Raw genomic sequence first — 70,180 nt, forward strand, 5'->3', positions numbered from 1 at the left:
AAGAGACATGGCGCTTGAGTAGACTGTTCTATCTTTTATCTGCTCAAGACACAAGTGACGGTTGCAAGCCCCATGGTGAAAGGTAAAATGAGTAAGTTTTAAGTCTTAACAATTTACTCTAACTCAGAGATGAGATCTTGCTTGAACGCATGTGTACTTTTAAGGCATGAAACCACTGTAGAAACTCTTGAGTCCATCCTTGCTCAGGGACGAGCAAGAGGTAAGCTTGGGGGAGTTGTTGATGGTCCTTAAGTACCGAATATAATCATCAAACAAATAAAGAAAAGGATCCAAATGCAACCACCACCCAGACTTAGGGTTTTATCCGACAAAATTCCACGAGTTTTGGTGTTTGTCTATTTCTGTAGGGGGTTATCAGGAAATATGGAGGAAAGACCCACATGTTGGGTTTACATAGAGATATTAATGTGCCACGCAATTTTCCTCAACCTAGAAGAGTCAAGAAGCCACAGGAACGAACGGGAGTCCGAGCGGGCCCAGGGGTAGGGCGCCTGCCCTCCCCCCTAGGGCGCCTGCCCTGCTATAGGGACCAATCAGGCCTCGCCTCGCGGATTATGCTCCACCGACCTAAAGGATTAAGGAAAACCGTGCGATTAAGGTCGGTTTGATCCGACAGCCCACGTTCATTTGGAGGGGCTATATAAGCAGGCCCCCTGGCCCCTGGAGGAGGGCAATCCCATTATTCATTAGCATATTTTCCAGAGAGGATTCAAAGAGAGAGGTCCCTCTAGGGTTCCAACATCATAGGGCTTAGCATCCAATGTGAGATTAGAATTAGTTCTTCTAGATTGAGAGAGATAGAGTGGAGGTGTAGATCAGAGGAAACCCGGCCTGTCGGTGTCTAATCTGAGGTTGTACCTGCGGGATCAAGTCTCCTAACCCGAGGCTTGCTCCTAGGATTCTTCAGTATTTCGACTTCTAAATTCTAGTAAGTTCTTTGTTCTTATTGTTTTTTGGTTTATGAGTTTACTTTAATCTCTTTCAGTAGAGTTTAGAGTAATCATTGCTAGCGTAAACGTGGTGTTTGGGCTAGGGTACTCATAGATATCCCCTGTCTAGCCGGACCGTGGTAGTAGCGAGGAACGTGACATTTTCGTAGCTACCTTTGTTGCCCACAATCCCGTTAGCAGGATCGGTAGGGTTTATAGGTACGGGTCGAACATCCTTTATGGTGTCTAGATTCTGTAAGCCTCCCCAATAGAACAGTAGATCATCCTTACCAAGGTTAGAACGAGAGTGCGGTTGTAGTCTTCTCTATACATCGCTCACATCAAATCACATTGTTTGTAGCCTAAAGGGTAGTAGCAATAGATTTGGTTAGTCAGATGCACGCTTTCTCCCAGTGGTAAAAATATAAATACGATACTCTGGATAACCTCCCGAGTGAAGTGCTCACCGATATCCATGCGCTTGCGGATCATTTTCTGATGGCATTAACAAATATCAACAGCCATGCAGCAAATTGAGCCGACCCTATGTATGAAGAGCTTCCACCCCTCTTCAAGGTAAAATCACTAATTGAATTGTTCTTTGTGATGTTCTTACTTGTGTGGTGATGACTATTATGCTTCGTCGCCTAGCTAGTGATTCTATTAAACTGCCTATTGAAAGATCATATTTGTGAATTTGATTTTTTTAATTCTCTGTACCATTCATAGTTGTAGAGAAATCAGTCATATATTCATAGATGTACCACTGATATTGTAATTTTAAAGATTAATATTTTGAGTATATATACATATATTAGTTATATAAGATATCAGTCATGCGATCCATATATTTTTAGTACAAAAGTGTAGTTGTCCCACAGTCATGCGATCCATATGTTTTAGTACAAAAGTTTAGTTGTGTCGTAGCAACGAACCGGCGGCCAAGACTTTTACTTACGTGTCATTATAAAAGTTGATAATCACCCACAAACTATTAAAAAAGTTGAGTTCTCTTACGTGCCACTGCTCTAAACTCTTTTGCCTTTCATGCCATTTTCATCAAATTTGGCTCTAACGGTGTCAAACCGCGAGTGTGAAAAGTCAAAATACCCTCAAGGCCAAATATATAATTAATTTTTTTGAGCATAATGACCTCAAATAAAAAACTCAGAATACAAAGTTGTAGATCTCGACAATATGTATAGGTTTTGTATAAAAATTATCTTCATCGAATTTCATAAAAAATGATTTGATATGATTAATATATCTTAGAAAAAAAATGTTTTTATACAAAATTAAATAAAAATAATTTTTATATATAAATATTGTAGATCTCGATGAGATCTAAGACTTTCTATTTTTGAGTTTTTTCATTTGAGATCATTAAGATACTAATAAAAAAATTAATTAGACATTTAAATATAAGGGTATTTTCGACTTATCATACTTACAGTTTAACAATGTTAAAGTCAAATTTGACGAAAGTGGCATAGAGAGCAAAAGAGTTCGGAACAATGACATCTATAAAAGTTTAACTTTTTTAGGGGGTGTTTGGGACTGCTCTACAAATCCTGTTCCACAAACTCCACCACGGAACAGCTCCACGCAAAACTGGAGTTTGTGGAATACCTCTTTAGATGTTCTCACAACTCCACCATTTTTTTTCGAATTGAGTGCGTGAAGCTAAAACCGTTTGACTAGCCAAGGGGTTCACGGCGCAATGGCAAAGGTCATTGGTTGGGGGGCTCCCACCCAGGGTTCAAATCCTGGGTGTGGCACTTTATTCTAGATTTATTCCAGGATTTTCCGGCACTATGCATTAAGTGGTAGGCGACGTGCCCGTCGACAGCGAGACGCCTGTGGTGACTTCGTGAACTTCAAGATTTGCCGACTCAGTCATTCGAAGCGAGGCGCCTGTGGTGACTTCGTGAACTTAAAGATTTGCCGACTCAGTCATTCGAAGGTGCTCATAGAGGTAGGGTTTGCGTACGTGTGTTCATAGGGGTGAGTGTGCGTGTGTGTTGAATGTCTGCGTTGTATTGTGTAATCTAAAAAACCGTTTGACTAAAAAATATGGAGCTGGAAAACTAACACCCCCTTAATAACTAACTTTTATAACAACCTACGTGTAAAAGTCTTCTTTTCTTTTTTTCCTAAAGAATCCGCCGGCAGAGAAACAACTTTGCATCGCCATTTTTCCCAAAAAAAAAAAAAACTTTGCATCGCCATTTCAGGAAGAAATGACGCAGGCCTTTCCCAGTCAAGCCGAGGAGCGTGCGCAACGAAAACCCAAATCGAGTTCCCTTCCCAGGAGTCTCCTGTCTCCCTGAGAAGAAGGGGGAAGACAGCTTGTGCTTCGACAAGCGCCAGCCCTAGCGCAGCCCCCCGGCGCCGGCGACGGCGATGAGCCTTGGAGCCGAGGTAATCGAGCTCTCCAGCGACGAAGAGGAGGAGCCCGTGCCCAGCACCACCGCCCTAGCTCGCCACGCCCCCTCCTCTCCTCCCGACGTCAAGCCGCACCTGTTCGCCGACGTCGATGTGAAGCCACTGCTGCTCCCGCCGCCGCTCCACCCCCCGGGCTACGGCGCGCTCGTGCCCGTGAAGACCGAGGAGCCCGTGCCCGTGCCCGTGGCCACCGTCTCGCCGCCGCCCAGAGCGCTCCCGCCGCCGCGCCTCTGCCGCCAGTTCTGGAAGTCCGGCGACTATGTCGTCGCGCGCCGCAACCCCGACGCCGACGTCCCCGGTAGGCTATCGGTCGGAGAAATCTCGGCCCCGATTTCTGCTGTCTCTTCGCTTTCCTTTGATTTTCTCGGTGGGGCTGGTGATCAGGCTGAGTGAGATTTGCGATTTGGTGGTGCGTGCAGGTGGGCGGAACCGGTTGCGGATAAACCCCAAGTTCCTGCACTCGAATGCGACTTCCCATAAGTGGGCCTTTGGCGGTATGGGACTATCCCCTCATTGTCTCGGGTTGTAGGATTGGCATTTGGCTACATTACTACGCCGAGCAACTGGATTTTAGATTGTTTTGGCTTCATTAGCATGAATAAGATAATCAACATAATTGTGCCCCTGTCCTGTACTGCTAACTGTGTCTCTTTTAAACTGTGATCTGTCTATTGATGTCAACTTGTAGTTTGGAGTATTGTATGTTCCCTTAAGAAAGTTGAGCTCTCACTTCTTGAAATGAAGCACTGACTTCAGTAACACAAAAAAGGACATTAGGTGTTCTTCAATAATGCTACATGACTAATAAAATGGAACTTTGTATTTACCATATAAACACCCATTTGTTTTTACAATGATTATGCTTGAAAATTAGGCACCAAGTGGTGCACTCCTTTCACATCTTCATAAGTAGAGAGTTAAACCATCGCACGCCTATGAAAAAACATTAGCATTTTCACAACCTGGCTTATTATCTTGGTTTCTACAATTTTCAGCTGTATAATTCTGTTTGGACAAATCAGCCATATATATAGTTTGAAACCTGTCGCATGCTTTTATATTTTAATTGCTCCGATTTGCATTATTTGTCACTATATGTATACTGATTTGTTCAATGTTGTTTTCCCTCATTTTCCTGCAGCCATTGCCGAGCTCCTTGACAATGCAATCGATGAGGTAATCATTAAGGATTTTTTTTGACATGTACAGAAAGAAAATAAGACAACATGAAGCTAAGTATGTTTATTTTTATACATCTTTTCTCTCAGGTGAACAATGGGGCAACATTTGTCCGTGTTAATAAATTTAAAAACCCACGGGATGGGAACCCCTCATTGTTGGTTCAAGGTTGCCATATTTATAATGTTAATCTGTTTATTTTCATATGGACTGTTATCTGGATTCTGGATTGTAACCTTGTGGTGTTTCACATTGATAAGATGATGGAGGGGGGATGGATCCTGAGGCACTTAGACGTTGCATGAGCTTTGGATTTTCGGATAAGCAGTCTGATGCTTTCATTGGGCAATGTATGGTCTTTTCCTTGTAGTTCCTTGTGAATTAGTTGTCTTGAACCCTGACCATTGAATTTATATTGCTTCTTGGTCAGATGGCAATGGTTTCAAGACTAGTACGATGCGGCTTGGAGCAGATGTGATAGTTTTTACACAAAACCAAAATAACTGGTACTTATCCTTTGCATTCATCCTTGGTACTTTTCTTTTTTGACATCGAATTACAAACAAGCATTCTGTGATGCTACCTTTATCTTTTCTAACATAGGGGCTCTCAGTAAACTTGACTAACATTTATCCTTTTTCAAGAGTACATACTAAAGTTCTAAGGAATAGAAGTGAAACAAGGACAGATGTTGGTCGAGAGCAGTTTGAAGTGGGCATAAAGGATTTTGTTTCCTTTTTCTCATTCCTACTAGGTAGCGTGCCCGTGCGTTGCTACGGGATAGCTAATATTTTTATATTTAAAATATATAGATCGCATGATAAGGTAACAATATCGTAAAAATTAAATACTAACATTAAAAAGTGATATTTAATCTAAAAACAAAGTTTGTGAAATCCATACAGTCACGAAGGGCGCAACGGCTACTGTCGCCCGGAAACCAGAGGCGGATGCATGTGGGGCTGAGCAGGTCTTACGGCCCAACTGACAGCTCCTCGACACCAAAAGGCGCACCTCCTCCTGTTCCCATCCGCGTCGGTGTTGCAGCGTCCGACGGACTGACTTCCAACTCTGTCACAAGTCTACAGCTAATATGAAAAAAATATAAAGTATTAGGTTAAATTTGAATGGAGGGCACATAAATTAATATTTTAGATGCGAATTGTGAAAATATCTAAAATATCTCAACCTTCTTAAAGTACTCTACAAGGATGCTCATCAAACATCAACATAAAGGTCACCTTAAAACATATAGTGAAATATAAAATTAGGGTGCTAAACAAAGCAAGGCCAGCAAGAATACCTGTTGCAAACTATAATTTGTTGCAGTCCCAATCCTCAATCCATCGGCAAACAGCACAACCTTTAGTTGTCCATTTAGTACAATCAGGACTGTAAGCATTAGCTACAGACATCAAAGCAAATATTTACATAAGGTCATGTTGCAACTGCCAGCTACACAACAAACACAAACTCAAGCATAAATGTACCTTGCAATTGTAGCCGTTTTTCTTTCTTAATGCCTTGGTTAGAAGACTTTAATGTCCCACAAGGAATATCATGCAGCTGCAGGTAAGTTTAAGTGATCATGTATCAGTTGGTCTTGGTGTTTGATTGAAAAAAAGCTTCACCAAGATCAAAGGGCTTATCAAATTAATGAGTGGCTCCCCCATGCTCTTTTGTCTAATACTTATCTTCCAATTCTTTGTCCTTAAGCCAGTATGCTTCTCCCACTCATTCAAACTCATCATCCTTTCCTTGCAAGCCTTACATTGATATAGTACCCTGCCAGCAATAACTCAACCCAAATCAGCTTACAAATAGTAGCATGTAGAATCATTGTAACACGTAGACTGCTAGTATTTCTCGGATGCACAGGAAAATTGTGCATCAATATATTAAAGTTGGTTGGGTGTTTCTGGTCTACACAGTCAACATTACAATGCCCTCCACCCACAAAATAATCCTTAAGAATGAGTATTGCAATAACAAAATCACATAACACAAAATGTGAGCCTACTCTCACAACACATTGAATAATGTTCTATTTTTTGTAAATATAATTGAGCAAAAATAAGACAGTAAAATAATGTAGGGTAATGGCAAATCCTATGATAGTAAAAATAAGACAGCTGTCTTTTCCAAATCCTATGACACAATGCCAAGTTAACAAAAGGTATTTATTAAATAGTTGCATATAAGCAATAAGGACATCAAAATGTCATCATACAATAGTAAGGAAATAACCTCCACGTTGTTGCATGTCAGGTCACATTCAATGTGAACCCAAATCTGGCACTCATCATAACAAACCCGAGATAAAGTGTCTTTCAAGCCAATACCCAGAATATTCAAGGATATACAACCAAAGCATGTATTCTTCTAAGCTCTTACCCAGTTTCCACCATCTGTGTGGTGCTAAATTTTCTTGCATATGACATAGTATTATTTCAACTGCAATAACTACAAAGTAATGCTTATAGACATGAGTCATCGAAAGGAAGAAAGGATGTGTAAAGAATACCAGAGATGAAGTATCTCACAACTCAAAAGGTTAGCCACAAACCTTTTCGTAGTGCCTACAGTCTACCGAGCACCTGCTGCACCCCTTGCTTCCTTTTTTTGAAACCTTGGTTGGTAGACGATTATCACAACTATCACAAGATAGTGCCAATTTTCCAACAACCTGCAATTCAGCGAATTAAATTGAGACCCGCTCAAAAGATGTATCAAGGGAAGTAGCTCCACACTGAACTTGTACAATTTCACCATATCACTCTTGCTCGTTATTTGAATCCGCCTCTTCCTAAAAGCTATTAGGATCAGACTGCTTATTTACAGACTTCCGCAGTGAGCGCACCCCATCGATTTTGAGATAAAAAATCACGTTCAGTAAGAAAAGCTACTTCAATTGCTGCACAGAATTTGCTTAGTCTGAGCTTATACAGAGGTTGCCTTTGAAAGCTGACAGAACAAAGGAGCATTACATAGAGACCAAATTAGAAACACAATGTTTTCCAGAATTTGACAATTGAGCATTTGTCTACATAGCCTAAGCAAAAGAACCAAACGGCCCCCCAAATCAATATCACTGCTCCGCACTAACTGCACATGAAACTGAGCATTCGTATGCATTCAACTCCACCATGTGATCAATTTTTTTAACAAACGGAATTGCATTTGAGACTCATCGATCACCCAATACCATTACAAGATCAGCACCAATTTAGCAGCTAAAGCAAACATCAAAGCATCAAATACACAGAATGAATAAAAATAATTTAAACCAGAGTGCAGGAGTGCTTACAATCTAGTTCCTGATTTTGGTGAGTCGCTGGGCAAGTGCATGGATGCAGTACGCGACATCCGCCCGTGGCCACGCAATGGATGTCGCTGCCACAATCTCTACAACACTGGCACCAACAAACCATCAGACAACAAACTCGAACTGAGAAATACTGGAGAGACCACAACACTCGACGGCCGGCTAGACAAATGCTCAATCTTGAATTTTGAAACGTATAAGAAGGGAGAGGGAGCCAGGAGATGAACACATATGCCAATGTGGCAGCGCATCAATGGGAGGGCGGCCAAGGCATCGATCTGACTGACGACGACATCAATCCGATCACCACAATGCCACGAGTTCGACATCAATCCATTGTGTCTGGCTCCACCCCATCCTTCTCCATTTTCTCCCACACCCTGATGCAGCCATCCATATACCCCCTCCGCACCATTGTCTTTACAGCTCAGTGTACACAAAGACATCAGGCCAACACACCTCATTCTGCATCCTTCCAATCATTTTTAGAAGCCTATCAGTCATCCCTGCATGTGCTAGTGCACGAACCACGATGCCAAACATCACTTGGATATACTGCACGCCACCCTCCGACATTTCATCGAACAGCTTGAGCACGTCCTCGACGTGGCCCGCAGCAGCCAGCGCGCCAAGGACGCGGTTGCACGTGTGGACCTGCGGCTGGACGTCGAACTCGTGGTGGAAGCGGTGGAGCGCGTGGAGAGCGCGGAGGGGCGACGTGCGGCGGTGTGGACGCAGCGGGCACGTGCGTTGAGTGCGGCCACCGGCGAGTGCAGGTAGCGGGCGCGTGTGGTGCGAGCAGGCGCATGCGGAGGCGTTGGGAGGGAGGAGGAGGCGCGAACGGGCGCGGGCCGTGGCGGCGGGCAGCGGCGGCAGGCGAGGGTCGCGGCGGCACAACCACCTGGGAGCGGGCGCATGCGGAGGCGTTAGGCGAGGAGGAGGCGCGAGCGGGCGTGCGCGTTGGGCGCGGCCACCTGCGAGCGTGGGCAGCGGCCGCGTGCGGCGGCGTTGAGCGAGAAGAGGAGGCGCACGCGGCCACCTAGGAGCGGGCGCGTGGGGCGGAGCGTGCACGCCACCCTCCGACATTTCATCGAACAGCTTGAGCACGTCCTCGACGTGGCCCGCAGCAGCCAGCGCGCCAAGGACGTGGTTGCACGCGTGGACCTGCGGCTGGACGTCGAACTCGTGGTGGAAGCGGTGGAGCGCGTGGAGAGCGCGGAGGGGCGACGTGCGGCGGTGTGGACGCAGCGGGCACGTGCGTTGAGCGCGGCCACCGGCGAGGGCAGGTAGCGGGCGCGTGTGGTGCGAGCAGGCGCATGCGGAGGCGTTGGGAGGGAGGAGGAGGCGCGAACGGGCGCGGGCCGTGGCGGCGGGCAGCGGCGGCAGGCGAGGGTCGCGGCGGCACAACCACCTGGGAGCGGGCGCATGCGGAGGCGTTAGGCGAGGAGGAGGCGCAAGCGGGCGCGTGCGTTGGGCGCGGCCACCTGCGAGCGTGGGCAGCGGCCGCGTGCGGCGGCGTTGGGCGAGAGAGGAGGCGCGCGCGGCCACCTAGGAGCGGGCGCGTGGGGCGGAGCGAGCAGGTAGGGGATGGCGAGTGCATGTGGCGGCGTGAGCAAGGAGGGGATCGCAAGGATCGCGGGACGAAATTTCTGTTTCCTAATACGAGTCTTGGTCGCACGGTGCGAGTAGGCAGGACGCACCAAAAGTTGTCCACACTTTAGTCTTTTTAGTTGTAGGAGATTTGAGTAGAAATGTTTCAGTTATAACCCTGATTTCTTGTGAAATGATGGCATACATTGTTTTTCAGTTTTTGCGTACATGGGAACAAGTATCACTAGAGTCTAATATGGTAGCAATGTGTTCCATACGTTATTTACTGCGTGTTGCTTGTCAGACATGGTCATGCGGAGTTCCATTAATACTACTACATTCCTGTTGGTCTGTTATATCATTTAAAATTGGATGACATCGCTTGATTTCTCTTTAGCTCTACTAAAATGTCTCCACCTAGCTCATATGTCTACTGAAATAAAAGATTTCTGTTTCCTGTAGGGTGCCAACTAGAAGTATCGGCCTTCTTTCTTACACATTTTTGATGGAAACAGGTTGCGATGATGTGTTGGTGCCAACGGTGAGTTTGACACTTTCTTCTCTGTCTGACTGCAATTTTCATTTGAGTTTTAGTTTCATCTATCATATTCTGAGTTTTGACCTTGTGTTTGTCTTGCTGTCTTGCAGGTAGACTATCAGTATGATCCCACAACAACTTCTTATGTTCAGATGTTGCGTCATGATCAGAAGCTATTCTCTTCTAATTTGGCAATCCTTCTCAAATGGTCCCCTTTTGCTAGTGAAGCTGAGTTGCTTAAACAAGTACGCGATAGAGATGAATTTATCTTCGAGATATTTATTGCTAACTTTTGAATAGTTCTGATAATCTTGGAAAAGATGAGCTAGAGAAAAGTTATGGAAAATTGGGAGATGTGGAAAATTAACCACTAGGCAGTAGCCCTAACCAAGGAGATGATTTAAAATATTATGATACCCAAATAGTTTGCCATTTCTCAAAGTTTTACTTTATTTTTTGGTAGCATTCTGGGACTGTGTTGAGGCCAGTTACATAATGCTTGATACACATCATTATTGGTTATTGGCAACTGAAAACATTTGAATTTTAAGTTTGCAAAAGTCATGGGATTATGTGCTTTTGGCAAATACTAATGGATGCATCAATAGGTTCTTTCTTTCTAATTTACCCGAGCAATTTTCCTAGGTCATATAATTCTTTAGGAGACAATTCCCTTGTAGAGTATGTGCCCCCTATAATTTAGTGGGTGTTCAGGGCCAATTTACCATCATAGTTAGGAACTTAATGTTCATGTTCACTTCTGATTCAGTTTGATGATATGGGAGATCATGGAACAAAGATAATTGTATTCAACCTTTGGTTCAATGATGATGGGGATATGGAGCTTGATTTCAACTCTGACAAAAAGGTTAGTAATGTTCACCTCTGATTTCCTTGGATAAAAGTGCATGGAATCAGCTATCCACATGCCTGAACTATGAACAAGGCTTTAGAGCTCCTAACAATATTACTATTGTTGATGCCTTTTTATATAAGTCTTCTTCTTTTTTTTTTCTTATCGGTGGAACAATGTTTGGTTTCGTTCTATCATTTCTAGCCTGCCTCAACTTGCATAGAATTAAAAGGCTTTGCTGTTGTTGTGATGTTGGCCTCTGATAGAGCTATAGTGGTTGCTGCGAAATGACCTTTTTTTTTCGGTTGTCGTCTCCATATCTGTTCAAATATATTGTTTGAGCGTTTCTTCCAAATTTTTGTTCAACTTTTTTTGCTTGAACATGCAGGAGAACTGCATATCTTTGTGTTAATAGAGAGTGAAATACAAAAAAACCCTACTTTGTCCCGCTCAGGAGAACAAAGTGGGTTACAACTGAGTTTTAGAGAAGTGTATGGAAAGACAGAACAAAAACAAGTTTTTTAAACTAGCCCTTCAACCTGACGTAGACCAAGAGCCTGGAGTAGGGCTCTAACAAATTCCCAAAGTTTTGGGTCCTCCATGAGCACCCTCAAAGACACAAGTTTCTTTGTCTCCATAAGGTTCAAGCTTCTAAAATTCTCTGTGAAGCATCAATCTGTTTGGTGGCCTTCCTCCACCAGTCCTCATTCTGTCTAGGAACCACATGACCAAGACCAATAGGAGTTAACACTGAATGCCAAAACTTTCGAGCAAAGACACAAGAAGTATATGTGCTGGACCGTTTCATCTTACTGATCACACAACACAGTTATCAGGGTGTGGAAGGCCTCTTCTTGCTAATCTATCCGCAGCCCCAACATTTATTTTTAATGGCAAGACAAATGAACACTTTGCATATAGAAGGGGCCCAAGATTTCCAGACTCACTACCATGGTAATCGAATCATAGAACAAGGGCTGTAAGCCGATTTGATAGAAAAGGAGTCGTTTGCCTCATGTTTCCATAAATGTTGATCCTGATCCATGGATAATTGAACCTCTCCTACCACCATCGGAACAAGATCCACCAAGGCCTGCCCATGTAGCCAACGATCAGACAAAAACAGACTCTTTTTCACCATTTCCAACCAGAGAGATTACTGAAATGGCAAATATGGCTCTCACATGAGGCTGAATTGGAATGTCCAAACCCATCCAAGGTCGGGTGACACTGGTTTTCCTCAACCATAACCATATCATGTGCAAGGTCCAACCCATAATATTTAGATTCAAAATCCCCTAGGCCACCAAAATCAATTGGTCTATTTACTTTCTCCCAAGCCCCAAGGCACCAGGCACGCCAAGCAGTACCCACCATTAACTTTTTCTTCCATAGGAAAGCTCTCCTAATTGTATCTGTGGCCTTGATCACCCATTTAGGTACATTCATGGTGACTAACAGATATATAGAGATAACCGAGGGAACAAATCGAAACATAGTAGTTCTTGTAGCAAGATTCATGAGACATGCTTTACAACCAGGGATGCGGTCTACAATCTTTCCAATCCAGGGTATTTGTAGGAGGAATAGAATTAGTGGAATTGCCGATTGTATTGCTAAGCCTCGTGGCGGATAATATAGGAGTATATTGCTTAGGGGGCAAGAAACCTCCCTTAGACATAAGACAAGTCAGGATTACACGATCCTTTTTTTTATTTTAATCTACCATATCTAGAGATATTCCAATAACATTCCCCCGCTGCCATAGCGGGAGTGGCGGAGAGTGATACTGGAGAAGAAGCTAAAGGTTGTAAGCCGCTGAGTTGACATCTCTCCACAGTCATAACAGTTGATGCGCCATGGATGCTGTGGCTAGAGTTGAAATCGACGAGGGGCTCATGCAAGGTGGTGGTCCTTTGTGCCGATGTCGAGGTAGCCAAGCGTGAGGGTAGAGTAGCCATGGTTGAGGATCCTGTGCTGGAGATAGCCTTGGTCAATGTAGCAGTGGAGATAGCTGATGTCCAGGCAGTGGAGACATGTTGCTAGACCCGGCAACATGTCGGTGATGAAAGCATGTAGCGGTGTTGCCAATATCAGACATACTTGGGAGAGGGCCCCAACCATTTGTCAGCATCTGAGGGACCAGCAGAGAAGGCCTTGACGACGGTTGTGGAACGGTTAGATAAGGGTTGGAGAAAACTCTCCTCACTGGCCTTGACAAATAACTCATTAAGCACATCCATAACCAATATGAAAAGGTGGTTATTACAAACATAACGCAGTACCTTGGCTTCTATGGCCAAGCATAACTCATGTGATAGTGGCTAGTGACAAAATTTATTTTCTTAGGGACTCCATCTTCTAGTTTTCGGAGAAAGGAAACTACAGAATAACTTTCAGTTTGCTGGAAGAGTACATTGGTTTAGAAGGAAAGTAAATCTGACTTGAACTAGAAAATTAACTAAAATATAACTTAGCAAAAATGATGGCGCTTCTCCTTCATATAGGTCGCTGATTTTGGTCCCCCCAACCCTTGACCGTCTAAGGTAGATGAGATGTCTGTATAGATGTTGGAATGCTCATTGGTATATCCTCAGCCTGATGGAATTGGACCAAAAAGTGCAGAAATCCTGTTGATATGCTGGAAGTGAGCCATCAAAGTAGAAATCTTTCTCATATCGTGGAGTCATGAAATGGTGATTCTGAGGAACTGGCATGATTTAATGCATGCTGCTTAAGAAGTATTATGTCAGTTGTGTTTGATACAGTAATATGTGCAGCTCTCATTAAATGCTAGCTAATGGAAGTGTCTGTTAATCCTACACCCTATATGTTTTATTCTTTTATTGGTCTTGCCTTACAAATGTTTTTGGGGAATTGTTATATAACCATATCAACCATGGCCTGTACATTTGTCACTGAACAGTTGATCTATGCCTACTATCTTAGGATATCCTCATTACTGGGGCCCACAAGATGGTGAAAACAAATAATCCAGAGAAGATTGCTGCTCAGAAATACGTCTCAACTCGGCTTCGCTTTTCTCTTAGAGTTAAGTATTGATTCCCATTTACTCATATGACACTTTTTGTTTCTTTATTAAGCTAACATTATTATTCGTCTTGGATTCAAACAGGCATATGCATCTATCTTGTATCTTCATGTACCCGATACTTTCAGAATTATCCTGCGTGGACGTGATGTGGAGCCACATAATATAGTTAACGATTTGATGTATCGTGAGTGCGTGTTGTATAAACCACAACTTGCTGGACTTACAGAGGTACTTTATAAATCGCATTTGCAAAGCATGTTTCCATTTTTTTTATCATTTTGATTGCTGGAATAAACCCTTCCATTGACTCAAACTGTTTTCAATTACTGTCTCATCTGATGAAAGAGAAATGTTTGGCCATTTAGTTATTTAGAATTTAGAATGACCAATAGGGAAAAGAAATGGGAAAATCTACATGAAACAGTATTTCATCTGATAGAAATCTGGTTTCTCTAGTTCCTTGCCCCCAATTTTACCCATCAAGTGCAGCATACAACCTTTCTGTGAAATATAGTCCAGCCGGCCTTGGTGTTTGTTTTGTAGCATTTAGTATTTTGCATTGGTGATCTCGTGTATTCAAGAATTGCCAAATGGATCTTGACGAAGTGCTCTCATAATTGCCCCCTGTGTGTTCATGCCTGTCATACATATCTAGTGACATGCTAGTTTTTTTGTAGCTCATTTTTAGTTGTTAGGCAAATACTGATATTTTTAACCTATTTATACCTGACAACTTACCCTCTGGGTGAGGCTATATCCTTGAAAGTGGAAATTGATATGTCCTTGCTGATAGATCAGGCAGCCCTGAGTGTTTTTTTTTATTTCTACTCCAACAAATATTCTCTGATTCCTTTGACCATGCGGGTATAGCTTATGTTTCATTTTTTATTATACTATCAAATCAAAATTTTGATTTTCTTCTTTTAGAAAATCTCTCTGATTGGCCTCATGTTTTGCAGTCATCTGTAATCACAACCATTGGGTTTGTTAAAGGTGCACCAGACATAGATGTACAAGGGTTTAATGTATATCACAAAAATCGTTTAATATCGGTGAGAGCTCTACTTTGTATGCTACATGGTGCATGATGTTTCAATTCACTTTTCTTTCCTCTTGCTGTCTGTTGTCAGTTGGGATAAACAGAAACATTTGTGTGCTTGTCAAATCTTTATTTAATTTAGAAGCCTTTGTGTTTATGGCAAAATGTTGTTTTAATTTGAAAGAGTAGCATATAAGTCTTATAAATAGTTATTTCTGAGAAGTAGCATATAGCAGAGTAGCACACAGAATATTTTTTTCTTTCATTGTAGGCACTTGTACTTTGTGTTCCCCATCAGGTTAGCTAAGCTATCAACTTCTATAAAAAATTCCTTAGGATGCCATTAACTCGATAACCTAGTTTAGGTATGCGCGACATCATTTTCTAGAATGACATACTTGGTAAATTTAATATTACTTTCTGAAGGAGAATATAATTGGTGGAATATTTGATATATTGCATTGGGCCTCATGGGCTGATTATATAGGGTACATAGGACTAACACCTTATGTGGGTACACAATATGGTACTATTCCTATTTACTCTAACATCCCCCTGCAGTCACAACGGGAGCGCTACAGATGGTAAGATTAGAGAAGAAGCTGATAAGTAACATCCCCTGCAGTCATAACAGTCGATGTGTCGTGTATGCGTGGCTGGAGAAGAAGCCGATGAGTCCTCATGCAAGGCGGTAGTTCTTTGTGCCGATGTCGAGGTAGCCGAGCGTAAGAGCGCAGTAGTCGTTGTTGAAGAAGCCGTGCTGAAGATGGCCGAGGTCGACGTAGTTGTGGTTGGGTTGCGTGTCGATGGAGCTGCAGGCACACAAGGGGCGCCATGGTAATGATGGAGACGCGTCGAGGCAGTCGTCGTGGAGGGGGCGATGCCGAAGTCGACACAGTTAGGGTCGTCGTAGACGTATAAGAAAGGCAACGACACAATCGAGGCAGACAGGGTGGGAACGGGAGGGTCGATGGCGAAGTTGATGCAGTCAAGCCGCCTGAGCGCCGAGGCGCAGTTGGGTTTGCCAGATCTAGCAACGTGTCAGGGACGAAAGCACGCATCGGTGTTGCCAATACCGAGCGTACAAGGGAGGGGCCCCCAACCGTGTGGTTGTGCTGGACGAAGAAGAAGAAGCAATGCGGTAGAAGACGCGTCGGCGAGCAGGTCTCAACGACGACGCGGGTAGTGGCAGCTCGATGACAAAGACCCAATCAGCAGGACAAATACCTTGTGCAGACGGATGGCGCAGTAAGGATTGCGCAGCACACATAGATGATGGCGATGGAGATGCAACGGCGAAGCATACACATGAACAACGGTGCTGTGGCCCAATGAGGCGACACAACAGCAGCCCTGTTGCTCAGAGAAGATGCACGTGGTACTCGGAGACGATGCGATGAAGTCGATGCTGATGCTTAAGTAGAACGCGCGAGGTCGACGGACGGTTGGTGACTCAATCCCGATCAGTGATTGGGCAAACCAAAAAGATACAACAGCTGGAGATTGGGTGTACCTAGCAAGACGACACGACGGCGGCGGTGCGTCTCGATCGGGCGGCGGCGGGTCATGAACACGCGGGGTCGAAGGCGCTAACGCAGATCGACGAGGTGGAGATGGACAGATCCCGCCCGACAACAACGACACGCCAGATCTGGCTGCCTCCATGGCAGCGCAAGGTCGAGGCATGTGGCTGGCCCTGGCCACCACCATGGCGGCATGAGACGGAGCGAGATCCATCTGCCTCCATGCGATGAAGATTAGGTGTTGATGGCGATAGCCGGCGGCGAGCCCGGGGACGAGGCGGAGGTAGCGGCCTGGCGATGACGTAGGGGAGATCCCGATCTGTTGTGTGACGATGACGATGGCAGCCGGATCAATAGGACCGGGTGCCTAAACACGGGCGCTGCCCCCGGCGGAGATCGACCTCTCCCCAGGGGTGCGCAGTGCGGAAGCGGCGGCGGCTAGGGTTAGGATTTTAACCTAGGCGAATGATACCATGAAGAGAATATAATTGGTGGAATATTTGATATATTGCATTGGGCCTCATGGGCTGATTATATAGGGTACATAGGACTAACACCTTATGTGGCTACACAATATGGTACTATTCCTATTTACTCTAACACTTTCGCTTAGTGATATTGGTAATATGCAACATATCATTTTCCAGAATGTCAAACTTCTGTTTTTTTTTTCAGCCCTTCTGGAAAGTTGCAAACAACTCATACGGGAAAGGGCGAGGAGTTGTTGGTAAGAAATATTTGAATGAGTCATCCAAAAAGCAAGATATCTGTTAGAAATGATTTATATTTTCTTTTATCGATCTTTTCAGGCATTCTGGAGGCCAACTTTATTAAACCTACCCATGACAAGCAGGATTTTGAGAAGTCAGTCCTCTATCAAAGGCTTGAGATTCGCTTGAAAGAAATGACTTATGAATACTGGTAAAGCTTTTAGTTGATTGTTCTTTTAGACATCTGCAGTTTTGATGCCAGTTTTGTCATAGTCCCAATCTCTTATAACCCACAGTCGCACACAGATGCCTGTGCATAGCACAAGGCCAAGTCCATGCACACTTGAAATAACACAAGCACACACGTGCATGTGCACACAATTTGTACTGCAGATTTACGGCTCAGGATTAAGTGCTTTTCAGAGTAGTGTTACTTGAGAATTGCAGAGTTCATTATTCAGCATTTTTTGCCTGTAAGCTTTAAAGAGCAAGGTTAGGACCAAGGGGCTGATCTTGTCCTCTGGTACATTAGGACCTGTATAACTGTCTCCTTTTATGCCTTTGTTTTGGCATATATGTTAGACATTTCATATCTTCAGTTAAAAATGCAAAGAGCGTGTCTTAAAAAGTTAACATAGACATTGCTAAAGAAGGTGTATGTCTATGTATCTGTTTAGACATTAGATTTCATCACTTGTTTCGATCTGAAATTTGAGGAGACTCTGCAACCTATAAGCTGAATGATACTAATACTAAATTGATACTAACCACCTGTTAGCACCTTATAAATATAGATACTATGAGACTTCTTAATTATTGATCTGTTAGTTTTTGTCGTGCCATTCTTGTGCTCTTGTTTTGAAGAATGCCTTAATGTCATAAATGAATTCATGCCTGAACTAATTCTTTGTGCAGGGACCTTCATTGCCATCGTGTTGGTTATGACAATAAAAAATTACCTAAAGCAATCCGTGCTGTTAATCGCGCCAATCATATGAATGGTGGCAGTTCCCCAATAAGTGCCCCACCTCGGTTGCTTGCAGCTGATATTCCAACAAGCAGCTGTGGTATACCTAGATTATCAGCCTCTGCAGCAAGAGAAAAGATCAATAGTCTCGATTCTCTTTCCAAGAGCCGTGAGTAATCCACTCATTATATTCATTTTATAAAATGCCACTGTGCTTATTAATGTATCATTGTATTGACCCTTAGCAGCGATGGGATTGAAGAGGAAGTTTAATTCCTTCAGTGCTATGGCGGGCAGTGCTGATCAGGATGGGCTAGATCATATGGATAAAGTAGTAAGTATTTACACAACATTGGCAGAGGAAGAATAATGCTCACTCCATTCATTTTTGTTCCTTGTTTTACCTTGTCATGCTCTTTTTTGTTTGCCATTATTGGAATCCTTCAAAAGACATGGCAACATGTCCATAGCATATTTAGTGTTTACTATGCTTGCCAAGACTTAGTTCTTTTGTTTGTTGGTCACCAAGGGTGGTGTGGAGACAAATAGTTTTATGATAACAGTGTTAGTGTAGTGGACTGTGTGCTTTTCTTAATTCATGTGCACAAGTCAACCCAAAAAAAAGGAATAGCTAATATTTGCAGCCTCAATTCGTTCTGGTCACTATCAGCAAGAGTTAACTGGGCATCTAATTCTGTCTGGAGTCTACATTGTTAGGAGTATATCTGGTAGTTAGGGATATTGTGAACCCATATTGCCATGTGTATTCGGGAGACGTCTTGCCCCCCACGTCTTGTACTCTATTTACATCACACAAAGGCTCAATGGAATACATCCAATGGATTATACCAAATCCTTCCTGCTTTCATGGTATCCCGAGTTTAGGGTTTTGATCCTGATTCCTGAGCTGGGCCTTCCGCTGCCATCGCATCACCCCTGGGGAGATCGATCTCCACCAGAGGGCAATGCCCACCCTCTAGGAAGGTTTGGGCCGCGGATCTAATTGATCTGCTGGCCTAGCGTCGAGCAGCAACAGATCATCGGACATCGGGTCACCGCTGCCGTGGGCATCGATGGGTTGCCACACTCCTCTTCCCCATTGATCCTCTGTGCTTCCCCATCGAGTCGCTGTTGTCGGCAACTGTTGTTCCCTCCTAGCTGCGCCCATCCGCCTTCCCTCCCTCAATGGCATTGCTGCTGCCGCTGCCTTGAGCGTGAGCGTGTGCCTACAGAGGAGTCTTGGGGACATGGGGTGCTACTGTTTTTTTGCTGGGGGGGGGGGGGGGGGCGTCAGGTCACTGCACCATGGTGGCCAGTCATCACGGCATTGCGAGTGGACGCTGGACCGTCGCGGCACCCCCTAGGCTTGTGGCCACCATCTGATCTGTTGCTATATCTTGTTTGTCATGATCAAAGATTGAGATTGCATCGCCTGTCTACCGATCCCTCGATGTTTGTTTGTTGAATCTCTCAAGGACGAGGTTGTCGTTGCGTGTCTTTTCAAGCAGGAATGACACTGCTTGTGGTCAAGCCATCTTCACAGTCGTCACCTATCTAGGTTGGAGCCACCCATACTTCTGGTCCTCATCACGATGGCTCTGGATCTGAGTCAGAGCATATTGCTGCCACCTCTGGGAGTTTGTTGCTGACGGATAACGCATGAGCACTTGTTGATATGTCTGGGCAGCCCTGATCTACCTTCACCATCCGACCTTCTCTTTGTCCTCCTGCAGTTGTCGGCAGGAAGCTGGTTACTATGCGTACTCGTGTGCCTCTATTGATGCTTTAGACTTGCCTCCCTCCACAGCTTTGACCACGTCCACCTCAACCTCGGCTGCTTTGGTGACAAAAAGTGGTATCATCAGCATGAGCTAACTTGTCAGTTTCTACTTCAACCTCAGCTACTTTGCCTTTTTTTTTCATAGTCTGACCGTCTGCGATGCTCCCGCTACCACTGCGAGGGTGTGTTAGTATATTTGGTTGTTAGGGATATTGTAATCCCGTATTGCCATGTGTATCAAGGAGATGGCTTGCCGCCAAGTCTTGTACTCTATTTATATTGCCTGAGGGTTCAATGCAATACATCCAATGCTTTACACCAAATCCTTCCTGCTTTCGTACAATCCCGTGTTCACCAACAAGTAACAGCACAAGCAAAAAAGAGGGGGTCATTTTCTTTTCTGGTGCCCTCAGGCTATAAATGTGTGTTTCAGCATTTCTGTACAATATAGAAGCAAGTTTTTTCGATGATAGCACAATATGTTATATAAATATTTAAAGGCTTACTTCTAGGCTTCTATGACTAACTTTTTTGTTCTCGTTTGACAACATCAGGATGTTTCTCAACGGAAACGGTTTAATGAATACAAAACTTTGACCCTGGAGAATGACAAGTTGCGCAATGAGTAAGTGGTACCACAACTTTCCTTCTAGCGGTTGTAAAGTCGTTTTCTGAGGGACAAACTATGGAGGTCAAACAATTAAGAGCAAGTTTTTTTTTCTTGCGTGCAATTCAACTCTTACTGCTAATGAAGCTTATGAGGAATATGAATGCTTTTGCTGATAAGAGGGTAACCAATCACTTCTTTATATCTGAAGTGCTGACATGCTGGGCTTCCAGCTTCTTTTGGTAAGGTCACCATAATTCGTGAACAAATGAAAATCTCATGTAAGAACGAATTGATGTGACTTATTCAAAGTAATAATCATATCTTGCCCCTGTTTAGGACTTTAGACATTGTCAGCTGGTTACCTGCTAAATATAACACTTAATCACAACATGTCATGCAGTGGCGGAGCTGAGGAACTTTCACGACTAGGGCCAATACTATTAAGCATCAACGTTGGATCATATGCTAATGGATTAAAGTAATACTAGTATATAAATTTAGATGGAAAAACAAAGAAAAAACTCTAGTATTTTCCCCACGCCTAGGGCCATGGCCATATTGGCCCTAGACTTATATCCGCCACTGATGTCATGTGTGCCAGCTTTGCCCTTGTGGTGACCAGTTGTCCAATTTTGTTTTGTTTGTATGTTTGAATTTCAAAATACTTGCTATTATGTTAATGCGGTTTTCAGAGAAACTGTTTGAATAAAAATTGTAGAGCTGCAAATACTGGATGTCAATTTTGGTGTTAACAACTTCATTTATTTCTTTTCTTTTTCAGATGCTTACAATACGAGGAATCAGAGAAACAACTTGTCCTGAAGGTATATCTCTTCAGAAAGTAAACTAATGCATTTAACTTTTGTTTCACCTTTGCAAAACATAATGTTAGACATAATTGCCCCAATCAGTTGAAATTACTTAGTGGCCATCACTACTCAGACATGACAGTTTAGCAACTGTGGATTTGTTTCCATGTCTTGCCTTAAGAAAGTAGATTTTTAGCCTTGCGCAATGTTGGGCAGCTGAAGTGGTCAAAGAAAGTGGTACTAGTAGATGTTTTGCTTTGTGGGAAGTTAATTCTCCCTGCATTTGGGGTTGTGGAGGAAGTGCTCTTTTCACATCATCATATCAGCATAGATATAACTTTTCCGTACTATTTTCTTAAAATACATCTTTCTTACTATTTTTAGCAACTGACCGGGCTGGCTAGTTGTGTTTCTCACCATTACAGCCACAGGTTGTTGAAAGATTTAAATGGCTTGCTATGTGTTTATCACCATTACAGCCATGGCTTGTTGAAAGATTGAAATGGTGTGCTTGTAAGATAGTTTTGGATCTTGTTGGTTGTATTTAGACCCTGATTTGTGTCCCTCAGTCATATGTTCTCTCTAGATCTTGACATTGTAGTGAACTCAAACGTTTCCCTTACATGTTCTCGGGAGCTTTGGCATTTTAGAGGATTGATTTATAGGAGGAATAAAATATCATTCTCATGATTTTAGGAACAAAAGCTCCGATCTGAAATTGCCGAGGCAGAAAAGAAGTACCAGGAATTGTTAGTAGAGCTCAGATCACTGGACGTGAAGAAAGAGAAATAACGAACTCTCCACTTCATTGCCTGCTATACAATGGATTACTCTTGTTTCTTTGCTGACTTGTGAAGATGATGACTGGATTACTTCCCGAGACCTGCAGCTGTAGTTACGGAAGAACTGGTCCCTTGGACAAATGTTGTTATCTACTGATTACCATTCACTTGGTTCCGTTGGACAGCTGTAGGTGTGTAATTTCGTTTCACTAATCTTCCTAGGGTCCTGTGATGATGGAAAGTGAGCATGTATTTTTTTTTGTAAAAGTATGTAACTTTTATCCGAGTGTACAGCAGCGGTTTTCAATGTTAATGGCCCTCTGTTTCCAGCAACACTGCATCTCGGTCTCGTGTCAATAGAGGTGTATTTTGTTCCGGCACTCTGCAGTGGATAGAGTTAGAATTAGACTATATACATTGTGCAGTATGTCAAGTGACTTTTCGTACTCGTTACAGTCTTAAATTCGTTGTGCTGTATTATGTTATGTTATTATTTGAGACGAGGGGGTTAGTCAAGCCTTTGTTCACTCCGACAGTAGTACATTGTAACTGTACATGTGATGGACTGTATCAGCTATTTGGTTGCTGCATTAATTTCATTTTCATTTTCAAACCCCTTATTCTTTGACTCGTTCTAATTTCTAAGGCCTTTTAGTTTTGTCTAAACTCTATCTTGTCTAGTTTTGACCAAGTTCAGAGAAATATGTAAAGATGTATAACATTAAACATGATTTATTAGATACATCATAATGTATATATATTTGATGGGGCATTTATTTAACATTTTAGATGGTAATGTATTTTGTCAATAAATTTGATCAAAACGAAACGATCAAGGCATTGTGATGGACTTTGAAGCCTAACGACTGATTTGGAGATTTTGGAATCTCTCTCTCGATATTTATTTTATATACATATATATAAGATGCTGTATGCAAGTGTAAGAGATGCAAACGGTTAAAGACCATGGTGTGGGTTAAGCTGCTCCTTATTTTGATTTTGAACGCAAGGAATATTACTACATTTGATAAAGAGTAAAGTAGACTGTGACCCTTTTTATCATTGAATTGAAAACAAAAAACATGCACTCAGCATGTGTAGTTAAAAGGCTGGGTGAGAGGCATCGCGTATCCGTTGCTCCTCTGCAGGCACCCGACGCCGAGCGGCTGGATCGTGCCCCGCGCCTCGCCGTAGGAGTTCCAGCACAGCGGCGCTACGGTGGCGCCCCCGCCGGCCGCGGTCGCCGCCGGAGACAGGCGCACATCCACCATGGTGACGCCGGTGCAGGGCCGTGCGTCGCTGCACGCCAGGCGCACCGGCTGGAACGAGTAGGTGCCGACCACGCGCCGGTACGCCACGCCGGTGATGGCCACCGCGCCGGTGCGGTTGGCGCACCGCGCGCCGCCCCTGTCGCAGTAGAACTGGTCGATGGCGATGGGCGTGGCCACGTTCGCCACCCTGACGTTGGAGAAGGTGATGTTCCGCACCGAGCCCACGCCACCCTGAGGAAAATAATGGACTGTCATTGCTCATTGCTGGTGATGATCCTGTACAGGACGTCCTGTACGTGTTTATGCTTTACCTGCCACGTCTTGATCCTGACCCCGTACAGAGCGTTCTGGACAATGATGTTCTCCGCAACTACATCAGAGACACAGGCTAAGCTGTAATCCTTCCCAAGTCCTCCTAGACTGCAGGAATTGAACGAACATTCCAAGGAAGATGGGCATGGTGCCATGGTGGTTAAACAAACGTTACTAGGCCATGTTCAGAACACAGCAAACTGAACTCTTGCTTAGTCACACTCACACAAACCTGATTCCGTGTCCGGGATTGCAGACTACGTTCTTGATGTGAACATTTGAGCACCCAGTTTGTATTGACACGCAGTCATCCCCTGAATGAAAGATTAATTAAAATGCTAGCTGTGCAGATCAGGCTTCAACATTTGAGCCATAAATATTATTGGGCTAGTAGTAGTACTAATCCGCAAGATCAGGGGCAGTTCAGTTACCGCAGCCGATGGTTGAGCTCTTGATCTCGACGTCCCTGGTGTTCTGAAGATGGATGCCGTCGGTGTTTGGGCTGTCTCCGGGAGAAGAGATGGTGATGTTTTTCACCTTGATGCCTCCGGAGCTGTCGAACTTGAGGTGGCACTGAGGGCTGTTGGTGATCCGGATGTTGCGCACCGTAACATTGAAGCTGTTGTAAAACCTTATCAGCTGAAAAAAAAAGGTATATATATCTTTAGTTTAATCCTAGGATCCAGATCATGATCTAGGTAAATTTCTTGCATATATGATGAAGCTGGCCATACATACCGTAGGCTTGACTCCTGGTGAATGCCAGTGCCCGGTAGATGTCTGCAGATAGAAGAAAATGGCGAGAGAAAGAACACACGACAGGATTAGTCATCATCGACCTTGTTGATGGTTAGTTACCAAATCTTGCAACAATATAAATAAACAAATAATTGCATGTCATGCATGTGGAATTTGTGGACGGAACCTGAGAAGTACTATTATTAGCTGGTGATGAGGCACTCTGCAGCGACGTGATGCTCTGGCCATCGACCGTGCCGGCTCCAAGGATGCTGAAGTCTTGCAGCCACTTGAAGTTGAGCCACTGGAGTGGCCTCCTGGGCTTCGGCCAGGATCCCATTTCTGGTGGCGCTAACACGGTGCCGTCGATCTGAAAAACCTTCCGCTATTAGCTGCTTTCTGCTGTACAGATCGAAATGCAAGGAAGAAGGAAGAATAAAAAGCTTGATAAGGAAGAGAAGAAGGACCTGAAGGGTGAGTTTTGTGCTGCAGGGGCCTTGGAGCGTGACCGGGGAGAGGAGGAACCGGTGCCCTGACGGGAGCAGCACGGTGGCGCGTGGGACTCGGCATGCAACTCGCCATGCTGCTACAAGTGCCTGAAGGCAGTTCAAGTTCAGTTTTACAAATATGAGTCATCACTAACTGCATGCATGGTCCATGGTCCATGGAAACCTCCTCCTCATCTGAGTATAATTCTAGCTAGTACCTCCGCGTCGTCGGTGACCCCGTCCGCCGCGGCTCCGAACGACAGGACGCTCAGCGTTGTCCTCCCCGTCGACCTCGCCGGCGACGCCAGCAGGCACAGGAGAGCGCCGGCCAACAGCGCAGCCGAGGCGACGGAGCTCCGCATCTCTCTGGTCGGCACGCACGTCCACTGATCAACTGATGAGCGTGCTAGCTAGCTGCTTTGGAGCAACAATTAAGTGGCGCGAGCCAGTGTATGGCACATATACATATACTGTAATGAACCGGCGGGATCGAGCGGAGCATGCGTTTGCTTTGCTTTGCTCCTGTGCGGCCGGCGCGCGTGGGTTAGGGTTGGCCAAATTAAATGGTAGGCGCCATACCCTCACCAGCTTTTTCCGTTTGAGGGAAGCCATGGCGTGCGCCATCGCTTTCCAATGGGTCTCATGTGTTTGTGTGAGCATTTCTTTCTCTTTATTACTCCTGCTTAGCCTTAGTAAAGCACAATGCAACATGGTGAAGAATTCTTTTTGTTTCATAAGTGCACACATGGTGAAAATTCTTTTTGTTTCTCAGACCAACGCCGGCCGGCCGCCCACATGGTGAAAATTCTGAAATGGGAACAAAACAAGAAACTGGAAAAGGAGTATTATAACCTGTTAGGGGATCATCAACCTCTGTTGGTCCCTATGGGCCATGGGCCGGGGCAATTCAAGTGCTCGGTTCAAGGTCCAAGTCATCGCGCTACTCATTCTTTGTGTTGCAAACATTGTCGTGTTAAGAGCCTAGGAATGCACAATTCCACTTTGCCGGTCGTTCAGAGCTTTCTTTCCCAGCGAACGATCCGACCGCGCCTTCTCTTTTCTCCTCTGCGTTGACATCATCGCTGATGTCATGTTGAAAAAAGCAAAATATTTATTTCAAAATGTTATAACTTCTGAATAGTGTATCTATTTTTATTTGCGTCTGCATCACTGTGTTCTATGCGACGAGACGAACAAAACTAGACCCCACTTACATATGTTTCGAAGAATTTTATTTTATTAGTAATTTATGTGTATTATAAAATAACATATAATTTATAGGCTATAACTTATAAGAATAACTTATAACATATAACTTAGCATATTTCTACTAATATGTTGTGATACTAATTTGTACATTTAAGTTTTGAATATAACTTATACACCTAACTTTACATCTAAGCCATTCGTCAAGTTATATAACTTAGAAGTTTTAAATATCTAACTTTACATAAGTTGTGTTTCATAATTTTTGTGTTTCTAGAATTTGGTTCATTCATGTGTCTGTTAATGACTTTTGTGTTTGCAGTTTTGGCACAAGTTAGTTAATTCGTTCCTTTGTGTTTAATGACTTTTTATACATAAAAGGTGTTTTATAACTCTTAAGATTTTAAGTTTTTCGCATAAGTTATATTTTATAACTTTCATGGCATAAGTTATATGATATAAGTTAATATACATAAATTGGTAGCAGAAAAAAAAATCTTCGAAACATGTGCAAATTGGGTCTAGTTTTGTTCGTCTCGTCGTGTAGAACACATCAGTGCAGACGAAATTAAAAAAAGATACACCATTCAGAAGTTATAGTATTTTAAAATAAATATTTCCCTTTTTCTATGACGTCAGTCATTCTTACAAAGCGCGCTTGAATGTGGAAGTGCGGAGCGCTGTGCATGTGCGGCTAGTTGCCAAAAAGAGAAAGAGGTGGGATTTTTTTTCCAAATAAGGTAGGTCTGAAATTGATCGTTTAATTTGATATGGGTGAACGTCCGTAATTTAGTGAGGTCGCAGCCCGTGCCTGCATGCTAACCGTGTTTGGCGTCGGTGCGTCTGCCCAGCTGGGCACCGTGCCCCGCGCAACTGTCCTATTTCTCGTTGCTCTCGTAGTCCCGTGTCAAAACGGTCAAAGCATCAGGTGTCTCCTCTCCCAGAGACCCAGACTCCTCACCAATCACATCCGGTGTAGTAGGACAAGCGGCGGCGGCGGGCGGCGGCGGAGGCCCCAGTAGCCATCTCGCTCCATCCCCTCTCCCCAGATCCTTGCAACGCGACGCGCAGATCCAATCTACTCACGCATTGCATCGCTTGTTGCTGCGGATGCGCTGCTATTGATCATCCGATCTGGTTCGTCGTCGTTCTCCATAGTTCCAGACGGCGACGATGGTGGCGGTGAAGAAGGGCCCCGCGACGACGGAGGACACCAACAAGGCGGCGTCTGAGAGGAAGACGACGAAGCCCGACATGACGAGGCGCGTGACGTCGGCGGAGATGGCGCGGCACTGCGTCGAGGGCGACGTGTGGGTGGCCGTGCAGGGTAAGGTCTACGACGTCACGCCCTGGCTGCCGCACCACCCGGGCGGGGACCTCCCGCTGCTGAGCCTGGCCGGGCAGGACGTCACCGACGCCTTCGTCGCCTACCACCCGGCGTCCGCGTGGCGGGTGCTGGACCGCTACCGCGTCGCCACGCTCTCCGACTACGCCGTCTCCGACGTCTCCAGCGACTACCGCCGCCTCGTGGCCGAGTTCGCCAAGGCGGGGCTCTTCGACCGCAAGGGCCACGGCTGCGCCGCGTCGCTGTGCGCCATGGCGGCGCTGCTGGCGGGCGCCGTCTGGCTCGTCCTCGCCACCACGAGCGTGGCCGCGCACATGGCGGCCGCCGTCATGCTGGGCTTCCTGTGGATGCAGTCGGGCTTCCTCGGCCACGACTCGGGCCACTACGTGGTGATGCGGACGGGGCCCCTGAACCGCGCCGTGCAGCTGGTGGCCGGCAACTGCGTCGCCGGCATCAGCATCGGGTGGTGGAAGCGCAACCACAACGCGCACCACATCGCGTGCAACAGCCTCGACCACGACCCGGACGTGCAGCACATGCCGCTCTTCGCCGTCTCGCCGCGCCTCTTCGCGTCCCTCACCTCCGCCTTCTACCGCCGCGCCATGCGCTTCGACGCCGCCGCGCGCCTCCTCGTCAGCTACCAGCACTGGACCTTCTACCCGGTCATGTGCGTGGCGCGCGTCAACCTCTTCGCGCAGTCGCTGCTGCTGCTGCTGGTTGTTTCCGACGCCGACGCCCGGGTGCCGGGGCGGCTCATGGAGCTCGCGGGCGTCGCCGTGTTCTGGGTGTGGTACCCGTGGCTGGTGTCCCGGCTGCCCGGCGGCGCCACCGAGCGCGCCGCCTTCGTGCTGCTGAGCTTCGCCGTCACGGGGATCCAGCACGTGCAGTTCTGCCTGAACCACTTCTCGGCGGGGACGTACGTGGGGCGGCCCCGCGGCGACGACTGGTTCCAGAAGCAGACGCGGGGCACGCTGGACGTGGCGTGCCCGCCGTGGATGGACTGGTTCCACGGCGGGCTGCAGTTCCAGGTGGAGCACCACCTGTTCCCGCGCCTGCCGCGCTGCCACCTCCGCCGCGTGGCGCCCATGGTGCGCGACCTCTGCCGCAAGCACGGACTGCCCTACCAGCGCTGCGGCTTCTGGGAGGCCAACGCGCGCACGCTGCGCGATGCCGCCATGCAGGCGCGCGAGGTCACCGCCGCCGGCGGCGGCGGTGGCTCGGGGCCCAAGCCCAAGAACCTCGTATGGGAGGCCGTCAACACCCATGGCTGATTTATTTTATTATTTTAGATGTGGATGCAGTTAGTCCATTGCGTACTTAGATGAGATTGGATGCAAACATGAAAGAAGAAACACCATTATTGTTGAGTTTGATCGGGCAGGCATGCATGAATGAATCGATTTGGAGCAGGTACAATACAATTGTATTGGGTTGGCGTTTCTTGAGTGGTATAGCTTTCCTTCCGCCTTTGCCTTTCCAACAGCTTGTGATTGGTGCAAACTGGAAAGCCCATGCAGGGTACTAGCACATGCACAGTGCTGCAAACTGGAAGTGTCACTGCCTCAAATCCATTTTTATATTATTCTGAGCAAAATTGCCGACACCAGCCATGTGCTTGGATCAACAGAGGTGCGGCGAGCACGCCGCTGCATGCTTGTGAAATCTCTCGGCAATGTGGTTCAAGGATCCACTGCACGCTTGTGAAATCCTTTTTTTTTCTGTCTACCTAATAATCATGTGTTTTTTAGCATTCCAAGAGCAACTCTAAGAGACTCTATATCCTTCCTAATAGAGATTTTGGTAAAAAAAAACCCACTCCAACAATATTTCTAAATAGTTATCCAAATATAGCCATTTTCTATTTCGGTTTTTTGGCTAGCCAAATATAGAAGACGAGAATGATTCTCTAGAGTACATACAGGATATAGAAGAACTGTTGGAGAATGAAAAGATATAACAAACGATTTTTATGTAAATGACTCTTCAACTTCTAACAAGGTAGAATGACCAACATGTGAAATCTCCATACTTGAACCATTTGTTGCATGTACGTGGTCGTTGCCATGATACTTGTCATGAATAGTCAACTTGTCGAGCTCGCTGTGCCAGAGTCCATGTACCAGTTTGTATCCACTCCATAGGATGAAGTGGTCACCGAAGATGCACTCTTTTTGTTGTGGCGGTGGTGGTCCGGTGAAACACTCATCGAAGCACTTGAAGCAGCAATGCGCCATGTGACCCTCCTTGCCACAGATCTGGCAGAAAATGCCAGACAGGAAATTTCTTCCACCGCCATCACCACCACGGCCGCGACCACCACCACAGTGACCATAATTCCCATGGCCACCTTCACCATGGCCGCCGTGGGTATTTGGTGGCAACATTGATAGAGGACTGAGATCCTGCACTATGCATCTCCTTGCAATGTTCATAGCTGATCAACTATGCATAGCACTCGGCAGCCATGATCGGTTCCACTCGTGCGGAGATTGCAAACACAGGGTCGTCGAAGTCTTCTCAAAGGCCGGTAAGGATGTAAGAGACAAGCTCCTCATCCTCCAGCTTGCGTCCCACTGATGCCATCTCATCAGCAAGACCTTTCATCTTGACAAAATATTCAGCCACAGTAGACAAACCTTTGGTGGCTGTGGCGAGCGCCATCCGTGTCGAGATCACACGCGCACGCGACTCGGAAGCATGTAATGCTTGAATGGCGGTCCAGAGTTCGACCGCCGTCTTCGATGAAGAAAATTGAGCGAAGACTTCCTTGGAGAGTGATGAAAACAGGTAACTCACGACCTGTTGATCCTGAGACACCCACTTCGCATAATCCGGATTGGGCACCGGAGCGCCTTTCTTGGCAGTGTCGGGATCAGTAGTCCCTTCGTTGAACGCCGCCGGTGGAACTACCGTGTGGGCAGGATGTACTCAGCGAGCTGAGCACCCTTCAGTGTTGAAGACACCTAAGCATGCCACATTGAGTAGTTGTCATGGGTGAGCTTCTTGGTGACAGGAGGAAGGAAACCAAAGACGAACCCCGCAGCGGCAGCGGCAGCAGAAGACGTCGCCATTGGATCTACTCTATAGGAGGGAAAATAACTTTGTATACCATGTAAAGAGTTGTGAACGAGTTGGCTATTCCTGGCCCTCGGTTATCTATTATATACTCAAAGAAAAGCCCTCTGGTGGTGGCATGTTTACAAGAGAGAAAAATTCTCAACAAGATCTCCTATACATATGCTAAACAAATCATATCTATTCTAGACAACATCATAAACCTAGACAATACTCCCTCCATCCCAAATTGTAAGTTATTCTAAGAATCTTGGAGAGTCAAAGTATCTCAAGTTTGACCAAAATTGTAGAAAAAATTATAAAGTTTTATGACATCAAATAGATATACTATGGAAATATAATTAATGAGGACCTAATGATACTTAGTTGATATCATAAATGTTATTATCCTAGCATATAAATTTGGTCAAACTTGAGATGCTTTGACTCTCCAAAATTTTTAGGATGACTTACAATTTGGGATGGACGGAGTATATCTCAAAGGATATACATCATTTAACACATCACTGTCACTTGCCACTGAAATAATAACCCACCATTGGAATCTCATGTGCTTGCAGTTCATTCCAGATACTCAAATATAGATGGGTAGATTTCACTATAAGAAATCTAACCGTTGATTATTCATATACTGTCTTTCTTTTTACATTTTCAAACTCAATAATTTAGAAGTTATTCATGATTTATATTCGTAATGTTTGACCGAAATCTTGTCCAAAACGACTTCTTTTATGCGACCTCACTAAATTACGGACGTTCACCCATATCAAATTAAACGATCAATTTCAGACCTACCTTATTTGGAAAAAAAATCCCACCTCTTTCTCTTTTTGGCAACTAGCCGCACATGCACAGCGCTCCGCACTTCCACATTCAAGCGCGCTTTGTAAGAATGACTGACGTCATAGAAAAAGGGAAATATTTATTTTAAAATACTATAACTTCTGAATGGTGTATCTTTTTTTAATTTCGTCTGCACTGATGTGTTCTACACGACGAGACGAACAAAACTAGACCCAATTTGCACATGTTTCGAAGATTTTTTTTTCTGCTACCAATTTATGTATATTAACTTATATCATATAACTTATGCCATGAAAGTTATAAAATATAACTTATGCGAAAAACTTAAAATCTTAAGAGTTATAAAACACCTTTTATGTATAAAAAGTCATTAAACACAAAGGAACGAATTAACTAACTTGTGCCAAAACTGCAAACACAAAAGTCATTAACAGACACATGAATGAACCAAATTCTAGAAACACAAAAATTATGAAACACAACTTATGTAAAGTTAGATATTTAAAACTTCTAAGTTATATAACTTGACGAATGGCTTAGATGTAAAGTTAGGTGTATAAGTTATATTCAAAACTTAAATGTACAAATTAGTATCACAACATATTAGTAGAAATATGCTAAGTTATATGTTATAAGTTATTCTTATAAGTTATAGCCTATAAATTATATGTTATTTTATAATACACATAAATTACTAATAAAATAAAATTCTTCGAAACATATGTAAGTGGGGTCTAGTTTTGTTCGTCTCGTCGCATAGAACACAGTGATGCAGACGCAAATAAAAATAGATACACTATTCAGAAGTTATAACATTTTGAAATAAATATTTTGCTTTTTTCAACATGACATCAGCGATGATGTCAACGCAGAGGAGAAAAGAGAAGGCGCGGTCGGATCGTTCGCTGGGAAAGAAAGTTCTGAACGACCGGCAAAGTGGAATTGTGCACAGGCTGGGCCGTTGATCGGTGCGGCGCATGCCATGATGCCAACAAGTCGATCGATGCCAGTTTCAGGTTGTTGCTGCCGCTGCTTTTGCGCGCACGCTGATTTCTCATTTCTGCGGCCGTTAAATCACGGGCTTTTTTGAACGCCAAAGAGCTTTGTGCTGGCTTTTTTTTTTTCTTTCTTTCTTTTTTTTTTACAAATGGAATCGAACAAATTTTACCGAAGTGTCAGTTCGTTGCAAGTTGCAACAATCGCGGTGTCAGAAACTCAGAACGTACGCTGTGAAGCGTCGAACTGTGCCTACGTACAAGTCATTACTACGTTGTTGGGCGTTATAAGTGTTTATGTTTGGAAAAAAAATCTATTCTACTATTATAGTCTAGTTTCCTTTTTGATGCTTTATAATGGTTGTAACCTGCCCAATGGTTCTCCGTTTAAGACAATGTACCTCATGAGCTTGAGGATCTAGTGTCTAGTGAGGTCGTACATTGTGACAGATGAGTGATGAAATACGCATTTCTTAAAAGAAGCTCTAGAAAAATAAAAGGTTATCTGGAAAATTCTAGAAAATTCTCAAAACTTTTTGACCAATGTATAAATGTGTTTTAAAAACTTATCACAGTAAAAAAACATAATACACAATTAGCACAAAACGCATGGTATGAATTCATTTAGCACCAGTGTATGCTGCATTAATGCAAGTTGCATCTCATATTTTTTTGTCATGAATCTTTTTAAAACATATTTATACACCAACTAGAAAGTTTTGAGAATTTTCTATATTTTGTTGGGTATTATTTTCCCTGATTTGCTAGAGCTAAATCTTTTTTTGGGAAGCATCTAGAGATATTTTCATTTTTAAATATTTTTTTAAAAACAAAAGATATATTTTCATGAGCTCTAAATATTTATTTGGATGTGACATATCCTAATCTATCTCCAAAATCATTTTCTAGAATTTCTCAAAGCATAGAGACATTTCTTGTTATTTTAAAACATTATCATGTGTTTACCCATTTATCAAACTAAAAAGAAAAAAACACTTCAAACCAGGACATGTGGTAATTTGAACGGTTTCAAAAGTTGAGAAGTAAAACATCTGATATCAAAGACAGACTACTAGCATATGGAAGTTAGCTAATACTATTGATTTTTACTAGTGGGGCAATTAGATGACATTTTAGTCTAGCCAAGTTATAGATCCTCTCTTCTAGCTAATAATAGCAAGTAGTACTTAGTTTGGGTAAAGTAGTTAGTAACTTTTTTTAATCTCAGCTGGGTAATTCTTTTTGAACTACTGTTAGTTAGAATATTAATTGAGACATTTAGATTTATTAGTGTTATAATTTTAGCTGCCATATTGAAATCGAATTTTCGGTACTGGTCGAGCTGTTGACTCTTCACAAAAGAAACGGAACCGACTTGCTCCGGAGTTAGAACTGGACACGCACAGGCAGAAACCTCGGACGAGACCGCGGCAGGCGGCAGCAGCCTGCCAGTTCCAGTTCCAGTGGCTTTGCGTCGCCGTCGCCATCACTATTGCAGTATGAGAGCCTTCTCGTGGCGGTGACTGGTACGTGCCAGCATTCGTCTGGTTTAGTTACTAAAATATTTTGCAGAATTTTTCATATTTATCATCAGAGCAACAGCAATGTATATTGCTCAACCAGTCCATAGGACTGGGTCCCACAGCAGGTGGCTGTTGTTATGTTACATGCCACATTGTATACTGATGAACCGGTCAATAGCGGCGGGTCCCAGGTGAGATATAAAAAATCTCGTTCCTCAACCTGCCTCATCCCTTCGCACGAGGGGATGGAAGAGCTTCGTTCCGCCGCCGCCTCCTCGTCTCCCTCTCCGATCTCACCGCCTCCAACAAATCCGAGCATGTCGTTTTGTGTCTACCTCCTCAAGTATTGCTTCTACTAGAATCTGCATCTTCCATGACGTGCTGAAGCCTGTGAAGTCAGATCGGGCGGCTTTGATTGACGATCTCACTGGCGGCGGCGACCTGGGGCGTGCTCGCAGATAGCCAGGAACCTGAGGCACCGGCACCTTGCAGACAGGCGGCGCGACCTGCTCGTGGACGCGCGGCATGGCCAGATCATGGATGGACGACAATCTGAGCGCGGCCACCTCGCATGGCGCTTGGATGGGCGGCAATCTGGGGCGCGGCCTGCTCGTGGACGGCTAGCGGGGCGTGGCCAGATCATCAGGTATATTTAGTTGTCTACCACCAATTTCTGCTATATTTAGTTCTGATTGCTTCTCTTGTTGTGCAGAGCATTGAGAACTTGACTCGGATCCATGAGAGGAAGCGTTGGCTGCAGCTCCACCAAGATGGGCGAATTGCAGCACTGATGGTGGCCTATTGCCTACAACTGCACTTGAAGGACCAACACTTTCATGAAGATGAAATCCTCGAAAGCCTGGTGGAGGTGCCTGAAGCCAACTCCCTTGTTGTTGAACACCTTGAAAACTGGGAGCAGATTGGCCATATGGTGGGTGGGTTCCCCGAGGACCAAAAGGATTGAAGTTTTGTAGAATGTTGGATGTTCCAAAGGGAAACTGAGATTGGGGTGTAGGAGGTGAGAACTGACCACTACCCTCTGATAAGTATTGAGATGGAGAGCCTTGATTTCAGGAGGTTTGAAAAAAATCCGGGGGGGGGGGGGGGGGGGGCGTTCCATTGGAAGGTTGTGTTCTAGAGTAGATCTCAGGTGCTGGGATTGAACAGGAAGCTTCAAGTTTGAGTTCGCAGAGGTAGCAAGCAGGCAGGTGAAGATGAGGCCAACGCCCTCCAGTTTTGTAGAGGAGCAAGCAAGCACGTCAAGATGAGGCCAACGGCTACCTTCCTGAGCCAACGGCTCCTTCTTTGTTTAATGCACTGTGTCAGATGAACAGTTAAAATAGTGTTTTTTATTTTGTTACGGGCTGACCATAGCGCAATGGGTGACTTTTACTATTTCTTTGCTATGGACTGCTGCTACAATGTATCAGCTACCTGATATCTATTTCTTTAATCCGTATGGACTACTTTTGCTGAACATTGTGGTTGCCCTCACATCTAATCTTGCAATACATACATGGAGCACTAAATATAGATAAAAAAATAACTACTTAGATATTTTAATTTGCGAGACGAATCTTTTAATCCTAGTTAGTCTATGATCGGACAATATGTGTCAAATATAAACGAAAGTGTTACTATTCTTTTGCAAAAATTTTTGAACTAAACAAGGCCGTGTCGATGGTTGACAGATTGCTTGTTTATAATCGAGTGGCGTGGCTTGCATGATGCACACCGAATAAAAATAAAATCGAGTCCTTTACCCTCTCTCTGTGATGGCAAAAATTTTAGTTTTTGGCTACTGTAGTACTTTCATTTTTATTTGACAAATATTGTCCAATCACGGAGTAACTAGGCTCAAAAGATTCATCTCACAAATTACAGATAAACTGTGTAATTAGTTTTTATTTTCGTCTATATTTAATGCTCTATGTATATGACTAAAGATTCGATGTGACGGAAAATTTTGAAAATTTTTTGGGACTAAACAAAGCCTCATTTTTTAGGAGAACCGCGGGAGCCACCATCTTCCCCTGAGGTGTGGGTGACCAACGCGGCACACAGCCGCACAAGTGTCGTACGTGGACAGTGCCCACCGGCGTGGTTGGTGAGGTCGGCGCTTCAGCCACAAGCTATGTACGGACCAAGGGCCGTCGATCACCTGTCCTCGACAGACGATGCTGGATTACATCACAGCCAATTGATAACGACGTCTTCTGCACTGCAGCGACGGTGGTTCCTACTTTTGGACAAGCCGCAAACGCTCAGCTTCCGAATTCCGAAGCCCGGTCACGGAGGCCGTCCGTCCCGGCATCACGCTGGTGGCCTCCGCTGTTGCCTTCGTGGCACATCACATTAATTGGCACGGCGCGCTCGCGCTGGTCGGCAACGGCACGCCGCCGCCCGGAGACTTCCGTCCGCTCCGATCCTCCCCACGCCCGCGAGCGCGAGGACAATCACCTCGACCGCGCTCTTCAGCCAAATAATAAAACCCTCCCCTCCCGACCGGAACGCCGCGTCCGGCACCACCGCACCCCGCACGCGCCCGCCACGGCGCAACCCCCGTTCCCGTTTCGCGCCACACCAACACCATGGCGCCGCCACAACCCCGCCTCGGCCTCCTCGCGCTCGCCATCCTCCTCGCGCTCTGCCCCGCGGCGTCCGCGGACCCGCGCACGTCCGTGGCGGGGCAGACGTGCGCGCCGGGCACGGCCGTGTCGGGCTCCACGCTGGCCGACAACTTCGTGCCGGCCATGGACGAGCTCAACACCAACGTCAGCGCGCACGGCTTCGGCACCTCCGCCGTCGGCTCGGGCCCCAACACGGTGTTCGGCCTCGGCCAGTGCCTCCGCGACCTCTCCTCCGTCGACTGCAAGCTCTGCTTCGCCGAGGTCCGGTCGCTGCTGCCCAAGTGCTACCCGCGCGTCGGGGGCCGACTCTACCTCGACGGCTGCTTCGGACGCTACGGCAACTACTCCTTCTTCGGGGAGGCCCTCGACGCCGCCACCGACGCACGCGTCTGCGGGACGGAGGGGAACTACACGGGCCCCGCCGACCCGCGGGCGTTCGAGGACGCCGTGCGCGCCGTGCTGGCCAACGTCACCGCCGCGGCGGCGGCGGAGGCTCCCGGGAGCCAGGGGTTCGGGGCGGGCTCTGCGGCCGTCGGGGCCGCCACGGCGTTCGCGATCGCGCAGTGCTGGGAGTCCCTCAACGCCACCGCGTGCGCACAGTGCCTCCGCGCCGCGTCGGACGCAGTGGCGCCCTGCGCGCCGGCCACGGAGGCTCGCGCGCTTTTTGCAGGCTGTTACCTCCGTTACTCCACCAGGCAATTCTGGAATGTCAACGCCACGGCGGGATCGGACTCGTCAGGTACGACGAATTCAAATTCGGAAACCACATTATTCAATGCTTTGGCTGCTTTGCTCGCCCGATTTAGTTCGATGATGTTCAACGTTGACCACACTCAGCGGATAATCACGTTATTCTTTATGTCACGTTGAAAACCAAAATCAATCGAAGAAAATCATGGTTAATCAACCTAACTTTATTGACTGGAAGTGTTGTGACTGAATAAACCTAAAGATGTTTGGCTTTGCCATCTACTATGTAGGGACTAAGGAATATAAAATTTGTCAAAACCAGCAACTAACAGACCTGTTTCGGATCACCTTTGTTTTGACCAGAGCATTTGTTTAGTTTTCTCAATGGTTACTAGTTACTACTACTAGAAAGAAAGCAGACAAAGTTGCCACAACGTCAGTGCATCCGTAAGAATAGTCTAGTTACGTCATCATCATTGCCAAGCCAATGTGAAATCCTTATTTGTTTGGAGGAAGAAAACATTTGACAATTTTTCACATATGAAAGGTTCTTGTTTATCTTGTCACCAATTACCTAATACTAGTATTCTTCTTGTTGACTAGAAGGTGCACCACAAGTTTTCTCTCAGCTGCTCCTTTCGTTTGTTTTCCTTAAAATAACTTCTCAATAATATGCAGGACACAGTGGCATTTTGTGGATATTGCTGGGTTCATTTCTTGGTGCTTTTGCCATTGTTCTCGTCATTGCTTTTCTGGCATGGAAGAAAAGAATTCTCAGCAGGAGAAAAGGGTGCAACTCCTTCATAGGTCAGTTTCAGATTTAAGATTTCAATATCTGGAAACTTTATTCTTCATAACTGATATATCTGTAGTGAACTACAGATATGTATGGAGATGGACTCTCCGTCAGAATTGCACAGTCTAGTTTAAGTTTCAAATATGAAGAGTTAAGAAAAACAACAAATTATTTTGATCCATCAAACAAACTTGGTCAAGGAAGTTATGGAGCTGTATACAAGGTATAAAGGTTTACCTTATCTGAAATGTTATTTTGAATTTCCTAGCAATGGGTTAAATATGAAACTGAAACTTTCAGATATTGATCCCAAGATTCCTACTCTGTAGGCTGTTCTTCCGGATGGAAAGGAAGTAGCTGTCAAGAGATTATTCCTAAATACAAGGCAGTGGGCTGATCAGTTTTTCAATGAAGTCGACCTAATAAGTCAAGTTCGTCATAAGAATCTAGTTAAGTTGCTTGGCTGCAGCATGAATGGTCCAGAGAGTTTGCTTGTTTATGAATACTACTTCAACAAGAGCCTTGATCTCTTCTTGTTTGGTAAGGCTATGATGTGATGCTGTCTGTCGCTCTTGTGGTTTCATTTTATTTACTTTTTGGTAGTATTCTTTGAAGGGTGTCAAGTTAGGATCGAGAATGATTAGCATTAGCTTAGAATTATTCAATCAGTATGATGCTATTTATGGGTCAATTATTTTCATTATCTTGATGGGTTATTCTTAAAAAGGAAATCTAGGTAATCTTGCCATTCCTTCTGTCAATTTAAGAGTAGGCTTCACTCATAATTGGTTCTGCCTTTCATTATTTTGAATTGCCATTTTTGTGCCAAAGTCAAAAAAGCGATAAAATGCCTGTTCGGCTGGCTGACTGTGGCTGTCCCTTTTTATTGTTGATGATAGCCTATGGATGTCAGCCTGCTACTTGCCTCCTCTCGTATCTGTGGGTTCGCATGTTTAAAAAAAGTAAGTACATAACAGAATTCATGTTTGAATAAACTACATGAAGAAACTTTCCTACTTCATGTTTTGATAGTAACTCATAATTCATCTGATCCTTTCAAGTTCTGCCTAGAACTTTCTCTTTTGTTTTTTGCCGTTTCCTTTACAGAAAATTAGAATGGGTGTTCCAAAATTGCAATAACCAATTGTCTTGTAATATTCTTTCAGATACAAGTCGTAGAAGAAATTTAACCTGGGATCTCAGGGTCGATATCATTCAAGGCATTGCTGAGGGGCTCTCTTATCTCCACGGGGAGTCAGAAATACGGATTATTCACCGAGATATCAAAGCTAGCAATATTCTCTTGGATGATAAATTGAAACCTAAAATAACTGATTTTGGCCTTGCAAGAGCTTTCGGAGAAGAGGTTACTCATCTTACCACTGGTGTTGCTGGAACATTGTAAGATCCTTTATCATATTCACAGAAGTATTTACAGGGTTATTAATTCTGTTGTCGTGTCAAATGGTAACGGTGCAATTTGAGTTTCTAAACTAAACTCACAAAATAAGTGTCTTGCAGAGGCTACATGGCTCCTGAATACATAGTGCATGGGCATTTGACAGAGAAAGCTGATGTCTTCAGCTATGGTGTTCTTGTTCTCGAGATTGTAACAGGGAAAAGATGTAGCAACTCAAATGGTTCACACGGAGGACAGGTTTTGTTAACAAAGGTAGTACTATGATGTTATTGACCTCACTATTGAATTTGCTTGCTTTCTGTTATGATAGTTCTGTAATCATAATTCATATACGGGGTCTTCATGTTCCCAAAAATGTGCTGGTACTCAATCTAATTCTCCATTTAGATTTGCAGAAGAGGTCGAAATTCTTTCAAAATCTAATTATGAGAAGGGGGCTAATAACGATCTGGCTAGAAGAGTTGTAGCTTAGCCGCTTCATACTGGCGTAGTGCCATCTATATTGTTCATTAAAACTGAGATTGTAGAGCAGGTATTTGTATGCTGATTCATGTATTTCAGACAGTAGAAAATTGAGAAGACTTTTCTGCAATAGCACTTTGGCCTATTGTTATGTTTAAATCATTTTAGAGTCTGTATATTAGGAATCATTTCAGAAATAGAAGTTCTAAACATGAATTTCCAGATTTGCATCTTTGTTGAAGGAAAGAGGAGTACTGGTGTAGTCAGCCTGACCAACTAAAACAAATTATCAGACCATTTACTTGATCATTCCAAGTTCCAGCTATAATATAACGTGTCTAATATGAATAATTTCTTTAAATTCAAGGTATGGAAACACTACAAGGATAACAGAGTGGAGATGATTGTTGATCGAAGCATCTATGAAGACTCTATCAGGGATGAGGCCATGCATATACTGCAGATTGGACTGCTATGTACACAAGCAAATCCTGATGACAGGCCTACAATGGGGAAGGTGGTGGAGTTGCTGAGAAACCACAGGAATGCTTTGGAGATTGTCTTGAGTGACCCTCCATTTCTGAATGTTGATGCTGTTGAGGACATCAAAGAAGGGGAGCATTCACGATTGCTGTCCTCAAATTCTGCTCCGTCACTGTCAGGCTCGTCCCGATCTTACTTAAGTGGGAGATAATCTTGGTGATTTGTTTCCTAGTTCTCAAGAGAAATATATTTAAGAGTTTGTACAGTTATGTGTGATGTAAATTGATCGTGTTAGCATATAGATCTTTTGAGAGGAATCCAGCAGCCTATAATTCATAAAGTGTGCTAGACTGGGGGGCACCACCACAATTGTACATAAATATTTTGTCCCACCATAATTATACATAAATACAAGCGAGTTCATGTGACTTTTGCGATATAAATTTATATGATACTCTTAATGAATGAAGCTAATTACCCGTTGATGAATACTGCATAGCTAGCTGTTTCTATTTGTTGTGTAACCAGTGGATCTTGCAACAAATGATATAGGTATCTGAGTTCAGAACATAAATCCTGGTTCGACTTTTTGGCTAAAAAATCATGTCTGCTGGCATGTAGGTCATTCTGTCATTCATGCAAATCTGTTTAACGTTTTCTAAATTATATATTTATAAGCTCCTTTTCTCAGATTGTACTTTTTCATGAGATTCACACTACCAGATAGATTGGACAGAAATATATTGATAACAGTTTTGCTACATCATGCCTAGGTGAAAAACTTCCCTCCTATACCTAAATTTTATGAGCATATTATAAGCAAAAATTTGGGTGTTTTAGAGGAGTTCCAAATCCAGATTAACAATGTTCTAAAAATTGGGTGAAATATTCTTCTCCAGACCTGAATTTTCAGTTAGACCAAATCTACCTAGAAATTGCACCAAAATAATCACCATAACCCTAATACATTGAATATACATCCAGCATAAGTTGATAGTAACTAAAATTGGGATGTGGGGGAGAAGATTTATACTTGAACCTTAGTTTTATAACTTTCATTTATGCTATTAAGAATAAAGGGAAGCAAAAAAAATCAGGTGCGGAAGAGAAGATGTTCACCCGAGTACGGAGTAGGTCCCCCCCCCCCCCCCCCAACTTTGGGGATTTTCCATTATAGCCCTAAATGAGCTAAGTAAACTATTGTGTAATTAAAGGGTAAATGACCCCCTATTGATATTTGTGCCCTCCAAATCTAAATCCAGGTTTTGTCACTGGCAATTGATAATCTTTAAAATGGTAGTGGTACTCTTCATAGCAAAACTATTGTGTAATTAAAGGGTAAATGGCCCCCTATTGATATTTGTCCCCCCTAAATCTAAATTTTGCCTTCATCACTAGCGATCAGAGGTGGAGCCAACAACTTTGATTAAGGGGGGCCGGACAAATAGGATGACACACACATTAGTGCATATTTCAACAACTTTTTCAGTACTTTTACATGTGTAGTTAGTATTCATAACGAAAAATAGATGAATTGGCACATTTTCACAATACTATGATTAAAAATAGATGAACTGTCATGTTCTTTTGCTGTAAATTAATAGCATTTATAGGCGTACTCAACTAACTTTGACTGTGTTGGAGAGGGGGGGGTGAAAGGTCCTAATATGGCTAGAGGGGGGGTGAATAGTCTATTTAAAAATCTACAAACTCACTAGAGCAAGAGGTTAGTAAATAACATTTATAGGGGTACATAACTAACATTTATAGGGGTACTTAACTAACCAGCAAGGAAACCAGACTGATAACTTGGCAGGCTAACTTTCGGGTTTCATGTGAAGAGTTGAACTAACAAATAGCTTGAAACTTGGTTTGTTGAGAGACAGTAGTATCATGGGCATGCTATGTCAAGTGGTAAGCTATCAGCATCACTGGAAATTCAATGAAAAAGTCTTCATCATGCTACTACTTTTCAAATCTGATGTCTGGAAACCTGTACTGGTCAAAATGGATAAATTATTCCACACATAGTTAATTGATGTTCAAAGTGTTCATTTTGACCGAGTGGAATTCCAATATAAATAAGGTGAGGTGTCATTCTCAAATTGGCTGATATGGGTATGGTTTTGTTCTTCTGGATTCATGGTAGTGTGGCAAAGTCAAACGCATACAGAAATTTCTCACAATCTCTCTCTAAAAAAGGGATAAAATGTAATACTAATATCTCACCAAGGTTTGCAGGAAGTCAGGAACTCACTGGAGAGCAGGCAGTTGAAGGTATCTTCATTGTGCCCCTCGCTACCCTCAACTTTCAGCAAAGAGTGTCAATAGCTCATTCTTTGTTTCCTTGCAGGCTTGTTTTCATCTACAAGCTTTAAAAATTTAATCTCTTACTTGTATACATCACAGATTATAAAGCTGAAGCAGACTTGTCATCTTAGTATTTTCCAGCCTTTTCTTGCTTTTGTTCTTCTTGTTTTAGAATCTTGCCATGGAATTCTAACAAGAACAAGAAATAGAGTGGTTCCGTGTTTCCGGAATGAGATATTACTGTTCTTTTCTTCTGGCTCCTGTCATAGTTGCCTGTTTCTCCTCCTGTATAACAACCACTACCCTGGCTGACCCTCGAGCAACGGTGGTTCGTGAGTTCTGCAACAAAACCAAAGATGACGGTCCTGGGGCAGTTTGGGCCAACAACTTTGTGGTCGCCTTCGACAACCTGAACTCAGATCTCGAGCAAAAGGGATGGGGGGTAACTTCCGTTGGGCAAGATCCTATTACCTTCTATGCGCTCGTGCAATGTCTGGAAGATCTTAGCAAGGTTGACTGCACGCTGTGCTACTCAGAAATAAGGTCTCTTCTCCCGAAATGCTATCCGGAAATTGGAGGCCGGATATATCTTGATGGCTGCTTCATGAGGTATGCAAATTACTCTTTCTTCGATGAGGTCATGGACTCGTTGGATACAAGTGTGTGCTCCTCCAGTAACCGCAGCTCAGACCAGCAGGGCTTTGGTTCAGCTGTGAATGCTGTGTTGAGTAATGTGACTTCCTTGGCTGTCAAGAGCAACAAAGGTTTTGCTGTTACTTCAGCTTTCAGATCAACAAAATTTGCAGCTTATGCACTTGCTCAGTGCTGGGAGAACCTGAACACTTCGAGCTGTGCAGCCTGTCTCAGTGCAGCTGCAGCATCGGTGGCTAAATGTGCACCGGCAGTGGAAGGCCGTGCACTCTTTGCTGGCTGCTTCATCAGATATTCGACAACGCCTTTCTGGAACTCTGAGGATTCTGCATCAAGCTTCAGCTCAAAGAAAAGGGTTGTTCTTTGGACAGTCCTGAGTTCCTCTGTTGGTCTCATTCTTGTACTTATCGTTTCAGTACTGGCATGGAAGAAGAAGAAAGCTTGCAAGGCAGGAGAGGGATCATTGAGGGGTTAGTATTGTAGCTTGTCCTAAACTTTCTTTACTCCTTATTGATTCTGCTTTTTTTTAATTGGCTCCAACTGCTTGAAAAACTTGAGCAACTGCAGGCTTGTATGGCTCTGAACTACCTGCAAGAATTTCCATATCAAGTCTGAATTACAGTTATAAGGATTTAAAGAAAGCGACATGTTCATTCAGTGTAGAGAACAAGATAGGCCAAGGCAGCAATGGTACTGTGTACAAGGTATATATGTGGATCCTTTTTTTTTTTGGGTGCAAGGATGCTGTGTCTTGCAAGACAGCAAAGTTTCTGTCACTCAGAGGTTGTAATTATTTCACATACAGGCTGTTCTTCCTGGTGGGAATGAAGTCGCTGCAAAGAGACTGTTCCTGAACACAAAACAGTGTGTCGATCAGTTCTTCAATGAAGTTGATGTGATAAGCCAAGTGCGTCACAAAAATTTGGTGAAATTGCTTGGATGCAGTGTCGATGGCCCGGAAAGCTTCTTGATATATGAATATCACTTCAACAAGAGCTTAGATCTGTTCATATACGGTAAATTTAATACTCATTTCATTCTAGATTCATCCTATCATATATTTTTCGTGCATGATCAGCATGGACACTGGTTTCATGTTGAATTAGAAGGTAAGGGCAGCAAGTACCATTCTTTTCTGACAGGCTTAGTAACTGAAGTATTAGTATTATATGTCACACATAGTAACTGAAGTACCATTCTTTTCTATGTGTGCAGCTGATGACCAGAACAGGCATCTGGATTGGCAGCAAAGATTCGATATTATTTTTGGCATAGCAGAGGGCCTATGCTACCTCCATGTAGAGTCGGAAACTCGGATCATTCACAGGGACATCAAAGCCAGCAATGTCCTGTTGGATCAAAAGCTGAAGCCGAAGATAACTGACTTTGGGCTTGCTCGAGTCCTATGCGCTGACAGAACTCATCTTACGACAGGAGTTGCAGGGACAGTGTAAGTAATGCCTTGCCAGCATGATGGTCATCTTCTGTTTAATTTGTTTGCTTCAGTTATGCACGATCTTTCTGTGAGGCAATCGCAAAGATCTCACCAAGTGAGATGGCTCAATATATGTGCAGTGGTTATATGGCTCCTGAGTATGTCGTACATGGACACCTCACCGAGAAGGCCGATGTGTACAGCTTCGGCGTGCTGGTTATCGAGATCGTCACCGGGAAGCGGTGCTGTGGGTCGACGGGGTCTCACTCTGGTCACTCACTTTTAGCAGAGGTTTGAGCCATCTCTGATTCTCTGAACGTTGAAGCATAGATTTGGCTAATGAGATGAGATCTGTATGTATTTGGCAAAAGTCTAAATTTTCACCAGCATTAAAACAAATGCTAAAGTAGTTAACCTCCTTTCAGTAAAAGAAAAAGGAAAAGGAAATAACACATCTATCTGATCTGATATTCTGAAATTGATACGATAATACTGTTGTGGATGTTTGCAGGTTTGGCATAGCTACAAGACCAGCACAGTGGAGAAAATCGTTGACGCGAGGCTGCAGCAGGAGGTTCGTCCGTTCGACTTCGAGGAGATCACGCGCGTCGTGCAGATCGGGCTGCTGTGCACACAGGCAAACCCTGACGAGCGGCCGGCCATGTCGAGAGTGGTGGAGCTGCTGAGGGACAGGGACGGAGCGCGTGGCGACGCGGAGTTCGTCCTGGGCGACCCCCCGTTTTTCGAGGTCGAGATCGACGTCGGGGGAGGCGTCGACGGCGAAGCATGCAAGCTGCTGCCCTGAAACTCGACCTGCTTGACAAATTCTGAGTTCAGAGGTCCATGATTTATCGGACCTGGTGTCTTTTTAAGGTGTTCTGAATCTGATATCAGACATTTTCCAATCTGATGTGGTGCAATCACGTTGAATTTGGTGCCTGTGCGGTGCCTCTCTCATGTAAAGGTGCCCACTTTAAGGGTCACTTTGAAACCAGGAATTTTACAGCAGTTAGCTCATTTTCATATAAAAAACAGAAAATAAAAAAAAATCCCCCGCATTTCACAAAGAGGCCCTATATTTAATTAACATTTTCTAATAAACATGGAGACGTATTCGTCCAAAGATGCATCAATCGATTCATAAGCATATTGAGCAGCAAAAAGATTAAACGCTTCTGCTATGAATAAAAACACTTACTCCATCGATACGAGAAGTCAACTAATGTCAATTTTGACTAGATTTATAAAAATAGTATCAACATGTTGTATTTTCAAATAGGTTTAATATAAAAAATATATGGCATAGTTAATTTAATGATGTTTATTTGACATCATAAATGTTAGTGTCTTTTTAAATATATTGATCAAAGCAGAGATTGTTTGACAATGCGCCGAGTGCTGGAGGAGACAGAGGAGGAGCTGGATGCTGCACCGAGATGTTGTCCCATGGCAATTGGCAAGCAGAACTTGAACGATGACCATGGTCAGTTGGAAGTGGACTCGCGCAGAACACCGCCGTCGTGCTTGCTGCCTCCATGGACGGGTACTGCAACTTGGGTAGGTTGTAGGCGTCGCGGTTGGTGCTGGACTCGCCGTGGTTTTCAGAAACCTTCACTGATTGAGTAAAGATTTTTCCCAGCGCTTCAGGTATTTCTTTTGGGGAGAGCATGAGTTTAGGACTGAACATGCCAGTTTGTGCTATATGGACATTTTAGTTAACCTGCTCAGCTTTTCTGTTTATTTTGAATGGTCATAATAAGTGGATTACTTTATGCAGTCCCTTTATTTTCCTTTTAACAGGGGAGTGCAGAAAAATATCCGCCAATGACCCGAATTCTGCAATATATGTGACACATAGTTCTAAACAACCGGGGCCTCTCCTGTTTCCTTAAAAAAAAACATAGTTCTAAACAAATAAAGTCAAAGGTTTGTCCAGAGCTATGTTTTCATCTGTAAAAATAGCTATCCGACAACCATACGTTTTGATCCGCCAAAAAAAAATCATACGTTTTAGTCAAGAATTATCATAAAAGTTATATCCATCATCTCACAGGTGAGCACATATGCTTTTTCTGGTGGCCAGCACTCTGTAAACCTCCATAGGGAACTCGGTGCTAACCTTGATGTAAGCCTTTTATATAGTATTCATGAGCACTATTGAATAGTAAGCTACTTATGGTATAATTATGCACTGTGTTCTGATTTTTGCTTTGATACAAAAAAAATAGATCTGAAATAATACACAAATTTGAATGATCAGCATGAGCTACCGTTATTGTAGTTAATGCATGTAGTTAGAACCTCTTCATATTTCTTGATGAAGTCTTTATTTCATTGTCACATTTCAGTGCTACCATAACATGCTGAAGATTTTATATAACTTACCAACATTATTCGAGTTAATTCTTGTATTTCTTAAGAACACAACCGATCTGTGAATTCATGTCTTGTTCAGGTCGATGTTCCAATCAAGTACCTAACTTCTTCCTAGAAGATGATGATGAGCTTGAGCACATAAAAAGGGTGCATTTTTCATTCAGGAAAAACGAAGTTGCACTTTCTTCTTTTTGATTGAAAGACCAAGATGCACTCCCACTATGAAACTCATTATTTACTAGTATGAAGCACTGAAGCTTATTTTCCAATACCGAACTCATTAATACTCGATACCAGGAGTACAAGGAAGGAAGGATGCTGACCGGTGAAGTGAAGCAACGAGTCATTGCAGTTCTATCTGATCTGGTTGATTGACGAGCTAGAGTTCAAGTGACTGAAGAGGTAGATGAAAATAATCTTCGATGTTTTTTATCCATCATCATGTTGCCCAATTGGGCTCTTGCACGTTTGGGCTGTTTGTTTCTGTTGCGCGCACACACACATACATCTCTTAAGATCCATAGTTTAATATTATAACCAAGTATATATTCTTAATGGGACACAATGTGTTGTTCATCAATAAGAAATTTCTTGCATGGCTTTAACGATTATTTCTTGTTTGTGCAGATGGTTGATGCATTCGTGGCATTAAGGCCTCTTCCCGACATGTTTGGCTGAGCACCAATCAATTAAGACAGTTAGAAGGCAAGCACATTTTCGTCAATCAGCATGGTGTGTCCCTTGATTTATATTTTGCTGGATTACTCTGAATACAGTGTGTAAGAGTATATGGCAATGATCCTAAGGCTAGGATCGGCTGGGTTCTCATGGTAGGTGTCACTGACGCCACCTTCTCCGGCACCAAGGTACAGAACAAGGGCAATCCTGGTGAGGAACCTGCCTCTGAAGATGATGGTGATGCTGTCCATGTTGGGTACAAGAAAAGGACGCGGAAGCCCAATAGCAGAGTTTTCGGCCCAGACTCGCACGAAGCTGATGGCCTATTTACCTTTATTGCTTATTTCATTTAGGCCCATGTAACGGGCAGGGATGCCGTTCGGCGGCTCCTATGTATTGCCGTGTTGAGGAAGGGAAACGTGAACTTGAACACGAAACTGAAACCGAGTCGGTTGGCGTCGGCGGCGAGCTCCTAGCGATCGTCGGAGTCTCAAGTTCAAGCATTCCCCATGCTAGCGAATTCATACTATCTAGTACGGTAACAATTGTTATCAGAGCCAAATCCTAGAACCTCTAATCCACCACCACTCGCACCTCACCCAACAATCATCTAGGATGTCGCCTGAGGAACAATTCAGGAAGATTCTGGCCCTATTGGGAACTCGAAGGGGATCACTGAGTTAAAGCAAACCATGTCCGAGATCTAGTCGATGAAGGAAGAGATCAAGGCCTAGAGACCCAAAGTCGACCGTCACATCTACGATCTGGAGAAGGCGGTGAATCATCTCGGCGAATGGGTTGAGAAGCTCTTCATCGACCTGATCAAGTCTCCATCACCGACGGGGGAACTCTCCAACCCTTCCGTGTGCTCCGACCCTTCATCGTCGACAGGCGGAGCGAGTTTGGTGTTAGGTTCCACCCATCTAGAATCGTCCCTATCCGAGGCGACATTGGGGCCTAATGGCCACCGTGAAGAACCTCATCACCGGAGTGCTGGATTTGGGATGGTGTACACCGTCCAAGATCCACCTTCGGTCATAGGTACTATGAATCTCGCTAAACCATCTTTAGATTTCATGCTTGGTGGGGGTTCAGTATCTAGTGACTGGCAAGCTCGTGCTTTGTTAAGTGGAGCTATGCCTAATTTGCCTTTTCCTAAATTTGATGGCACAAACCCTAAGCTTTGGATTAGGAATTGTGAAACATTCTTTGAGGTTTACCTTGTAGATCCTCGCTTATGGATTCGATATTCCACCATGCATCTCACTGGTTCCACAGCTTTGTGGTATCAGACAGTCTAATCTACCCCGAAAAACCTGTCGTGGGCTGATTTTGTTGCTATGGTTAGTGCTAAGTTTGATAGGGATGAGCATAATCACCTATGAGGGAATTCTTCCATATTCGTCAACTCACCAATGTGCATGAGTACATTGAAAATTTCTGTGTTATAGTCCACCAACTTTTGGCTCATGATCCAAATTTTCCAAGCTCTGTTATCACCAATAGATTCATAGATGGTCTTAAGAGAGAAATTAAATTTGCTGTTATGTTTCATCAACCTCAGGACTTGGACTCTGCTAGTTCTTTTGCTTTGTTGCAGGAAGAAGCTCTATTGGATCAAACCAAGAGTAGCAACAGGAGGGGGGAACCAGGTGCTCCATATAAGATATCTTAATCAGATGGAGTAAAGTCCAATTCTGGTGGAGTCTTGATTGGAATTGCTTCCAAGTACTCTCCAAGCCCTGGTGATGATAGAAGGATTGGGGATTCTAACAGAGGCAAGCCAGGTGATGACAAACTGGTTGCTCTGAAGAATTATAGGAAAGTCAAGGGGTTGTGTTTCAAGTGTGGGGAGAAATGGAGCCCAGGGCATAGATGTCAGGTGGTGTCTCTGTATGCTATGGAAGAAGTATGGGAATTCTTATTTGATGAGCATGAACCTGGGGAGATACAAGAGCAAGTTGAAGATGAAAATGATTCAGGAGAGGATTTGATGGCACTATTAGTGCAAGCTGTAAAGGGAACTAAAGGTGTGAGAACTGTCAGGATAAGAGTTAGTAAAATAGTACTCAGAGCTATTCCAACCCATTCTTGGGCTGCCACCAAAAAGAGATGGAGATCATTCAATACCTCTTTTACCTGGATTAGCACCCTTCATACTTAGGCCCTATAGATACAATCTAAGTCAGAAAGCTGAGATTGAGCAACAAATTAAGGAGATGCTAGAGAAGGGTCTAATTAGGCACAGTGTGAGCACATTCTCTTCCCCAATACTACTAGTGAAGAAAAAGACTAGAGATTGGTGATTGTGTTGGCTACATGCATCACAATGCCATGACAGTAAAGAACAAGTACCCTTTACCTATTATTGATGAATTACTAGATGAATTGCATGGGGGCATCTTGGTTTTCATCTCTGGACCTTTGTTCTGGATTTCATCACATAAGGATGGCACAGGGGGGTGGGTATAAAACAGCATTTGAGACACACAATTGGCATTATGAATATCAAGTAATACCTTATGGAGTTAATGGGGGACCTGCAACATTTCAGGGAATCATGAATTATGTTTTGGCTCCATTTCTGAGGCAATTTGTGGTGGTGTTCATAGATGATGTGTTGATCTATAGTGCTACCTAGCAAGAACATGTGCAACATCTTGAAGCAGTTTTCCAAGCCTTGCAACAACACAAGTTGTATGTTAAACTGTCCAAATGTTCTTTTGCTAAGCAAGAGCTAAGCTATCTGGGTCATGTAATCAGTTCATCTGGAGTGTCCACTGATCTAAAGAAAGTGCAAATTATTGCTAATTGGCCTACTCCACAATGTGTTAAGGATCTTAGAAACTTTTTGGGGATGGTTGGCTATTATAGGAAATTTGTGAGGAATTTTGGGTTGTTGTCCAAGCCCCTAACCAACCTACTGAGGAAGGGTGTGGTGTATGTGTGGACATCTAAAATAGAAGCTTCTTTTCAAGCACTAAAGAATGTCTTAGTGACTGCTCCTATCCTAGCATTACCAGATTTTTCTAAAACATTTGAGCTAAAGACTGATGCCTCAGATAAAGGGATAGGGGAAGTGCTACAACAGGAAGGTCATCCTTTGGCTTTTGTCAGCAAGGCTTTAGGTCCCAAGGCTCAAGGCCTGTCGACATCTGAGAAAGAATACTTAGCCATATTACTTGGTGTTGATCATTGGAGGTAATATCTTCAACACTCTGAATTCATCATCAAGACATATCAGAGGAGCTTAGTGCATTTAGATGACCAAATATTATCAACACCCTGGCAACATAAAGCTTTCACAAAGTTGCTTGGTCTCAATTTCAAAATCATTTACAAACAAGGCAAGGAGAACAGAGTTGCTAATGCCTTGTCCAGAACCAGTCATGCTGATGGGTTTGAGTTATCTATAGTTTCAGTGGTAACCACACCTTGGGTTCAATCTTTGCAAGCAGCTTATGTTCAAGACCCTAACACTGCCAAGTTGTTACAAGAGCTGTCCATTCAGTCTCCCTCAGGCCATTACTCTCTGAACAAGGTGTAAGTGCAATCAAGCCCTAGTTGTGGGTTTTGGTGATAATGACCACACAATTAGAGGACTAATGAGATTTGTTGAGATGGCAAGCAGGTAAAATAAGAATGAGGGTAACACATGATATGTGAGATGGCAAAAGCCCAATTACCAAATGATGTGGTGATGGACTCAAAGGCATTTTAATTATTTAATATTTAATCTTGAGTTTAGGCTATGCCGCACTATAAAGAGGGATGCAAATTTAGTTGGTCTGAGGAAGATAGAGTGCTCAAGTATTAAAACTAAATCAAAAGAGAGACACTCTAGCACTTCACGAGCACATAGAATAGTTTTTTAATACTTGTAGTGTCGGAAGTCCCGACGTGCGTCAGAACTGATGACGCATGTCGGAACTGATGACGTTCGTCGGAAGTCCCGACACCTGGCCCTCTTGCTACCTCTGCTCGCGCTTGCGTTGGAAGTCCCGACGCGCGTCGGAACTGATGACGCATGTCGGAACTGATGACGTTCGTCAGAAGTCCCGACACGTGGCCCTCTTGCTACCTCTGCTCGCGCTTGCGTCGGAAGTCCCGACGTACGTCGGAACTGATGACGTGTCGGAAGTGATGACATGTGTCAGAACTGATGACGCGTCGGAACTGATGACGTGCGTCGAAACTGATGACGTTGACTGGTTTTGTATAGACTTCTGACCAAGTGAATAGTGTTTTTAGTATATGTCGGAAGTCCCGAGATCCGCGTCGGAACTTCCGACGTAGATCTGAACGGTTAGTTTTCAGCTTCTTGTATAAATAGCTTTCTCAACGTTTCTAACCGTTACGGACTTATTCTAAGCAACTCACTCACGACCCCAACAGCTCTCAAGCTCTCAAGGCTCTCCTCTCCTCTCCCCTTTGCTCCAAACTTCGATTCCCCAAGGATTTGAGTGATAGGAGAGTAGATTGAGTGAGAAAATCATCTAGCAAGCTTGAGCACTTGAGTTCTTCGTCAAGCCGGTTGGATTTGCGTCTATTACTCTTGGGTTCTTGGAACCCTAGCCGGCTAGGCGTCGCCCAAGAGCTCCCGATCTGTGGGAGGACCTTGGGAAGTTTGTATTACCCTTGATTTTCTAGTGAAGAACTCAAGTTTACCTTTGTGGTTGCTTGAGAGAGGCAAGGAGGTGAAAGAGACTCCGACCTTAGTGGTCACCTCAACAACGAGGACGTACGCAAGCCTTAGTGGTGAGCCGAACCTCGGGATAAATCTTTGTGTCCCGTGTGCTTCTTGTTGTTGTGATTACTTGTTCTTTGTTGTCTCTTTCTCTCTCAAGCCATTTCTTAGGTTTTGGTCCCGATCTACAAATTGGTGGCGGTTCAAGGTCAAGGAAGCACTTGGATTACTTCATCTTACCACTAGAAAGTGGGGTTGTAAGTTATTGCCTTCACAAAGTTTATTTAGGCACTTGTAGTTCATTTCCCGTAGGCGTCGGAACTTCTGACGGTTTGCGTCGGAACTTCTCACAGTTTGCGTTGGAACTTCTGACACTTTGCGTCGGAAGTTCCGACCTGAACTGTCATAACTTCCGACAGTTGCTGACAAGTGACTTTGAGTTGTGTAGAAAATTAGTAGATACGCCTATTCACCCCCCCTCTAGGCTTACCAAGGATCCTTACAAGTGGTATCAAAGCCGGCTACCTCGTGTGCGCTTCACTGCGTGAGGTATGGAGCCCGAGGAGGATCGAGCAGTGCAAAGTCTACGGAAGTCCGTCTAGAGGAAATGGGCTTGCATGACACTGACACTGATAGCAGCCAACTCAGTGTGTCGACATCAAGTAATACCACACTTCCTCATCTCAAACCTACCGATAGTGAAAGGGCTCTCAATGAAGAAGAGAAGAGAAAGAGAAAAGAAGCAAGAAAGCTCAAAAGAGAAGCAAGAGAAAAGATGAAAAAGCAACAATGATTAGATGAGAAGAAGGCAAGAAAAGAAGCTAGAAGGCTCAAAAGAGAAGAAAGAAGAAAGAGAAGGGAAGCTAGGAAGAAGAAAGAAGAAGCCAAAGCTCCCAATACATCTTCTAGTGAGATTTCTAGCAGCTCCGAAGATGGTGATGATGATGAGTCCTATCAATTGCATAGCAAGAAGGACAAGAAAGGAAAGGGAAAGAAGAACGACACCGACAAATATGCCGCTGTATCCTTTAACTATTCTTCTATGTCTATGACTAACCATGATCGCAAGTCTTTTATTAATGTGCCCGCAGGGAAGTTACCTCATTTTGATGGGACTAACTTTGCCAAGTGGAAGCACTTGATGAGAGCTTATCTTATAGGTCTCCACCCCGGTATTTGGGAGGTTGTTTGCAATGGGTTTGAGTCACCAGTTGATCCCAAGAACCCAACATTAGAAGAGATGAGAATCATTCACCTCAATGGTCAAGCCACAAGTGTGTTGCTTAGTGCTTTGGATGGTGATGAGTACAATAGAGTGATTGGTGTTGACATTGCCAAGCAAATATGGGATACTTTGCACCTTGCACATGAAGGAGTTGACAAAGTAAGGAAGGCAAGAATTGATTTGATGATGGCCAAGCTCAACCGGTTTGTTATCTTGGATGGAGAAGGGCCACAAGAGATGTTTGATAGGTTGATGTCCTTGGTGGGCAAGATTAGAGGCTATGGTTGTGATGAGTTAGATGATCATAAAGTTGTCAAGATTATGTTGGAAGCTTATTCACCAAGAAATGAGACCGTAGTCACTCTAATTAGAGACAAGAAGAAGTTTGAGTACTTCACACCAAATGATGTACTTGGAAGGATTTTTACATTTGATATGCAAAGAGAAGAAGCCAATGAAAGAAAGAAGCTTGGTGAGCTGCAAGCAAAGCTAGAAGGCATCAAGATCAATGATGATGTAGCTCTCAAAGCCAACAAGTCAACCAAACGACCCTCTACAAGCAAGTCCAAGTCCAACAAGCAAGCATCAACTAGCAAGACCAAAGCACCAAAGCAAGTCAAAGAAGTAGAGACAACATCATCATCAAGTGAAGATAAAAGTGATAGTGAACAATATGAGAAAGTGCAAGATATTGCTCTTTTTTTGAGAAGATATCAAAAGGGACTCAAAAAGCAAGGCTACAAGGTAGTGAAGAGAAAGTTCCCAAACAAGAAGAAGAGGCTATGCTACAATTGTGGAAGCACCGAACATCTCATTGCTCATTGTCCTCATGAAATCGAAGACAACAATTACAAGAGAGACAAGAAAGAGAGCAAGACCGACTACAAAAAGAGCAAAAGACACATGGGAGAAGCTCGCATTGGACATGAATAGGACTCAACAAAAGATAGCTCAAGTGAGGAGGATGAGAAGATTGCAACTGTGGCTATTCACGAGCCATCCTCCACACCAAGGCTCTTCAACAACATGTTTGATGATGACTACTACTCCCCTCACATTTGTCTTATAGCAAAGGGTGAGAAGGTAAAATCCAAATCCAATCCTTCTCCCCCTAGTGAGACATCTAGTAGTGATATAAGTGATTACTCTAGTGATGATGTGTCTAGTGATGAAGAAATTGATAACATAACTAAAAATTTGGATAGCAAGACCAAACTGTTCATCACTAAGCTAATGGAGGATTTAGAGAGTGTTCAAGCTGAGTTAGAATCTAGTGAAGAGACTCTTATCAAACAAGAGAACCTTTACATTGCTAGCAAGGAAGCTCTTATTTTAGAGAGAAGTGAGGTGGAATCCTTGCACAAGGCTTTGGCCAAAGAGCAAGGGGACCATGCTATCACAAAGAAAGCAAATATTGCCCTCAAGCAAAAGTAGTGTGACTTAGATGGAAAGTACAAGCAACTTGAGGAACAATATAGCATTCTTTGGGATAGCAACTCACATCCCTCTAAGACAAAGGATGGCTCTACTCCCTCCACTAGTCAAGGTTGTGGAAAATGTTATAATCTTGATTTGAATGCTCATTCTACTAACCTTGTTAACATAGAGACTATGAGAAAGGAGATTGAAAGGCTCAATGAGATCATTAGTAAGAATTACTTGGGTGGTAAGGCTCAAGTGAGTGATAAAAGGGAAAATGATCCAAAAGGGCCTCAATTCAAGCAAGGGAGACATCCCTCAATCAAGTATGGGCTTGGACACATAATAGGAGCCAAGACAAATGGAAGAAAGATAATCAATGGCTATGAGTGTGTCAAGTTTGAAAGGAAGGGCAAAATTGGTGTAGAGCGGCCTGCACAGATTGTGACAGTACAACGTCCCCGAGCGGTAGTGCCACATAGTGGCAATACCATGATGAAGGGCGGTAATGTCACGCCCCGCAAAAATGGGAAGGCTACCAATTTTGTTCCTAATCAAACTAAGCCCGAAAAGAAAGTGACATACAAGGAAAAGAAGATTTCCCAGAAGCCAAAGGAATTAATATGGGGAACTCCAAACAAGTATGCTTATCAACCAAAGGTCCATGCACCTCGACAAAGCTTGTCATCATGCTTTGTGTTGAAAAGTAACAACCGTGGTGAAGTTGTTGCTAAGTATGTTGGCAAGGAGACCAATGTCTACAAGAATACTTCCATTTGGGTTCCTAAGATACTTGTGACTAACATGCAAGGCCCCAAGTCTATTTGGGGACCTAAATCTAGCAACTAAACTTGTTTTGCAGGCATACTCCTCCGGTGGATCAAGTTGGGTGCTTGATAGTGGATGTACAAATCATATGACCGGAGAAAGGAGTATGTTCCAATCATATACCCCAAAGGTGGACTCAAATGAGAACATTGTCTTTGGAGACAATTCTAAAGGGGATGTGCTTGGTCTCGGTAAAGTTGCTATAACCCTTGAGCATTCAATTACAAATGTTTTGCATGTTGATTCGTTGAGCTACAATTTGTTATCCGTTTCTCAATTGTGTGAGATGGGTTACAATTGTCTCTTTACGGATAAGGGTGTGGAAGTCTTTAGAAGGGAGGATTCCTCTATTATCTTTACGGGTCGTTTAAAGAATAAGCTTTACCTAGTTAATTTCAATAAAAGTAAAGCTAATCTTGAGACCTGTTTAGTGGCAAAATCTAGCATGGGTTGGCTTTGGCATCGCCGACTAGCCCATGCTGGGATGAGGAACTTGGCCAAACTTCAAAAGGATGAACACATTCTTGGACTAACAAATGTTCACTTTGAGAAAGATAGGATATGTAGAGCTTGTCAAGTCGGAAAGCAAGTTGGCGTACCTCACCCACCAAAGAGCATCATGACCACCACACAACCGTTGGAGCTCATCCACATGGATCTCTTTGGACCGGTCGCCTACCTAAGTATCAGGGGTAACAAATATGGTCTTGTTATTGTTGATGACTATTCCCGTTTCACTTGGGTATTTTTCTTGTTTGATAAGTGTCAAGTTAGGGACAAAGTGAAGACATTTGTTAGAAGAGCTCAAAACGAGTTTGGTCTCCCCATCAAGAAGATGAGAAGTGATAATGGGACCGAATTCAAGAACACTCAAGTTGAGGAGTTCCTTGATGAAGAGGGCATCAAGCATGAGTTCTCAAGTCCATACACCCCTCAACAAAATGGTGTAGTAGAGAGGAAGAATCGAACACTCATTGATATGGCAAGGACAATGCTAGATGAGTACAAGACTTCAGATTTGTTTTGGTGTGACGCTGTCAACACCGCTTGCCATGCCATCAATCGCCTCTACCTACACAAGAAATTGAAGAAAACTTCATATGAGCTTCTAACCGGTAACAAACCAAAGGTGTCTTACTTTAGAGTGTTTGGGTGTAAGTGTTTCATACTTAACAAGAAACCCAAAACATCTAAGTTTGCACCTAAATTTGATGAAGGTTTTCTTCTTGGTTATGGATCAAATGAGCATGCCTATCGTGTTTTCAACAAAACCTCTAGGAGAGTTGAAATAGCGGTAGATGTGACATTTGATGAATCTAATGGCTCTCAAGTAGAGCAAGTTGATTCAAGTGTTGTAGGAAAGGAGGATCCACCTTGTGATGCAATCAAACAATTGGCTATTGGTGACATTAGGCCACGAGAAGATGAAGTCACTGATGTGGTGGTCTCCCAAGCTGCTAGTGAACAAGTTTCCGCTGATGTACCTTGAAAGGATCAAGATGCCCAAGAGGGGGGGGTGAATTGGGCTTCTCTTAAAAATTTAAGCAACCTATAAGCTCCAATTCAACCCCTTGTGCCTAGTGAGACTTAGAGAGCTACCGAATAAAAAGTTTTGCAACCTAGTTCCAATCCTATTCTAGCATGGCAGTTCTAAGAATGTAAAAACACAAAGTAAATGCTAGAAAGTAAAGGAGTAGTGGAAGAAAATGCTCGGCGATGTTTTGCCGAGGTATCGGAGAGTCGCCACTCTCCACTAGTCCTCGTTGGAGCACCCGCGCAAGGGTCTTGCTCCCCCTTGGTCCGCGCAAGGACCAAGTGCTCTCTACGGGCTGATTCTTTGACACTCCGTCGCGGTGAATCGCCCAAAACCGCTCACAAGCTTGACACGAGCCACCCACACGAACTTCGGGTGATCTTCGTGTCTCCAATCACCACGGAACCGTCTAGGTGATGGCGATCACCAAGAGTAACAAGCAAAGAACTCTCACTTGACCCAAACAAGGCACTAGAGAGTGGTGGATGCACACTTGACTCTTGGAACTCACTAGAGAAGGATTCTCACAAGAAATCACTCCAATCTCAATCCTCTCTAGGCTCTTGCAACTCTCTTGCTCCACAACAAGTTTCTCTGATGTTCGAATGGGCAAGAGAGCTCTCATGGACGAGGTGGAGAAGTATAAATACTATCCACGAAGTCCAAAGGTCGGCCAACCGTTTTCCACTGAAAACGGGGTCACCGGACGCACATTATGTTGCACCGGACGCACTGCACCGAGCGTCCGGTGCTGCATAACGGCTAACTGTACTTCGCTCTGACAGGTCACCGGACGCTAACTCTCAGCGTCCGGTGCAGCGTCCGATGCTAAGAGAAAACTTACATGCTCCCTGCGCATGGGACCGGACGCTACCCTGTGCGTCCGGTGCTAGCGTCCGGTGCTCTGGGGAACTTTGCAAGCTCCCTGGGTAAGGGACCGGACGCTGCCCGGTGCGTCCGGTGCCAGCGTCCGGTGCCTAACCCTAAGCACCAACCTGTTCCAACTACTAAGGACCTCACCGGACGCACTCACAGAGCGTCCGGTGCAGCGTCCGGTGCCCCTTTGGGCACCCAAACTTCGTCGAAACGTGAACGCTCCAACACGAAGTTTGTTCCTCTCGATCTAAGGACTATCTCTGAGCTGCCTAGTGCTAGGTTTACCAAGAGTGCACCACACCTAAACCTAAAGCCTTGCCTAAGTCAAGCTACTAGATCAAAGCCCCTCTTAATAGTACGGTCAAAAGAGAACAAAGTCCTAAACTACTTTAAGTGCCCTTCTTCACCATATGGCACTTAGACCTAGTCTAGTCTCGACGATGTCCATCCATCCTTTGAAAACCGAAACGATTTCCACTATTAAGTTGGCATGTACGTCCCTGTCCATCGAGTACTTATTTACCATGACCTTACCTATGACTTTGCCTCTGCAAAACACACGTTAGTCATAGTAACCAACAATGTCATTAATCATCGAAATCTCTTAAGGGCCTAGATGCTCTTTCAATCTCCCCCTTTTTGGTGATTGATGACAACCTCGAGTATGAAAAGAGTTGAGGTTTTCAAAGTGACTTGGTTTTAATAAGCATGATACAATAAGAACAAAGAAATAAGTCATGCTTATATCAACCAAATCAAATACCCTGCATCCAAATATGTGAGTGATATACAACAGGATAAAAACATAAGGCTCATAGATACATTGGAGTAGAAACGCGGAAGCAAAGACAATATGAGCCAAAACACATGACAATAGAATATCACATTAAGCGCAAATCATGTCGCATAAGCCATAGTATCTCACATAAGTGCAATGCATAAAGGTAAACATGATGCATGATGAAGTAGCACACATAGAAAGTATCTCAAAATAATAAACTCCTCCCTCTCTAGCTAGCTCCCCCTAACTCCCTAACTCTCTCATACACGCACTCTCTCCCCCTTTGGCATCAAGCGCCAAAAGCCTAAGAAGACGGTGGAGGAGGCGGAGCTGTAGAGTCCCTCGGCGCGGCCACGAAACGAGCGGCATCATCTGAACTGTCGGCCGTCGAGGCGGAAGAGGTGGAGTGACCCTCTGAAACTGCAGGTGCTGGAGAAGCGGTCCGGGTCTGCTCTGGCGCTGTCACAGGCTGTGCTGGCTGCTCGAGTCCGGCTGACGAAGCTGGCACGGACTCGGTCGCTGTAGCTGTCGTAGCTGGTACGGTAGAAGATGGTGCAAGCTGCTCGGACGACGCTACGGACGACGACAGAAGCTCTGTAGTGGTGACTGGCGCCGTAAAGACTGCAGGGGCCTGCAGAGGAGGAGGCGTAGGGTCACCAGTCAGAGCACTGTAGGTGAAGCTGAGGTGCGGATCTGTCTGTGAGTCCCACACAAGCTGTGACGCTGAAGCTGACTGAGGGGTGAAGCCTGAGCGGAGAGGGGTAAACTGCGGTACCTGCTCAAAGCCTGAAGAGATAGCACCCTGAGAGACCTGGTGCTGTGGCGTCGTGAACGGCTGACTCTGAGCGGGTAGCTGGAGCGGCTGCTGAGACGGGCTCTGAGTCTGAGGCACAGGAGTAGGGGGTCTGACTGACGACGTGCCGGGAAGCTGTATCTGCGGTAGCTGAATCCCGGAGGCGGCCATGAGAGCGGCCATCATCGCTGTCTGCTGGGCCTGGAAAGCAAGCTGCTGCTCCTGAAAGGTGAGAAGCTGACGCTGGAGCTCATCCTGTCTGGCCTGCATGGCTGCATTAATGGCAGCCTGATCCCTGTCGCGCCTCGCCTGCTCCTCAGCTGCACGGCGCTGATCTGCCCTCATACCCTCCAAGATAGCAAGCAGGGCAGGGTCTGAAGCACTCGAAGAACCACCTGCCTCGTGATCATGAGCTCTGGGAGGAAGGTCAGGTACTGGCGGCTGATAGTCATCATCGGAACTGTCTGAGGCGAAGTCAAACTCGCCCTCTGCCTCTGCATCTGCAAATGCGCCAATAGCTGTATCCTGCTGCTCCTCTGTCTCCGCAACTGTCGCTGTACTGCGGGTGCCCCTAGGAGAAGGTGGGGGCACCGGTCTACGTGGAGCACGAGGAGGAGGAGCACCTCTGAGGTCGTGGTGCGCTCTCAGCATCTGTCGGGGGTCGTAGTGGGGGAAGACGGTGTCGGACTCTGTCAACTCCCTCTGCAAGTGAGCTGGCAGGGGCAGTGGCCTACCACGGAGTATAAGTAGGGTGATCCAATGTGCGTAGGGCAACTGACGCCGGCCCCTGAAGCTCTCTGAAATGGTGTCCTCTATCTCTGAGACAATAAGATCCCACAAGTCAAACTCTGTCTGCGAGATCAGATGAGCGACAAGCCACTGCTGCATACGAGTGAAACCGTCTCTGTAGCCTGTCCTGGGAATAAGAGTCTTCCTCAACACAAAGTCGAGGATCCTGGCTGGGCGTGTCAAATCTGCCACTGTCCTGCTGGAGCCCTCCCCAAAGGGTGCACGGAAGCATGGAGCTACGAAGTCAACTGGTGGTATCTCACCACCATGAGGACGACGAGGAGGATCCACGTTCCCGTAGCACAGCTGGTGAATCCTGGTGGGAGAGGCTTGCAGTCCAAGCACCTCTCTAGCCCTCTGAGCTGTCACTCTGTAGTCTGTCCCGGCCAGTGCGTAGTGGATATAGGTGTGATCTGGAGAAATCCACACTGACGCATAGAACTCTCTGACCCACTGCTCGCAATAAGTACCTGGAAGCGCTAGCAGCTCTGGGAGGCCATGGAGGTAAGTAAAATACTGACGGATATCTGCCCCGACCACGTTCCCGAGAATCTCCAGGTCAATCACCCTGTGCTCTCTAAACTGTGACTGAGAGCGAACCAATGCCTCGTGAATATCCTCCTGGACTATGGTGTAGAAGCGGGCACCGGCTCTGGGATCCCTGGCAGCTGGAAACCAAGTCGGAAAGGGAACGAACCGCAGCTGCTGGATCTCTCTGGCTGACACAAGGGTGAGATCCCTGTGAACCCTGACTGGCCTCTGGCGGGAAGCTGGAGTGCCTCTAGCCGGAGCGGCTCGAGCTGTGGAGGCGGACTGTCCCTGCGTACCAGTCCGGGAAGTGGCCTGAGTACGAGCACGCGTCGACCTCCTCAGTGGCAACTCCTGCTCCTGTCCCTCTGCTGGACCCTCTGCCTGGGTCTCCGTCTCTGTGTCCGTACCCTCCTAAGTCGGATCCCTAACCACAAGTCTAACCCTCTGTCCTCCAATCGTCACGGTCCCTGGAGGGGATCCATGGAAAGCCTCTGCCTCAAGCACTGCACGCCTCTGACGTGGCGTGAGATCATCCCCGATTCTCAGAGAACCAGAACGACCACCCCTCTCGGCTGCCTCGGCTGCTGCTGCAACTGCCTCTGCGACCTCTGCATCTCTATCACTGGCCTTCCGCTTCTTGGTGGCCAGCTTCTTTCCTTTGCCTTTCTCTGCCGCTGAGAAGCGACGGGGAGGATCACCTCCACCATCACCTCCTGGGGAACCTCCTGAGCCAGCTGTCGGTCCACTGACGTTCTTGGTGCGAGCCATAGCAACTCAAGTGTCCGACAAGCAACTGACCGGCAATGGAGAACAATGTACTGCAGAGAATTGACAAGAAAAGGTCTATATAAGTAAATATACCGACTAGAGATGAGATAAACCTATGGATCCCAAGAAAAGATAAGATTAGGGCTCGAAGGCTTACGATCCGAAGACTGGAAGCGTTCCGAAGGAGATGACACGATCGGAAACTGCCGGAGACCTCCAAGCCACTCCTCAAGGTGCTATAGAGATAGAACAAATCAAATCGCTGTTGAAAACAACAATCTAATCTATTCATACGATAAAACAAACACTTTGAGGGCGAGGTCCAAGAATCTTACCCCAAACCCTAACTCTTCGAGGAGAGAAGAGCACTGGCGAGGAGAGGGAAAGGGGGGGATTCCCTTAGCGGATCTGGCGCGAGGGAAGATTCCAAGGGCGCCGCGGAGGGCCTGGAATCGACGGCAGCGGCGGCGCTAGGGCAGGGCGAGGACGCGGGCGCGGCCAGAGAACGGAGAGGAAAAGAACCGGCCGCAAGAAACCCCTGGGCGCGGGTTATATCCGCCCGCCGCGGGGTCACCGGACGCTCTTTAAGTTGCACCGGACGCGTCCGGTGACCACCGGACTCATGCGCAGAGAGGTTTGCATTTTGGCATCGCACCGGACGCTGGCTTTAGCGTCCGGTGCTTCAGGTGACGCCTGGTGAGCACCGGACGCACTTCACCGGACGCAACAGGGATACTGTTCCTGCGTCCGGTGAGTGCAGTCTGGCGCACTGCACCGCACCGGACGCTCAGAGGCAGCGTCCGGTGCATCGTCCGGTGCTCCTCTGAGCACTTTTTCAACTAAGCTCCACGCCCGACTTTGACCCAACCAAGTTCCATCTTCAAAAACACACAACTAAACACCAAATGGAACTGGTATGAGTGACATCTCTCAAACCCTCAAGTTTTCACAAATAATTAGCCATAGGCTTAGTAGATTTTTTTTAAGAAAATAGTTCGAGAAAATCACCAAGGAGCATCGTATGGCCATAAAGCTAGGGGCTTAAATCATAATGAGCTTGGAATGCTCCCCCTATCTATGGACGAAACACAGCGGATGCTCAATAAATAACCGAAAAGAAAAGATCAACTAACAAGAATGCATATGAAATGAGTTGTAGTGCAATTCTTGAAAATAAACTAATGCTTGTCAAGTTTGATCCAAGGTTAAGCTTTTTCACACACTCAAGGGGGTTATCTTAACCATGTTAGACAAGCCCTACATGCAAGTTGAATTTTTGGTTTTAGCATGCATGATATGCAAAGCAAAAATTATTTACAAGATTCAACACACAACTTTTTATCTTTTAGTGAAGTTAGACATGTCAAGCACATTAAGTTCATTTCTCAACATACAAAACCTAGCTTCATCTAGGGGTTTTGTGAAGATATCCGCTAATTGATTTTCCGTTCCCACATTCTCTAGGGTTATGTCACCTTTAGCAACGTGATCCCTAAGAAAGTGGTGGCGGATGTCAATATGTTTTGTGCGGGTGTGTTGAACCGGGTTGTTTGCAAGTTTTACGGCACTTTCGTTGTCACACAACAAGGGTACTTTGTCTAGCACTACTCCATAGTCTAGCAAAGTTTGTTTCATATAGAGTATTTGTGCACAACAAGCACCGGCGGCTATGTATTCCGCCTCGGCCGTTGACAAGGCAACACTATTTTGTTTCTTTGACATCCAAGAGACAAGTGATCTACCTAGGAAATGGCACCCTCCGGATGTGCTTTTTCTATCAATCCGGCACCCGGCATAATCCGAATCGGAATAGCCTACAAGTTGGAATCTTGCACCTTTGGGATACCACAAGCCTAGGCAAGGTGTGTATTTTAGATACCTAAGAATTCTCTTGACCGCAATCAAGTGAGATTCCATAGGCATTGCTTGATACCTAGCACACATACAGACACTAAACATTATATCGGGCCTAGATGCGGTGAGGTAGAGTAGACTTCCTATCATGGAACGATAGAGAGTCTTGTCAATAGGGTTACCTCCCTCATCCAAGTCGAGATGCCCATTTGATGCCATGGGAGTCTTGATTGGCTTGCAATCCATCATCTTGAATCTCTTGAGAAGATCTTGAGTATACTTCTCTTGAGAGATAAAGACCCCTTCCTTCATTTGCTTAACTTGAAATCCTAGGAAGAAGGATAGCTCGCCAATCATGGACATCTCAAACTCCTTGGACATCAAATCACCAAATTCCTTGCAAAAATCTTCATTAGTAGATCCAAAAATAATATCATCAACATAAACTTGGCAAATGAAGATTTCCCCATTCATTTTCTTGGTGAAGAGTGTTGTGTCAACTTTCCCAATCTTGAAGCCCTTTTCAATGAGGAAGTCCCTAAGTCTCTCATACCAAGCTCTAGGAGCTTGCTTGAGACCATAGAGAGCCTTGGACAACCGGTAGACATGCTTGGGGTACCTAGGGTCTTCAAAACCGGGGGGTTGCTCAACATAGACAAGCTCATTAATATAACCATTTAAAAAAGCACTTTTCACATCCATTTGAAATAACTTGATATCATGACTAGATGCATATGCAAGTAGGATACGAATTGCTTCAAGTCTTGCCACCGGTGCAAAGGTTTCACCGAAGTCAAGACCTTCCACTTGTGAAAAGCCTTTTGCCACAAGTCTTGCCTTGTTGCGCACCACTTTGCCTTGATCATCCTTCTTGTTGCGGAAGACCCACTTTGTTCCAATCACTCTTGCATCTTTGGGTCGCTCTTCAAGTGTCCATACTTGGTTGCGAGTGAAGTTATTCAACTCCTCTTGCATGGCCATGATCCAATCCGCATCACGAAGAGCTTCCTCTATAGTCTTTGGTTCATCTTCAAGAGACACAAAGGCGTGATGTTCAATAAATAAAGCATGTCTAGAACGAGTAGTTACACCACGTGATGGACTCCCGATGATGAGATCTTGAGAGTGATCTTGGAGGAGATGTGATGTTCTTCTTGGTGCTACTTGAGGAGTTGGTTGGGGAGCATCAACATCTTGTGCTTGTGCCACCGATTGCTCATGAGTGACTTGGGTGTCTTCATGAGCATCTCTCACATCCTTGTCTTCATCTTGTGGACCTTGTGAGGTGGATGGTCGCTCAATGATTTGTACATCATCATCATCTTCTTTTGGCTTGATGTCTCCCACCGGCATGTTCTTCATGGCATCCCTCAATGGTTCACCACCTACATCATCAAGATTATCACTTGCTCCTTGGGAGCCATTAGTTTCATCAAATTCAACATCAAATGTTTCTTCAACCATCTTTGTGGCATGGTTGAAAACTCTATATGCTTTGGACTTTGATGAATAGCCAACCAAGTAGCCGATATCACATCTTCTTTGGAATTTTCCCAAGTGTTGGCGCTTCTTGTATATGTAGCACTTGCATCCAAACACTCTAAAGAATGAGACATCGGGCTTCTTCCCATTGAGCAACTCATATGGTGTCTTCTCTAGGAACTTGTGAGGAAAGAGCCGGTTTGATGCATAGCATGCGGTGTTGATTGCCTCGGCCCACATCTTCTCCGAAGTGTTGTACTCATCTAACATTGTTCTTGCCAAGGTGATCAATGTCCGGTTCTTTCTTTCTACAACCCCATTTTGTTGTGGTGTGTAAGTTGAGGAGAACTCATGCTTGATTCCCACTTCATCACAATACTCTTCAATGTTGGTGTTGTCAAACTCTTTGCCATTGTCACTTCTAATTTTCTTGATCTTCACATCAAATTGATTTTGGGCATTCTTTGCAAATTTCTTGAATATTGATGCAACTTCGGCCTTGTCTTGCAAGAAGAATGTCCAAGTGTACCGTGAGTAATCATCAACTATGACCAAGCAATATTTGTTGCCTCCAAGACTAGCATATGTGGTTGGTCCGAACAAATCCATGTGAAGTAGCTCAAGCACTCTTGAAGTAGAGAGATAGGCTTTGGTTGGATGAGTATTTGCAACTTGTTTGCCCGCTTGACATGCACTACAAAGCTTGTCCTTCTCAAATGTCACATCCTTCAAGCCTCTAATCAATTCTTTCTTCATCAACTTCTTGAGTGTGCCCATTCCAACATGTGCTAACCTTCTATGCCACAACCACCCAAGCGAAGTTTTGGTGAATAAGCAAGTTTTGACATCAACTTCATTTGATGAGAAATCAACTACATATAAGTTGTTGTGTCGGAAGCCTTTGAATATCACTTCATTGTCATCTTCCTTGGTCACAATTACTTCCTTCTTCTTGAATAGGCATTCAAATCCAAGATCACAAAGTTGTCCAACCGAGAGCAAGTTGAAACTTAAAGATTGCACATAGAGCACATTGGTGATGGAGTTGTCATTTGATATAGCAACTTTTCCTAGACCCTTGACTTTCCCTTTTGAATTGTCACCAAATGTGATCTTCTCTTGGTTGTCAACATCTTCATCAAGAGAGGTGAACATCCGGGGATCTCCGGTCATATGTTGAGTGCAACCACTATCAATTACCCAATGTGATCCACCGGTCTTGTAGTTCACCTACACACAAGAGATCAAGCTTGAGATTTAGGGACCCACATTTGCTTAGGGCCCTTGACCTTCTCAACTAGTTGCTTTGGCACCCAAATCTTCTTTGGCCTTTGCTTGTTTGGTGGCCCCATGAAGCTAACCTTGACCTTGCCACTCTTGTCTTTCCTTACAATGTAGTGAGCATTGAAGGCAAATGGTCTTGCATGCTTGGGCAAGGGTGGTGGTAGTGGTGCCTTGCACTCATGAGCAAAGTGTCCTTCTTGACCACACTCAAAACATCTCTTTGGCTTTGGCTTGCTTGCTTGATCATGAGTGGCTAGAGATTTGATGAGCTTTGTTTGATGAGCCTTATATCCAATCCCACTTTTGTCCATCTTCATGACGGTGTTCATGAAAAGCTCACTTTGAAGATCCTTCCCTTTAGTAAACTTTGCTAACCCCATGGTTAGGTGTTCCTTCTCTTTCTTGAGCTTGTTGTTCTCTTGAGTTAGCTTCTTGATGATTGGGTCATTGTTGCTAGCTAACTCATCCAAGATGAATGTCTCATCTTCTTCTTGCTTGTCATACATCAAACCAAGCTTAAGATATTGATTTTCTTCCTTAAGTAACTTGTTCTCATATGCAAGCTTCTTGTCTTGATCAAGTGACTCAATCACAATTGTCTTGTGCTTGGCTTGATCTTGCAACTCTTTCTTGAGCATGACAATTTCATCCTTGAGCTTGATAGTGTCCTCATAGTTCTCGGCCACCACCACTTTCTTGCCCTTGCAATCAACACATTTGCTTGTGCTCTCCACAAGTAAGTCATCACAAGATGTGGCTACATCAAGCTTAGCAACATTGTTAGTAGCAACATGTGTTTCATCAATTGCAAGTTCATAAGCAATCTCTAGGTTGTCATAGTTTGCTTTTAGAGTTGTTAGTTCTTCTTTCATTGCTCTATATCTAGTGATAAGCTCATCATGAACACTCTCAAGTTTATCATGTTTTTCTTTGAGCTCTTTTAGAGAGAGTTTGAGCTCCTTGAGCTTAGTGGTCATGATCTCATTTTGTTCTCTAAGCTCATCACTAGGGTTAAGCTTTGCTAGAAGTGTCTCATTTTCAAGTTCAAGCTTTTCATTTTCACATCTAGTCTTTCTTATGACTTTTGTGTATTTGTTAAGCAATTTTACAAGTTCATCATAAGAAGGTGATTCATATTCACTATCACTCTCACTACTCTCATCCTCACTTTGTACCTTCCGGTCACCCTTAGCCATAAGGCATAGATGTGTAGAGGATGTAGATGGTGGTGAAGATGATGGTGATGGAGCATCAATGGCAATGGCGGCAACCTTCTCATCATCACTTTCATTGCCGGATGAATCACCACTTGAGCTTTCAATGTCGGTGAGCCAATCACCAACAATATAAGCCTTGCCATTCTTTTTCTTGTAGTGCTCCTTCTTCTTGCCACCTTTCTTCTTGTATTGCTTCTTGTCATTTTTCTCGTCATCACTTGAGTCATCTTGCTCTTTGTTCTTCTTCTTGTACTTGTCCTTCTTGGGCTTTGGACATTGATGAGCAAGATGACCAAGCTCACCACAATTGTAGCAATCCATCTCGGAGATGGGCTTCCTCTTGCTACTTGTGAAGAACTTCTTCTTCTTGGAGTCAAAGTTGACTCCATTCTTGTTGAGCTTCTTCAACATTTTTGTGGTCCTTCTCACCATGAGGGCAATAGATGCATCATCATCACTTGAAGTTGATGACTCAACTTCAATCTTCTTGGCTTTGCTCTTGTGAGAAGCTTTGAGAGCCAAGTCCTTCTTTTCTTTCTTGGCCGATGAGGAGCCATCTTGAGGATTCATGTGCATGTACATTTCATGAGCATTGATCTTTCCCAATATGGTGGTTGGTGTAGCGGTGGAAAGATCGCCTTGATGAAGCACGGTTACTATGTGCCCATATTTCTCAATGGGAAGCACACATAGTATCTTCCTTGCTACATCCGCCGTACTCATTTGTGTAAGCCCGAGTCCATTTAGCTCCTCTACAATGACATTCAAGCGAGAATACATTTCATTAGCATTTTCTTTAGGAAGCATTTCAAAAGTATTAAGCTTGTTCATCACTAGGTGATACCGTTCCTCGCGTTCACTCTTAGTTCCCTCATGGAGCGCACAAAGTTCCTTCCAAAGTTCATTGGCGGTTTTGTGACTCCGAACACGGTTGAACACCTCTTTGCAAAGACCTCTAAAGATGTGGTTTTTGGCCTTTGCATTCCACTTCTCGTTTTCTTGCTCTTGTGGAGTAAGAGCGGTGGCTCTTTCCGGAGGGGCAAACCCTTCGGTCGCGGCTTTTAGGCACTTTGTATCGCATGCCTCTAGGTATGACTCCATCCGTATTTTCCAATACGGGAAGTCATCCCCATCGAACATGGGTGGCGGTCCATCCCCGTTAGACATCTTTCTCTAGGCGGTGAAGCCTAAATAGTGAGCACTAGGCTCTGATACCAATTGAAAGGATCAAGATGCCCAAGAGGGGGGGTGAATTGGGCTTCTCTTAAAAATTTAAGCAACCTATAAGCTCCAATTCAACCCCTTGTGCCTAGTGAGACTTAGAGAGCTACCGAATAAAAAGTTTTGCAACCTAGTTCCAATCCTATTCTAGCATGGCAGTTCTAAGAATGTAAAAACACAAAGTAAATGCTAGAAAGTAAAGGAGTAGTGGAAGAAAATGCTCGGCGATGTTTTGCCGAGGTATCGGAGAGTCGCCACTCTCCACTAGTCCTCGTTGGAGCACCCGCGCAAGGGTCTTGCTCCCCCTTGGTCCGCGCAAGGACCAAGTGCTCTCTACGGGCTGATTCTTTGACACTCCGTCGCGGTGAATCGCCCAAAACCGCTCACAAGCTTGACACGAGCCACCCACACGAACTTCGGGTGATCTTCGTGTCTCCAATCACCACGGAACCGTCTAGGTGATGGCGATCACCAAGAGTAACAAGCAAAGAACTCTCACTTGACCCAAACAAGGCACTAGAGAGTGGTGGATGCACACTTGACTCTTGGAACTCACTAGAGAAGGATTCTCACAAGAAATCACTCCAATCTCAATCCTCTCTAGGCTCTTGCAACTCTCTTGCTCCACAACAAGTTTCTCTGATGTTCGAATGGGCAAGAGAGCTCTCATGGACGAGGTGGAGAAGTATAAATACTATCCACGAAGTCCAAAGGTCGGCCAACCGTTTTCCACTGAAAACGGGGTCACCGGACGCACATTATGTTGCACCGGACGCACTGCACCGAGCGTCCGGTGCTGCATAACGGCTAACTGTACTTCGCTCTGACAGGTCACCGGACGCTAACTCTCAGCGTCCGGTGCAGCGTCCGGTGCTAAGAGAAAACTTACATGCTCCCTGCGCATGGGACCGGACGCTACCCTGTGCGTCCGGTGCTAGCGTCCGGTGCTCTGGGGAACTTTGCAAGCTCCCTGGGTAAGGGACCGGACGCTGCCCGGTGCGTCCGGTGCCAGCGTCCGGTGCCTAACCCTAAGCACCAACCTGTTCCA

The 70,180-nt window shown here is 44.6% G+C and overlaps 5 protein-coding genes across 9 annotated transcripts; 4 read left to right on the plus strand and 1 right to left on the minus strand.

The window, feature by feature from the left end:
• LOC8078586 (protein MICRORCHIDIA 6) lies at positions 3,196-22,768 on the plus strand. Of its 3 annotated transcripts, none has more exons than XM_021456536.1 (19): positions 3,198-3,693; positions 3,815-3,889; positions 4,537-4,571; positions 4,664-4,742; positions 4,835-4,924; positions 5,005-5,080; positions 9,952-10,030; positions 10,138-10,272; positions 10,797-10,895; positions 13,830-13,931; positions 14,017-14,163; positions 14,895-14,987; positions 17,173-17,224; positions 17,307-17,418; positions 18,123-18,343; positions 18,420-18,508; positions 20,509-20,579; positions 21,346-21,388; positions 22,070-22,768. In XM_021456536.1, the coding sequence occupies exons 1-19, from the start codon at positions 3,354-3,356 to the stop codon at positions 22,163-22,165; spliced, it is 2,034 nt and encodes a 677-aa protein (XP_021312211.1). In that variant the 5' UTR covers positions 3,198-3,353; the 3' UTR covers positions 22,166-22,768. The 3 variants fall into 3 exon arrangements, with proteins under 3 accessions (XP_021312213.1, XP_021312211.1, XP_002455787.1); XM_002455742.2 differs by having other exon boundaries at positions 3,199-3,693; positions 18,423-18,508; XM_021456538.1 differs by lacking the exon at positions 14,895-14,987 and having other exon boundaries at positions 3,196-3,693.
• Positions 23,153-25,409, minus strand: LOC8078587 (polygalacturonase At1g48100). The gene is made up of 8 exons (XM_021456539.1): positions 25,183-25,409; positions 24,944-25,072; positions 24,664-24,846; positions 24,477-24,518; positions 24,170-24,377; positions 23,971-24,052; positions 23,738-23,846; positions 23,153-23,657 (listed from the first exon to the last, which is right to left on the minus strand). The coding sequence occupies exons 1-8, from the start codon at positions 25,324-25,326 to the stop codon at positions 23,244-23,246; spliced, it is 1,311 nt and encodes a 436-aa protein (XP_021312214.1). The 5' UTR covers positions 25,327-25,409; the 3' UTR covers positions 23,153-23,243.
• LOC8075008 (delta(8)-fatty-acid desaturase 2) lies at positions 26,934-28,936 on the plus strand. Its single transcript, XM_002455743.2, has one exon. It carries the CDS (start codon positions 27,344-27,346, stop codon positions 28,784-28,786), a length of 1,443 nt encoding a protein of 480 aa, XP_002455788.1. The 5' UTR covers positions 26,934-27,343; the 3' UTR covers positions 28,787-28,936.
• Positions 36,205-40,876, plus strand: LOC8075009 (cysteine-rich receptor-like protein kinase 2). 3 transcript variants are annotated; one of them, XM_002455744.2, is made up of 8 exons: positions 36,215-37,281; positions 37,911-38,039; positions 38,115-38,251; positions 38,358-38,568; positions 38,928-38,990; positions 39,195-39,429; positions 39,550-39,700; positions 40,278-40,876. In XM_002455744.2, the coding sequence occupies exons 1-8, from the start codon at positions 36,504-36,506 to the stop codon at positions 40,602-40,604; spliced, it is 2,031 nt and encodes a 676-aa protein (XP_002455789.1). In that variant the 5' UTR covers positions 36,215-36,503; the 3' UTR covers positions 40,605-40,876. The 3 variants fall into 3 exon arrangements, with proteins under 3 accessions (XP_021311201.1, XP_002455789.1, XP_021311200.1); XM_021455526.1 differs by lacking the exon at positions 40,278-40,876 and having other exon boundaries at positions 36,205-37,281; positions 39,540-39,699; XM_021455525.1 differs by lacking the exon at positions 38,928-38,990 and having other exon boundaries at positions 36,216-37,281.
• LOC8078589 (cysteine-rich receptor-like protein kinase 2) lies at positions 42,499-45,838 on the plus strand. Its single transcript, XM_021457709.1, has 6 exons — positions 42,499-43,824; positions 43,922-44,058; positions 44,160-44,370; positions 44,570-44,804; positions 44,930-45,080; positions 45,301-45,838. The coding sequence occupies exons 1-6, from the start codon at positions 42,933-42,935 to the stop codon at positions 45,592-45,594; spliced, it is 1,920 nt and encodes a 639-aa protein (XP_021313384.1). The 5' UTR covers positions 42,499-42,932; the 3' UTR covers positions 45,595-45,838.

The sequence above is a fragment of the Sorghum bicolor genome, chromosome 3, assembly GCF_000003195.3.
Source record: "Sorghum bicolor cultivar BTx623 chromosome 3, Sorghum_bicolor_NCBIv3, whole genome shotgun sequence".
Classification (NCBI taxonomy): domain Eukaryota; kingdom Viridiplantae; phylum Streptophyta; class Magnoliopsida; order Poales; family Poaceae; genus Sorghum; species Sorghum bicolor.

What these genes read in the sequence shown, in the direction of transcription:
- LOC8075009 (XM_002455744.2), top strand. Translation starts at nt 36,504, where the DNA reads ATGGCGCCGCCACAACCCCGCCTCGGCCTCCTCGCGCTCGCCATCCTC. An exon ending in AGGGTGCAACTCCTTCATAG is followed by an intron (nt 38,040 to 38,114) that starts GTCAGTTTCAGA and finishes AGTGAACTACAG; the next exon opens with ATATGTATGGAGATGGACTC. An exon ending in GACAGGTTTTGTTAACAAAG is followed by an intron (nt 39,701 to 40,277) that starts GTAGTACTATGA and finishes TTTAAATTCAAG; the next exon opens with GTATGGAAACACTACAAGGA.
- LOC8078586 (XM_021456536.1), top strand. Translation starts at nt 3,354, where the DNA reads ATGAGCCTTGGAGCCGAGGTAATCGAGCTCTCCAGCGACGAAGAGGAG. An exon ending in GGCTTCGCTTTTCTCTTAGA is followed by an intron (nt 13,932 to 14,016) that starts GTTAAGTATTGA and finishes GGATTCAAACAG; the next exon opens with GCATATGCATCTATCTTGTA. An exon ending in TAGATCATATGGATAAAGTA is followed by an intron (nt 18,509 to 20,508) that starts GTAAGTATTTAC and finishes TGACAACATCAG; the next exon opens with GATGTTTCTCAACGGAAACG.
- LOC8078589 (XM_021457709.1), top strand. Translation starts at nt 42,933, where the DNA reads ATGAGATATTACTGTTCTTTTCTTCTGGCTCCTGTCATAGTTGCCTGT. An exon ending in GCAATGGTACTGTGTACAAG is followed by an intron (nt 44,059 to 44,159) that starts GTATATATGTGG and finishes TTTCACATACAG; the next exon opens with GCTGTTCTTCCTGGTGGGAA. An exon ending in GTCACTCACTTTTAGCAGAG is followed by an intron (nt 45,081 to 45,300) that starts GTTTGAGCCATC and finishes GGATGTTTGCAG; the next exon opens with GTTTGGCATAGCTACAAGAC.
- LOC8075008 (XM_002455743.2), top strand. Translation starts at nt 27,344, where the DNA reads ATGGTGGCGGTGAAGAAGGGCCCCGCGACGACGGAGGACACCAACAAG.
- LOC8078587 (XM_021456539.1), bottom strand. Translation starts at nt 25,326, where the DNA reads ATGCGGAGCTCCGTCGCCTCGGCTGCGCTGTTGGCCGGCGCTCTCCTG. An exon ending in GCACAAAACTCACCCTTCAG is followed by an intron (nt 24,847 to 24,943) that starts GTCCTTCTTCTC and finishes AAGGTTTTTCAG; the next exon opens with ATCGACGGCACCGTGTTAGC. An exon ending in TCAGGATCAAGACGTGGCAG is followed by an intron (nt 23,658 to 23,737) that starts GTAAAGCATAAA and finishes TATTTTCCTCAG; the next exon opens with GGTGGCGTGGGCTCGGTGCG.